Source organism: Doryrhamphus excisus, chromosome 2 (assembly GCF_030265055.1).
Source record: "Doryrhamphus excisus isolate RoL2022-K1 chromosome 2, RoL_Dexc_1.0, whole genome shotgun sequence".
Lineage (NCBI taxonomy): Eukaryota > Metazoa > Chordata > Actinopteri > Syngnathiformes > Syngnathidae > Doryrhamphus > Doryrhamphus excisus.
Window position 1 is genome coordinate 1 of NC_080467.1, and position 60,763 is coordinate 60,763.

Below are 60,763 nucleotides of genomic sequence, written 5' to 3' on the forward strand. Positions count from 1 at the left end.
CTCTCTCTTCTCTCTCCTCTCCCCTCTCTCTCTCCCTCTCTTCTCTCTCTCTCTCCTCTCTTTCTCTCTCCTCTCTCTTCCCTCTCTCTCTCTCTCTCTCTCTCCCTCACTACCTCTCTCTCTCTCTCTCTCTCTCTCCTCTCTCCACTCATCTCTCTCTCACTCTCTCTCACTCTTCCCTCTCTCTCTCTCTCTCTCAACTCTTCTCTCTCTCTCTCTCTCTCCCTCTTCTCTCCTCTCCTCTACTCTCCCTCACTCTCTCTCACTCTCTCTCGCTCTCTCTCTCTCTCTCTCTTCTCTCACTCTCCTCCTCCTCTCTCTCTCTCTCTCTCACTCCTCTTCTCTCTCTCTCTCTCACCCTCTATCTCCCTCTCTCTCCCGCTCTCTTCCCTCTCTCTCTCTCTCTCTCCCTCACTCCCTCACCTCTCTCTCTTCTCTCTCTCCTCTCTCTCTCCCTCTCTCTCCCTCCTCTCTCCCTCTCTCCCTCTCTCTCCCTCTCTCTCTTTCTCTCCTCTTCTTTCTCTCCTCTTTCTCTCCTCTCTCTTCTCTCTTCTTCTTCTCCCTCACTCCCTCACTCTCTCCTTCTCACTCTCTCTCTCTCTCTCCCTCTCTCTCTCTTCTCTCTCTTCCCTCTCTCTCTCTCTCTCTTCCTCTCTCTCTCTCTCTCCCTCACTCCCTCACTCTCTCTCACTCTCTCTCTTCTCACTCTCTCACTCTCCCTCTCTCTCTCTCTCTCTCTCTCCCTCTCCCCCCCCTCTCTCTCTCTCTCTCTCTTCCCCTCTCACCTCTTCTCCCTCTCTCTTCCCTCTCTCTCTCTCTCTCTCTCTTTCCCTCTCTCTCTCTCTCTCTCTCTCCCTCACCCCCTCACTCTCTCTCACTCTCTCTCTCACTCTCTCCCTCTCCCTCTCTCCTCTCTCTCTCTCTCTCTTCCCTCTCTCTCTCTCTCTCTCCCTCCCTCACTCCCTCACTCTCTCTCACTCACTCTCCCTCTCTCTCTCTCCCTCTCTCTCCCTCTCTCTCTCTCTCTCCCTCTCTCTCCTTCTCTCTCCCTCAGTCCCTCACTCTCTCTCTCTCTCTCTCTCCCTCTCTCTCTCCTTCTCCCCCTCTCTCTCCCTCTCCCTCTCTCTCTCTCTCTCCCTCTCCCTCCCTCTCTCACCTCTCTCTCTCTTTCCCTCTCTCTCTCTCTCTCTCTCTCTCTCCTCTCTCTCCCTCCTCCGTCTCTCTCCCTCTCCCTCCTCCCTCTCTCTCTCTCTTCTCTTCTCTCTCTCTCTCTCTCATTTTTGTCAGACAAACAAGTTTGTTGAGTGTAACTTTACCTTAACATGTTTGATCTGTCCACGTGACTCCAAATTGTCCATAGGTATGAATATGAGTGTGAATGGTTGTTTGTCTATATGTGCCCTGTGATTGGCTGGCCACCAGTCCAGGGTGTACCCCGCCTCTCGCCCAAAGACAGCTGGGATAGGCTCCAGCACCCCCCGCGACCCTTGTGAGGAAAAGCGGTAGAAAATGAATGAATGAATGAATGTATAATCACAAATGCTAAATCTGCCCACAGATTTTGAGGCGCGTCAAAACCTCAGGATCCATGTTGGAAATGGCAGACGCCAGCGCTGTCCTCAGAAGATTGGAACTGGAGGGTAATGTATATGCTAAAGCTAACCCAATCACTGCATGAGTTTAAAGACATTTTCATGTATAGCTAAGGATTGCTAATTAGACCCCGGATGCAACGTACAAAATCCAATGAAAAGTACAACACAAAGGTGAATCCATTAACTCAAAAGCTATTGACAGATTTTTCAATGCGCACAGAATATTGTGTCCTAGGGCGATATAGATATGGTATACACCAAAAGAAAGATTAGACTCTCATCTTTTCTACCTTTTTCCGTTCTTGAGCAATCAGCAGTAGAACATAGTTACGTTTCAGCAAAATACCAGTTCAAAAATGGGAGGAAAAAGTTTGCCACATTTATGATGCCATATATATTTTGCCAAAATGTGGAAACAATAATGCCACAATATAAACAACACAAAGGAATAGCTGTTTTCCATATTTTTTTTTTTTTACAAATAATACTTCATGAACTCAATTATGAACTACAATTTTCACAACGGAACTGTGTGTTCGTGTGTGCGTTACGTGCAAGCATTAAGATGTGTTTAAAACCCATTTCTGCCACATTCTGGCTTTTATTTCAACTTAAAACTGCACCAAACATGATCTCATTTATTGTGTGGTTCCATCTTCTCCTCTTTGTGCCTCTCGTACAAAAAAAACATAAAAAAATTTATAAACACGTGTTTGGGAGTGACCAGTCGGGTTGAAAAAAACATTGCGAATAAGTTGATATTTCAACTTTATGCTTCTAAAATATTACAACTTCATCATTGTTAACTTTTGACTTTTTTTCTTGAAAGATCAGCACTTGTTTCCTGATTATTCCAACTTATTTGTCCTAATATTTTGTCAAATTACTGCTTGTTTCTTCCATTTTTCTTTTCAGTTTTTTCTGTTTTGTTGTGTTTTTAGCTATTTAAAAAAAAAACATGGAAGCAAACACTCAGGCTAAGACGATAAATGCTAGAGATGATTTAAAAGGAAGCAGCAGAACTTGAGTGTGCCTCGTTGCTCCGCCCCACACTGGAAATGACATCTGTGGATAGGAAATTGATAGATTGATGGCTAGATCATTAACTATAAAAGAAATTAGTAAGTATCGAGGTATCTTCTTATTACTAATACTTAATACACAATCACACCTGCAGCAAACCTTACTTTATAATTCTTTTATTAACATGCATGTTTTTGTCAATCCTCTAAATAATATTAATCATGCATCTCGTTTATGGAGCATAAATGTATTTGAAAATGTACAATAACTGTGTGTATGCTAGGTGTGTCCGTGAAGGAGGCGCTGGCGGGACATGCTCCAGATAACACTGCCGCACACCGATGATCACATGAGGCCTATTTAATGACCTCCACTTCCTCATGGTGTCTCTGGGAGCCGAAGACAAAGGTGTTACTCGGCGTCTGCTGGAAGGCCTCCAGGAATTGGCTAAGTAATTTCTGCACTATTTTCTCTCCTCCACACTGTCACCACCTTACCTAAGAGCCACAGGAAAAAAAAAAACTACAAAAATGGGTGAAAAAAGACATACTAATATTTTTTTTTGCCTGTAACACAAAGCTGAGGTGCAGTTTTTTTCCTGAATGTTTAAAACATCTCAGCATCCAGTATCTACTTGTGTTGCTTTACAAAATATCAAAAATATCAAAAATATCAAAAATATCAAAAATATCAAAAATATCAAAAATATCAAAAATATCAAAAATATAAAATATATAAAAAATATCATTCATTCATTCATTTTCTGCCGCTTTTCCTCACGAGGGTCGCGGGGGTGGTGCTGGAGCCTATCCCAGCTGTCTTCGGGCGTAAGGCGGGGTACACCCTGGACTGGTCGCCAGCCAATCAAATGGGCACATATAGACAAACAACCATTCACACTCACATTCATACCTATGGACAATTTGGAGTGGCTAATTAACCTAGCATGTTTTGGAATGTGGGAGGAAACCGGAGTACCCGGAGAAAACCCACGCATGCACGGGGAGAACATGCAAACTCCACACAGAGATGCCCGAGGGTGGGATTGAACCCTGGTCTCCTAGCTGTGAGGTCTGCGCGCTAACCACTAGGCCGCCGTGCCGCCCCCTCAAATATATCAAATATATCAAAATATCAAAAATATGAAATATATACAAAATATAAAATATAAAAATATATAAAAAATATTTAAAAATATGAAAAATATGAAAAATATGAAAAATATGAAAAATATGAAAAATATGAAAAATATGAAAAATATGAAAAATATGAAAAATACGAAAAATACGAAAAATATATAAAATATAAAAGGACCTGGAGAAAACCCACGCATGCACAGGGGAGAACATGCAAACGCCACACAGAGATGTTCCAGGGTGGACTTGAACTCGTGTCTCCTAGCTGTGATGCCTGCGCGCTAACCACTCGACCGCTGAGCATCCTTTTACTATTTAATATCATATCATAAATAAGAGTATTTACAGGAGTGTGAAAGTGTTTGTTTAAATATTTCAATATTATTCCATGACCACACAAAATGAACACAAAAAATGCAGTAGCTCGGCATTGAGTCAACGTTCTCTTTGCAGGACGCCAGGCAGCAATTACAACCATGAGCTGGCAGGATCTGTAGGCATGCCCTTGTGTCAGGCCTTGATGGAATATCAGGGAGGAAATTACAGCGAAACTGTGGAGTTAATGTACCCCATACGCTACCGTATCGTGGAGTTGGGGGGCAGCAATGCACAGGTAAGAACACAAGAACGCCCTTCGTAAGAGCGATGTACTGCGCTGGATGGTACGACAATGTTGAGCACACACGACAATAATGGATCTCTAATGAATCTCCACTTCGCAGAGAGACGTCTTCTATCAACTGCTTATTCACGCAGCCTTGAAATCGGAGAATACGCATCACCAGAAACTTGGAAGGTATGCCCTGCAAGGACTTCCACATCTGTGCCTGTCTTCATCTGTTCGACTGGAGAGAGATGATATAGTGATAATGGCATGAAATGGAATGGTCCAGTCGTTTTTCCATGTGCAACTGCATTCAAAATTATTCAACCCGGGAAAAAATAGGAAAAAATAAAAATCATGTTCAAATGTAATCTTATTATGACTTGGAAATTAGCTTTTTCTAATACACTGAACCATTTTGGTGGTTTCCTCACTCCCAATTATTCAACTCCTTAAAGGGAACTGCCCTTTTTTGGGTTCACAATCCTCACACAAGACACAAGTTAATATGAGCTAGCCAACAATGCACATCCTCGGGATACACCTATTTAGACTATTAAGCCCTCTAAAAAAAAAACAACTTTGCATGGTTTGATATACATGCTATGATAGTTTCAGTATCTTGTCGTATTTTGATGATTTCAAACACTACCGAAACGCATTTCGCGACGACACTTACGATGTCCGTTTTCCTCGGGGTGGCTGTATCTTCCAGCACAAGATGTGTACTCCTGTCCTAAGGTATAAAAAAAATGCTGACGGCAAAGAGTTTTTGTAGCGAAATTGAGAGTTAAGTATCCACTCTTCCGTCTGTGAATGACGCTGAGACTAGCATCGTATTAGCCCGCGAGATAAAAATAGTTTTTCATGTTAGCCGCCACAATAATAATGTTGCTGTATCTTGGTTAATATACAAGTCCGTTATGGAAATGCAACACTGTTGCCGTTTTTTTTAGTTTTTTTTTAGTGAGTGCTTTAGCGTCAACATAGTTATTTCCCATGACGTCCGTTGTTAGCAAGCTCATATTAACTATTAATTTCCTAAGGATTGGAAATGATGGGCAAAATTCCAAATAAAGTCAGTATCAGGTGTTGAAAACCCTTGTGGATTTTGAGCGAACCATAACGAGGAACGATACAACAGATGTACAACGACTGTGATTCTCAGCTCCTTCTCCACAGTCTTGTGTTCGATTCCAATAGATCTCTTCTGGTGTGAGCGCGACGCCATGAGGCCAAACTCCCCTCTGACTGATCGTCTGAAGCAGAGAGCCGTGGCTCTTCACGACTAGACTTATTGCAAGGAGCAAAGACCCACCCTTATCTGATGCTCGCTCCAGTGTGTGGTGTTCAGGGACCCTTGGACCAACTAAGTGCTGTAATATGGCTTTGTCATGATGCGAAAAAATGTATCAAGACTGAAAAGTATGCTAGATAAGCGCCTATACTGTAATCTTTCTACAAGATCAATGTGTCAATGCCATTAAAAGGAAGCTTTCCAAGACATCAGTCGTTCATTTGTTTTTCCATTTCAAACCCAACATTAAAAAAAGTGGATAAATTAAAAAAAATTATTAAAAAAATATATATAAATATCAAAACAATATGTTTTTTGGAATGTGGGAGGAAACCGAAGTACTCAGAGAAAACCCACGCAATGCATGGGAGAACATGCAAACTCCACACAGAGATGGCCGAGGGTGGACTTGAACTCGGGTAAATAAAAAATAAAATAAAGATAAAAAATAAGATGAAAATTATAAAAATTAAAAAAATTAAAAATAAATAAAAATATAAAAAACAAAAAATAAAATGTGTAATTGATGAATTAAACAAATACATCATGAAATTCTTTATTTTAATGTGTCAGTAAATAATTTAACTATCAGTTAATTTAATGTAAAAACATACAGTATAATTATATCAATATTACTTATTTCACTAATTAATTATTGAAGTATTTATTTAATTAGTCTCTTAATTAATTGCAGAAGAAAAAGAAAAACTCTTAAAATAAAATAAAAATGCAGTGCAATATGAAAGATAAATAAGATTTGTATAGTTAAAAATAGTGTGCAAAAATAGATATAAGTCAAGTAAATTGATACTTTTTCTACTTTTATTGCATTTAAATGGTAGAGGCATATTAACAATATTGTTACACACACAATGTCAGACTTCATACGGTATCTGCTGATGAAAAGTCAAAAAAAAAAAGTCATCTTTCATGGGTCTTCTTGGTGTGCTACAAATGTTATTCGGTTAGGATGGCTTTTGTTGCAGATTAAACAAGAATATGGTTTCTCTCCATTGTGTGTCTCCTCATGTGAGTCTTCAAATAATAATTTCCGACTAAAACCTATACCGCACACGTCACAGATGAAAGGTTTTTCCCCGGTGTGTATTGTCGTGTGTCTTTTCAAATCTTGCTTTCGAACAAAACTTATGCCGCAGACAATACAGGTAAAAGGTTTTTCCCCGCTGTGTATTCTCATGTGTTTTTTCAAATCTTGATTTTGTCTCAAACATAAGCCGCAAACTGAACATGTAAAAGGTTTCTCTGCAGTGTGTGTTTTCATATGTATTGTCAAATGCTGACTTTGTACGAAACCGATACCGCACTGTGAGCAGGAATAAGGTTTCTCCCCGATGTGTGTTCTTACGTGTATTGTCAAATGTCCCTTCTGAGAGTATCTCCTACCGCAAACCGAGCAAGCGTATGGTTTCTCTCCTGTGTGAGTTCTCGCGTGTCTTTTCAGATTACAACCGTCATTAAAAGTTTGGCCACATTGAGAGCATTTAAAAGTGACTTATCAGTGTGAAAAGTTCTCGAGTCTTCATCGGTGTCAGGGGAGCGCGGTGTTGTGTCGTCGCTATCCGATAGAGGAGCTAAGAGGATGTCCGCTTGTGATCCTCCGCAGCGGTCTCCGTCGGCTTCTGTCGTGAAGTGTTGAGTTGAGCTGCCGCTTGGAGGCTCCGCCCGTGTCTTCTCCCCACTTTGACTTTTGTCTTCATCATCTTCGTTCTTCACAGGGACCCAAATCACTGGGAAGTCATCCAGTCCTTCCAGATGCTCTCCGTCCTGACTCAAGCTGTGATCCTCTTCTTCCTTTTTAACATAGAGGGGCTGCGGCTCCTGGTGCTCCACTCTGGAGCACCACTCCTGCTGCTCACAGGGAAAATGCTCTTCATGGACGTCTGCAGGATACAACAAGACAAACACAAGCTTTTAGAAAAGTTAATCATAAGCACAAACGACTCGTTCTCTGACCTGAAGGTGTCAAGCAGGGGCCTTTTTCCCCCAATGAGGGCCACATCGTGAAAAATGAAATTATGCTATGGCCACTTTGATATTTTGTAAAGCAACACAAATAGATACTGGATGCTAAGATGTTTTAAACATTTCAGGAAAAAAAGTGCACCTCATTTTTGTGTTTACAGGCAAAAAAACATATTATTAGTATTTCTTTTTTCCACTCGTTTTTGCATTTTTTTAAATTTTCTAAATATTTAATTCTTGTGATTAACTGGCGACCACTCCACGGTGTACCCTGTCTCTCGCCCGAAGACAGCTGGGATAGGCTCCGGCACCCCCCGCGATCCTCATGAGGATCAGCGGTAGAAAATGAATGAATGAATATTTAATTCTCTCCTTAAATAATCTTCACAAAAATAATAGTATGGCTTTATTCATGAAATATAACTCCCCCCCAGCATATTCCCCAACAATTAAAACTTTAGTTTTGTTTCTTTTATGATAACTTAAAAAAAATGTTTTCTTTAATATTTAAACTCTATGCTACTAAAATGATAACATCACGTTTGTTCTCCTAAAACTGATTTTTCATTTAAATATTTTTACTTTATTCTGATAATAATCACACCTGTTACATGCCGTTCTTAAGGAGGCTATAAACCCCGTGGAAGAAAATTATGCAAATGTATCCATTGTGAAATGCCATTGACAAATTACGCAAAAAAACACATTTCTTTCGCTGGTAGGGAATCAGGAACTCCAACCACTTGTGCCTGATGGCGGCGTCTTTAGGAATTATAAACAAATGTGGTGTTCCCTTTCAAGCCATTGCTAGCAAGTAAACAGAGGAGCTCATCTAGCTTACAGCAACGCCCATATATGGAAGTCTGCTCCTCTGTGACATCACAAAGGGGCAGTTTTACCACACCTTCTGAAACCGAGCGTTTTGAGCTTCTTTCATGGCTCACTTCCAAATGTACAAACCTCATTATCTGAAACTTTGGCCATGTTCGATATGAGAATACAACATTCTAACTACATTTATAGGTCGGAAAAATGTCCAACATCTATTCTTCATCTTTGTTTCGTTTCCACATTTTACTTCTTGGCAATGCTTCTCCAGTCTAGGTTATCCCAAGTGTCTATTTCATGATAATGGTCACATAAAATTAGTAAAGAAGAATGAAACAAACCTGCTCTGTGTAACACAACTTCAGATTTCTTGAAAAGGGCGTCCAGTAGTTGACGTTGTTGCTCGTTTTCCTCTTTTGTTATAGAAAGTGCCTCCTCGTACTCTGCTATGGTTCTTTCTATCACTACAAATATTTCTTCAACAGCCGCAGCTAGTCGCTGATTGACCAACGCTCTCAGCATTTGTACTTTACACATTTCCACACAATCGCAACACTTTACACTCACACTTGATCTCTGCTTAGCGATGTGTTGGTGACTTCTGTTAGCAGCTAGCATGCTAAGCTAGCCTGGTACGCTTCACGGCTCACAATATGACCTTATGCTGACATGAATAAATAATAACGTCCTGTAACTTCTATATGCGGAAAATATGTACTAAATAAATAAATAAAAAAGTTAGTAATAAACGCTAATCGGACGGTCTCGTAGCTTTACTATCCTGACCGTTTCTTCCATTTCCGGCAGATAAGACAGCTTATACATTGTGGCATTACTGCCTCCCTCAGGTGAGGAGGGGTTATTACAAGCGTATACATATTATACAGACATTACACATTATACGAGTAGACTGCAATTTATGGTCATATATATATATATATATATATATATATATATATATATATATATATATATATATATATATATATATATATATATATATATATATATATATATATATATATATATATATATATATATATATATATATATATATATATATATATATATATATATATATATTGCACATATATATATATATATATATATATATATATATATTGCATATATATATATATATGTATATATATATATATATATATATGCAATTAAAAAAAAACCAAATTTAAATCTGAAAAAAAAGAGGTGTGCAGTAATAAGGCCTGGGTGTGGCTAGAGAAATTGGCTCAGGTATAACAAAAGGGGGCAATAACTAAAAATTTTTCAGTGATTTCAGTGCGGCCTTAATAAGTTTCTATTTCGCCAACATCAATGCAGTGCTGAGATTTACTGTGTAGTGAAGGGCTCAATAATTGCTGGATTTCAAAATGAGAGAAAATCCGGGTGGAACTGCAGTTTAGCAAACGTACCACCAGATGTCAGCAAAGATACGTATACTGAGTATTGTATGTTAGTATATTTGTTAGAATAGCCTTTAACAGGCCAGGATGTTGGACATTGTCTCAGGCTGGCTGCGTAGCCACAATTACTGTACCAGACCTGTCATGACATCTAGTGACAGTGTAGAATACTACATTTTACGACGTCTTTGAATGCACTTCTGAATGCTTCATATTTGTATTTCACATCATTTAGCCATTTGTATGCTTGAAAATGCTTAACTTTGCTGAAATGTATTTATTTTAGATAAATAATAGGCTGTATTCAACCAAAAAACAGTATGGGCGCTATTTTTGTAAACCAGGCGCAGGCAACAGTGTGAGGCCACAATGGCCACAGTTTTCGTATGCAGCGCAGTGTGGCACAGCGCGGCACACCCACGTTTCCCTTGCACCGTTGCAAGTGACAAAGAGGGAGGGGAGAAGGTGTGAGAGCATCTAACACAGCCGAGTGTAATCTTAACCAATCAAATGTCCGCCTCTTGTTGCCTTTACATGCGCAGGGCCCACTGGACTGCACATCACAATGTGTCTCACCATGGAGATCACCTCGGTTCCTGACAGTCACATTAAACATACCAGCAGGCTAACCCATTATCCATTATGCGTGACGTCTTTGATCTGAGATCAGATGTGATGAGACAATTAATACAAAAATGCACATGCTGGTTTAGTAGTGGACACCTCCCCTGGTGCGCCACCACGCTCATCTAGGCACAGTCCAATCTTGTATATTGGCTGCGCAGAGTGGTGCGCTGGATGAAATTATCCCTGCGCCATCCTGCACCGCCAAATTAGAGCCCTATCAATTAATATTTTTTTGACGAAAGGTGGGCTGCACGGTGCAGGAATGGTTAGTGTGTAGGTCACTCAGCGAGGAGACCAGGGTTCGATTCCCAACTCGATTGTGGGTTTTCTCAGGTACTGTGGTTTCCTCCAACGTTATTTGGCTTTACAATCATTGCAATTATCATTGGCGTCATTGGGCCTATTTAAGGGGGACTTCAACCCCCCTAAAATATTTTTTATAGATTTTTTTTTACAAAAAAAATCTAAATTTTCATGTAATAGGGCAAAAAGCAGACTAATAAGCAGAATAAGAAGAATGATGATAGTAATAGTAATAGTATTAATAATAGGCTAATTAATAATATAATAATAATTATTATATAATTGATCACTACCCCCCCCCCCCCCCCCCCCCCCCCCGTCCTCAGAACCTAGTGACGCCCCTGGCAATTATCACTAACATTTTTAAAGCGATTGTTTATTATTAGGGCTGCACGGCGGTCGAGTGGTTAGCGCGCAGACCTCACAGCTAAGAGACCCAAGTTCAATCCCACCTTCGGGGCCATCTCTATGTGGAGTTTGCATGTTCTCCCCGTGCATGCGTGGGTTTTCTCCGGGTACTCCGGTTTCCTCCCACATTCCAAAAACATGCTAGGTTAATTAGCGACTCCAAATTGTCCATAGGTATGAATGTGAGTGTGAATGGTTGTTTGTCTATATGTGCCCTGTGATTGGCTGGCCACCAGTCCAGGGTGTACCCCGCCTCTCACCCCAAGACAGCTGGGATAGGCTCCAGCTCCCCCCGCGACCCTCGTGAGGAAAAAGCGGTAGAAAATGAATGAATGAATGAGTTCTCCTCCTATTTTGTGTGGAAGTGGTAACTTTTTGGCTTCTTATTTTGTCTTTCCCCACCCTCGGCCATCTCTGTGTGGAGTTTGCATGTTCTCCCCGTGCATGCGTGGGTTTTCTCCGGGTACTCCGGTTTCCTCCCACATTCCAAAAACATGCTAGGTTAATTAGCCACTCCAAATTGTCCATAGGTATGAATGTGAGTGAATGGTTGTTTGTCTATATGTGCCCTGTGATTGGCTGACCACCAGTCCAGGGTGTACACACCCTTTCGCCTTGGCGACCCTCGTGAGGAAAAGCGGTAGAAAATGAATGTTATTATGAATATTAACATGAGTAATAAATAATAATTAATAAACATAATTGCAAAATGAATATGACTTTGTTACATTACGGATAGACAAGTCCTCTCTCTCTCTCTGTCTCTCTCTCTCTCCCCGAGTTGTCCCCTCCAGCCACAGCCCTCCTCCTCCTCCACTGCACCTGCTCCTCCCCATCCTGCCTTATTATCCTCATGCTGCCTTCAAGTGATGCTCCTCGCCGGCGGGACCACGCAATGGTGGGCTACCCCTCACGGGACCAGCTTTATTTTTCTCTTGCTGGAAAAGGACGCTGACGGATGAAGGATTGCGGACACGTGAGGCTTCTTCGGAAGTGGATCATCACCAAAGGGGGGACACTTCGGGAAAAGAGGAGCGAACATCGGTACCACTCCAACGGAGCCGAGCGAAGGAGCATCAACATGATTTGTAGTATAAATAGAGACGATCCGGGGATGAAGTGAGTGAGCGAGCTCGGTAACTTCGCCATGAAATCAGTGTTCTTAAGCCGCTTCTTCATCCTTCTGCCATGGGTCCTAATAGTCATCATCATGATCGATATAGACAGCAAAAGAACCATTTGGTCTCCCGTCGCAGTCCGGGGCAGCAGGGCGCAGCGGGCGGCCCTGCCGGTCATCTACGCCATCACCCCCACTTACACGCGCCCGGTGCAAAAAGCCGAGCTGACCCGACTCGCCCACGTTTTCCGACAGGTGCCCCAGTTCCACTGGATCGTGGTGGAGGACTCCACTGTGAGAACGGACCTGGTGAGCCGCTTCTTGGCCCGGTGCGGCGTGTCCTACACGCACCTGCACGTCTTCACGCCCCGCAGGTTCAAGCGCGTCGGGATGCCGCGTGCTACCGAGCAGAGGAACGTGGCCCTGGGGTGGCTCCGGCAGCACCGGACGCGCCACGACGCGGGGGTGGTCTTCTTTGCCGACGATGACAACACGTACAGCCTGGAGTTATTTGAGGAGGTAACACTTTTTAATTGTCTGTCCAATAACAGGATCTATTTAAAAAAAAAATATATATTGTTATTATTGCTAATATTCAAGAAAACAAAAGAGCTGAGTTTGGTGTTATTATACATATATCTGTCCTAAAAATGTTAAAATGGAGCAAATAACTTAATTTAAGAAGCGCTAAAGCACAATGGGGCTGCACGGTGGTCAAGTGGTTAGCACGCTAGGAGACCCCAGTTCGATTCCACCCTCGGCCATCTCTGTGTGGAGTTTGCATGCATGCGTGGGTTTTGTCCGGGTACTCCGGTTTCCTCCCACATTCCAAAAACATGCTAGGTTAATTAGCGACTACAAATTGTGAGTGTGAATGGTTGTTTGTCTATATGTGCCCTGTGATTGGCTGGCCACCGTCCGAAGACAGCTGGGATAGGCTCCAGCACCCCCTGCTAGAAAGTGAATTAATAAATGTTTCAACATTCAGTTTATTCAACAGAATACTATAAATTACGTACAATTTGATGACCAATACTGACCAATGACAGATTTTCTTGAGAAACTTGGTATTCTGCTTCAAGAAAATAAATATTAATGATGGAGCAATAGAGTGGTTGCCTCCTAAACCTGAAAATTGCGGGTTTGATCCTCCTGTGGTGATGTGGAAGTACAGTATCTCTGGGCAAGACACCGAAGCCCCAGTTGGTCCTGATGCTGCATCATCATCAGTAGTTAAATGTGCTAACAGTGTCAAAGTACTTGGAGGTGGGAAAGCACTATACAAGTGAAAGACCAATCACTTGTAAGATGTCAGTTTCAGGATACTGCGTATTCATAGGTATTTTATATTTAAAATAAGTATTTGCAGCTCATTATTTGCTTATTTTTAGGTCGAAAAATCTAAAATGTAGGATTTCGGTCCTGCTTATTTCAAGATATAGAAATCTTCATTGAAGAAATCTTAATTTTCTTCACTAGTTTGAAGTATTTTTCCCACAAAATGTAGTCTTTTTATCTTATATTTGACCAGCTCTTTCTCGTAGTGCAGTACTTAAGTACCGGCCACATACAGTACTGAAAAATGAAAGGATGCAGGGCCACTTTCATATTACATGCATATCATATACTAACGCATATACATATGCTAAGATGTTATTTATATTTCATGGAATATCTCCATTTCAGCTTTGTGTGACTTTGTTCTTTTTTCTTTGTAATTTTTTTTGTAATAATATGGCTTTATTCCTATAATATTATAATGTGTTTCCCAACCTAATTTCCATCCATCCAAGTTTTGTTTTACATATTGATTTAAAAAATATAATGTTTAGTACTTTTGTAACTACGCTATGCTACTAAAAAATGTTTTCCACTACTAATATTATGAGTTTATCTTGTAAATTGTGACTTTTTCTTGTTAGAATATTACTTTTTACTTACTTAATTACTTTAAATATTACTTCATACTTTGACTTTATCCTTGTAAACCGATTATTTTTTTCCAAATTTCCGAGAATTTCATCTTTCTTGTCCATTTTCATTAAATTTCTTCTAATGAATTATGACTTTATTGCCAAAATATTTATTACTTTACTTGCCTTATTCTGATAATATTATAAAAATAATAATCTTTGTTGTTTAAAGTACTGTTAAAGTACTCATAATATTATGTTATCCTTAAATAACAGCTTCTTGCATCTGTGGGTGTGTTTGCTGTGATTTACAAGTGTCCCTGAATGCAGCGGCAACCAGTTTACTGGTTTTGATCCTGCTTGTTGAATATAAAGTGTCCATTATTTGACTGGAATCTTTCCATGGTGTCCCAACACTAAAATAACCACTACCCTCTTCTTAATGGTATCTGAAATACAAAATTACATACAACCAACAATAAATCCTCATTTTCCGGTGAATCTCACAGTGCCAGGTTTTTACGGCCGGGGCCGTGTGGGGATTAATTGGATTGTTCTGTGATGCACACAGAACAAGGAACAACTTGTCTACTTCCTGCTGTGGTCTCCTCGCACTGTGAGGCCTTCAGGCGTAGTCATAATTTTGAATGGTTTCTAATTGTTTTTTCATTTTTATTCCCATGCCCCCTTACGGCAATTGACGTACCCTCGGGGGGTACGTGTACTCCACTTTGAGAACCACCGTTTTAGACTTGACTCGTCCACTTGCACTGCCAAATTGTGACACATTTATAATCTGCCCACATTCTGACCCCGCAGAACTAACTCACTCCAAGTTAATTAACGAAGCACTTGATTAGCTTTTTTGGGGGGGCCCTTTAACACCAACCGTTTTTCATGCCCGCTATGTGTGACAGAATGCAATTTGAACAACATCCAGTACACATAATTACAGGCTTAAAAAACGTATATTCTGTAAGCTCTTGGCTCACAGTGATATTGGCTGGGTGATGGAGCGTTGGCCGGGAACCAAAGCCACACTACGTGCATGAAAGGCAACAATGTGTGCTGCTCACAAGTGTCTACACTTGCTTCAAATACACAGTATTGACAGGAAAGTGGGAACTTGCTACTGTCGTCTAGCATATGCATTTATGTCAAGTACAGTAGACCATATATGTTTTTAACTGTATATGTTTATGTATGGGTTGCACGGCGGTCGAGTGGTTAGCGCGAAGACCTCACAGCGAGGAGACCAGGGTTCGTGACCACGTGCATGCATGGGTTTTCTCCGGGTACTCCGATTTCCTCCCACATTCCAAAAACATGCTAGGTTAATTGGTGACTCCAAATTGTCCATAGGTATGAATGTGAGTGTGAATGGTTGTTTGTCTATATGTGCCCTGTGATTGGCTGGCCACCAGTCCAGGGTGTACCCCGCCTCTCGCCCGAAGACAGCTGGGATAGGCTCCAGCACGCCCCGCGACCCTCGTGAGGAAAAAGCGGTAGAAAATGAATGAATGAATGTTTATGTATCGGTTGCACAGTGGTCGAGTGGTTAGCGCGCAGACCTCACAGCTAGGAAACCAGCGCTCAATTCCACCCTCGGCCATCTCTGTGTGGAGTTTGCATGTTCTCCCCGTGCATGCGTGGGTTTTCTCCGGGTACTCCGGTTTCCTCCCACATTCCCAAAAACATGCTAGGTTAATTAGCGACTCCAAATTGTCCATAGGTATGAATGTGAGTGTGAATGGTTGTTTGTCTATATGTATGTGCCCTGTGATTGGCTGGCCATCAGTCCAGGGTGTACCCCGCCTCGCGCCCGAAGACAGCTGGGATAGGCTCCAGCAGGTAGAAAATGAATGAATGAATGTTTATGTACAGTTAGCTAGTGCCTTTAAAAAAACGAGACAAAATTTTAGCTTCAATTTTTTAATGTTAGCCGTAAAACAAAATAGCCTTAGCGTACGCTAGTGGTTCTCGGTTACTTCCTGTCACCCCCGAGGGAACAGAAACTGATAATTAGTTATTTATTAGACTGAACTTGAAACTGAAACCACCAAAATGCATCAAAATTCGTAAAGCATACAAATACATCGTGAGTAAGATAAATGTGTACATGTTGGCAGGTCTGCATTCACATTGAAAGTCTTCCCTGCTTCCAGTGGGGCCCGAACCAGTATTTGAGGAGCATTAGCGTAGCCTAACCAGTGACCAGTCCAGTGTATAGTCAGCTGGGATAGACTCCAGGCTCTCCTGACCCAAACGATAGGAAATGGATGTATGGATGCATCAACGCTAATTATAATTGCGACAGAATTCACATGTCGGGAAAAAGCTTTTGTGGGTATTACCAAAATGGGACAAATGTAAAGTAATGGAGGGAGAAATAGCTTTCACATTGATAGGATTCCTGATTTCCCTGGGAAGCTTGACACCATATTTTACCACGGAAGCCTTTATTAATCCTGGGTATTATGCTCATAAAGCTGCTTGGCTGTATGGTATTAAAGTGGTAGGATATGTGCGTGGAGAAAGTGAGTTATGTGAATGCTGAAATAAAGAAGGGACACTGTGTTTTTGTTTCCGCTTTATTCAAAATCTTTCTTTCCGATTTCATTGCCGTCCATCCGCTGATGCACATAGTACATGCACAGAATGAATAATCTGGATTACGGTTAGCATGTGTCTATTGTGACAGATAAGAGCAGCCTCCCGTCCAAATTTCATCCATTCGTCCATCTGCTTTTCCATCGTAAAGCCGCAGGGGTGCTGGAGTTATTACCACTCAATCACACTCACGTTCGCAAATTAAAGTCTTCAATGGACCTAGCATTGAACCCACAGGGAGAACTAGGATGCAGACCTCGCTGCATCCAGAACCTTCTTACTGCAGTTACACTCTTTACCAATTTTAATGTAAAGCAATCTCTTCTTTATGATGATCAATTGGCCCCAGACCCAAGTCAATTCCTGCTAAGTATTAATATATTTTTGAAAAACTGATGCAAAATTAGAAGTGGCGAGTGACTATTGTATTTCTTTCTATAATCAATAGTTTGTATTTATCTTTACTAATATATTTTATTTATCATCTTATAAAAACCTGTTTAAGACCTTCTACATACCTTTCTATTTTGACAAGAGTCCTCTAGACACGGAATAGCACCCCTATGGTCACTGTTACGCTCATATAAACCAAGACTCATGCTCGTGTGTGTTGACAGGAAGTGACGTTGGGGATTCAGAGTTGAGTTTTAGCCGGAGTACGGCCACAACAGTACCCCGTTTTATTAGGATGATGATTATTATTGTGCGATAATTAAAACATGCAATAATTGTTGACAGCGATGAAGTCCGGTGCGTGTTTTCTAGTGCCACCTAGTGGCCAGTGTAAGACTACAGTTCATCAACATCCCTTTATCCCTTAAAACTTCTATTTTAGTTCATTTTTCATCCACTGTTCATGTTATCATTGAATTAGCTACATATTTCATTATAGGAAGATCACTTGTTGTGCTCCAAAACAGGTTTTTTTTTGCATGTGTAAGAGCATATGTGTAAAGATCTGTGTAAAGAGCATATGTTTGATTCCTTCTGATAGAAGGCTGTCCTCCCTCTCACTTGCAGCCTATTTCATTACCACCGCTGCTGTGCCAGTAATGGTCTGTCGTAGGAAGACAATAGGCTGTCATGCAGCAGTAATAACCTGCAGCGACCCTTGGAAGGCTCCAGGCTGATGACAATTACGTGTCAAACATCAGGAGCTTCTTACATTTAAACAGCTCATATATTTATAGTTTTGAAATATGAACATTTTATCAATTGCTTTTGTTTAGAGTGTATGCTCAGCAGCAAATTTTGATTTGACATTTTTATACCTACTTAATTTGATGGTCCAATTAGAGTCTCCAAATTGAATTGTCTAATCGACTGTTGTCAGACAAGCCCTACTTTAAACTATGATTTAGTTTGGACTAATAGGTTTGTTACTGCCACAAGAACTGTATAATTCAGTGGTCTATGATAAGATGAGCCTTTATATACATTAAATATTGCACCCTGTACCAGGAGTGGGGTTCGAACCCACGAGGACTATTGTCCATTGGATCTTAAGTCCAACGCCTTAACCTCTCAGCCATCCTGGTGGATGTTAGTTAGTTAGTTAGTAGAATTTTCGTGCCAAAGTGTCAGATAATGAGGTTTACGCATTTTGACTGAGTCCTGAAAGAACTTTGGGGTGGCTCAAAAAGTTCGGTTTCAGAAGGCGTGGTAAAACTGCCCCTTTGTGATGTCACAGAGGAGCGGACGTCCTTATATGGGCGTGGTTGTAAGACAGATAATCCGTCAGCCTTCCCTAAGCTCTCCTTCTCTGTTTATGTTGCTAGCAATGATTTGTAAGAGAAAGCCACACAAAACACATTAGGCTGTAGGATTGCAACCTGTACCAGGAGTGGGGTTCGAACCCACGAGGACTATTGTCCATTGGATCTTAAGTCCAACGCCTTAACCACTCGGCCATCCTGGTGGATGATGAATGCAGAATCTACTGCCAAAGCTTATTACGAATACACGAATTCACTTGTTAAAGAGTATCTATTTTCCAATTTCTGACCAATAAATGTAGTTAGAATGTTGTATTCTCGTGTTAAACGATGTCAAAGTTTCAGATGATGAAGTTTACGCATTTGGAAGTGAGTCCTGAAAGAACTTTGGGATGGCTCAAAACGCTCGGTTTCAGAAGGCGTGGTAAAACTGCGACTTTGTGATGTCACACAGGAGCGGACGTTCTTATATGGGCGTGGTTCCCCGAAGCTCTGCTTCCCCCGCCCTTCCCTGTTGACGTTGCTAGCAATGATTTGTAAGAGAAAGCCACGCAAAACACATTTGACATTACCGATGCTGTAGGATTGTAACCTGTACCAGGAGTGGGGTTCGAACCCACGAGGACTATTGTCCATTGGATCTTAAGTCCAACGCCTTAACCACTCGGCCATCCTGGTGGATTATGGTTACTGAATAAGATAATGAGGTTTACGTATTTTGACTGAGCCCTGAAAGAACTTTGGGATGGCTAAAAACACTTGGTTTCAGAAGGCGTGGTAAAACTGCCCCTTTGTGATGTCACAGAGGAGCGGATGTCCTTATATGGGTGTGGTTGTAAGACATATAATCTGTCAGCCTTCTCGCCCTTCCCTAAGCTCTCCTTCTCTGTTTATGTTGCTAGCAATTATTTGTAAGGGAAAGCCACGCAAAACACATTAGACCGATTACCGATGCTGTAGAAAACGTAATGCTAACATGCTAAAGCTACTTACCATTGAGAGAAGTCTTGAAGTAACCTTTTTTCTGTCCAGTCTCTACTTCCAAATCCGATTCGGGATCCAACACATATGGCTGTATGTCAAAAATATAAATCACCATTTGTTATTATTTCTTATGGTGTTTATCAACTCCTATCAAGTCTATGCTCGGGATTGGACCAACCACAACGCTCTGGGCGTGTCTGGAGGCGGGCCGTGGCTGGAATACATTAAAACAGACCGTTTTCGCGGGGAAGCACGAAATCCAAAGAAATACAGCTGAGTAGGTGCAGATTCTGGATGAACTAGAAAGCTTTATGCGCTGGTTATTGTGTGTAGCTGCTCTATAGGAGTCCATAACTCAATACAAAGCGCCGAAAAATGAGCATAATATGTCTCCTTTAAGATTCTGGCCATGTCAAATCGACTTTGTTGAACTAAATAGTTAGATATTAGCTAGTGAGCGAACCTTAATTGTTGTGTATGAGCTTGGTAGTTTATTGTTGCAATAGCATATCCGTCAGTGTTGTCAGCCTGGTTGCAGCCGCAGCCAAATTATATCACACAATGTTGACATGTCGCTTTTGTGTAGAAAAGACCTGGCCAACATATTCAGAAACCCAATCTGGGACAAAATCCATCAGGGTGACTCTCGGTAGTTGATTACACATGAAAGAGGCTGTCCGTTCTGCCCTAAGAGACTCCAACAGAATAATGAGCTAAATGTGTTGCAACCACCCCCTTCTTTGCTCTTTTGAGAAAACATTGGCACACAGCAAATGTTTAACAAGGCTCCTCATTCTTTGGCTGGAGGTGAGCGTATTCCAGTACCTGTTTGTGTTTTCCCTGGTACTCTAGCTTAGTCCAAAATGTATGCATGATGAATTCAATGATCTAACTTGCTCATATGTGTGAATATCGTTCTCTTTCTATGTGCCAGCCCTGAATTGACTATTCATCACCACTGTGACCCTGAACTGTTGAAGTAGCATAGAAACCAGAGTGATGAATGTACGTATTCTACTGAAGAATATGGTAACGGTAATGGTTTTATTTCATTTGAACATGCATCAGATTACAATTGAATACATCCCATAATCAGTTCCCAGTTCCACATGTCCAAAAGGAGTAGGAAGAAGCAAAGCTTATTAAATCCTACCCTTCTATCTGGTACTTTTACAATCAGTAACTGTTACATTTGTTCACTTCCTGCTTTCCTAATATAATTTAAGTTATTTTTTTTACTTTATTTTAATTTTATTTATTTTTTGTCACATACCAAAGTATGAGGTGTTATGACCATCCAATGACATAATGGGTACTATAGTCAATATAGTGATATATATAGCACATCATGACTGGTTCAAGGCTCTTCATCCTTGTATTTAGCAAACATCAACTGCTTGTATTGTTTCTTGAATTGGCTCATCGTTGTGCATTGTTTGATTTCCTTACTCAATCCATTCCATAGTTTGATTCCACATACTGAAATGCTATGGCTTTTTAACGTAGTCCTAGCATAGAAGTGTTTCAAATGTACTTCTTCCCTGAGATCATATTTCTCCTCTCTTGTAGAGAAGTATTGGATGACATTTTTAGCTAATTGGTTATTTTTTAAATGAAATAATTGCATTATTTTAGCTCTTTGAAGATGAACTATATCAGGAAGTTGAAATATTTGTGATTTTACAAATAAGGAGTTAGTATGTTCTCTGTAGGCGGCATTATGAATTATCCTTACTGGCCTTTTTTGCAGTATACATTTAGCGAGTGAAGATTGCTTTTATAGTTATTAGCCCATATTTCCACACAATAAGTAAGATATGGTAGAACCAGAGAGCAACATGCTACATGCTATGGCATTGAGAAACAAGATTATCATGTGCAAGACTTCAATACCCCACAGAATTGGCTACACATCTTTAGGCGACGGACAAGAACATGTCGTTTCAGGGCATGTGCAGAACTACGTGATTATTTCATTAGAATTATTGGATGTTCTATTTTTTCACATGACCATACATGTTGAAACTGACTCTGTTTTGGTCATTTAGTAACTCCCCTCCACACTCCTGCCTAGTCCTTTATTCCTAAAAAGCTGACTGTGGAAATTTAGTTTTTTTTTCAGCTGATGGCAGCACAGCGGAAGCGTTTGATGCAGCTGCAGAAGCTGTCAGCTAGGCAAGACTTTCGTCAGACCTTTTTTGAATAATTTAACTCCCCCAAGCCCAGAGAGCTTCACAGCATGCGTGTCGCTTATTTTAGGGAGCAGGTATGGTCTTGAATACACCCTGCAGTGATGGATCTCAGGGCACATTCTGCCACCAGAAATGATGCGGGGTTCTTTTCAAATATTTTCTATCAGCATAGGTTAGCCAAATCAGGTTTGTTATTTGCCGGGTTGAACATTGGATGTAATTAAATAGTCAAATTATGTCAACGCCAAGCTAGCAGGAGGATTTGGACGGGGGGGCAAGCTGTGTGTCAAAGGTTATTTTTATGTGTGTGTCATATTGACAGTTACTATGATACCCATTATGTCATTGTATGGTCATTCATTCATTCATTCATTCATTTTCTACCGCTTTTCCTATCACACACAAAAAAAACTATATTAGGAAAGCAGGAAGTGAACAAATGTAACAGTTACTGATTGTAAAAGTACCAGATAGAGGGGTAGGATTTAATAAGCTTTGCTTCTTCCTACTCCTTTTGGACATGTGGAACTGTGAACTGATTATGGGATGCAGTCAATTGTAATCTGATGCATGTTCTAATTAAATAAAACCATTACCATTACGATATATGCCATAGTGGTCTTCGGAAAGAATCTCCTCATATTTCTATGACTTCATAACTTCATTTATATTGTTCATATTTTGTGCAAGATTGCCGCTACCAATGTTACTTTTTGCAAGCATAGCAAAATGACTCGTCTCTATTACACATGTGAATGGAATCTGGAGTCTTTGTATTTCATTTCAATTATGAATTGGGACATTTATCATTAATAATCTGCAAGGAGTCGGTCTCATTACAGTCATTTTATGACTCTGCCGCATTACTTGACTGCATGCGTCTGCATGGAATCTCTCCAGGCTCTAGACCACCTCTTCAAATTGTCCCAAAATACGGGAAGCCCGGGTGCGATTTAGTGCACTCACTTTGGCTCCATTTTGGCTTATTTTGCTGTTTTAATGAAAAGAAAAGCCGAGATTTGAGGTGAGAAACGCAACTGATTTCAAGAAATACAGTAACTCATAGCAAAACAAGAAGGTGGGGTCTATGTAGATCTCGCTTCCACGTTATGTCTTTGGCAACAATCACGTCTTAACCTTAAATGTTCATTTATTCCTTTCATTCGTCATTTATACTGTATGTATTTATATGGATTTATGATTGTTTTATGCATGTCAAACAATAAATTTGGAACAATTGTTTTCTGAAATAGATGAATTAGATTAAAAAAAAAATTATGGAGAAAAGCTGATTTGGTTAGAGTATGTTTTGATTAGAGTCGGACCCTCTTGAATGAATTAATGGTGCTAATGAAGGTTCCACTGTGCAGTATTGGATTTCATATGCTATATTGTGTGTTAGTAAAAGAATGAATAATTTATTTTTTTTTATAATTAATTCATTCATTTTCTATAACGCTAATCCGCTGATGTCGCGGCCGTGCTGGAGCCTATCCCAGCTGTCTTCGGGCAAGACAAACATATAGACAAACAACCATTCACACTCACATTCATACCTATGGATAATTTGGTAAACATGCCAAATTAACCTAGCATGTTTTCGGAATGTGGGAGGAAACCGGAATACCCGGAGAAAACCTATGCACGCACAAGGAGAACATGCAAACTTCACACAGAGATGCCAGAAGCTGGACTCAAACTACGGTCTCCGAGCTGATCCACTCAACCACCGTGCAGCCTAACTTTAACTTTTGTATTTAAATTTGTCGCTTCTAATAATGTCATTTAACAAAACTTTCAAAAACGACATGCTTTCTGAAAGGGAGGTCATTCCTATGATGAAAAAATAAATTGAACACACGAGTCAATCTTTCATCAAGCTGCGACATCATCTGTTCTCGTAAGCCTTCAGTGAAATTCATCATTTTATGTGTATAAATGTATAAATAAGAAATCAACTAAATCTCAACTAGATTTTTTTTTATTGGAATAGAAATCTTGGATTTGTAATTTAAGTGTCTTTATTTTCCTGGTTGTGTAAACTATATATTTGTAAAAAAAAAAAAAAAAAAAAAGCTTTTAGAGTGTCATTTGATTGGAAGAAGACACAAAGAGAAACCGGTGGGATCAAGGAACCAAAGTGAAACGAGAAATTCAATTGACTCGAGTCCCCGTGTGCAATTATCATAATTACATAGTGTAGTGGGAGATGTGAAGGTGGGGGTTGTAATGTCAGGGAAGCCAAGCGGAAAGGAGACCTCACCGGGGGAAATGGTCCGTGGTTAGGCGGCTGAGAGAATAAGAATCGAGAAGAGTGGAAGGTGACAGGAAGGCAGAAGGCTTTTAAGGGGCCGATGTAAATGTAAAACTGTTATGCACCATCTCCTTGCTCATTTCCATCGGTCTTTTTTTTTTTTTTTTGTCTGATCTGGCAATTTAACCAGCTATTCCAGGGGTGGGCAAACTACGGCCCGGGGGCCACATCCGGCCCGCCAAGTGTTTCAATATGGCCCGCCTGTTTTTTCCAAATATTTCATTTGAACTCAACATACAACCTGGCATCGTGGCTTGGGCCAATTTTTTGATGGTTGAGGTAGCTGCTTTATCAATTTCGTTATTTGATGTGGTCTGTTACAAAATGCTCCTGTAAAAAGGGACACAAGCACATAATAATAATAATAATAATAATAATAATGTTGTCAATAATGATAATAATACTACTATTATATTAATATTGTTGTTAATAATATTAATATAATAATGGTAGTAATATTACAAAATACTCCTGGAAAAAGGAGCACAAGCACAATAATAGTAATACAAATAATGATAATAATACTACTATTATATTAATATTGTTGTTAATAATATTAATATAATAATGGTAGTAATATTATTATTATAACCAAATTATAATAATATAATAACATTACTATAACTAATAATAATAATAATTCTAATAAAAATAACAATAATAATAATAATAATACATTGAGAAACACACTTTACATCAAATAAATGATTTCAAAGTGCACATATAGCAGATTGCATGACACTTTTACATGTAAAATATGTGTAAAAATATAGATGTAAAAACGGACTGTTATGTGTAAAATACTACATAATCCCCCCGTCAATTTTGTTAAATTAATGCGGCCCGCGAGTCAAAAAGTTTGCCCACCCCTGAGCTATTCTGTCTCTGCTTGGCGCTGCTGCATTCTGTCAGTGTTTGTCCCAATGGAGAATAAAACCGAGAGCCTGCACCAATTATTGAATACAGTTTTATTCATAGAAATGCTTTAAAAAAAAAACAAGACGTTATTACCTAATACTGTGACTGGCGAGTGTATTTGTGAAATGAACAATAGTGACACAGTGCTTGTGGATTGCCGGTTTGCAATCCATGACTGTTCCACAACAGAGCTGCTGATGTGCGGCATCACAAGCTGCCACATAGAATGAGTTGCCAAACTGTTCTGCTTGTCCCTGACATCAATCTGGCACGGTTTCTACCCTTGGCTGCCGGCTTATCAGCGTAACCGGCGACGTCACTAGAACTGAAAGAGGTTGAGCCGAGCCCCTACGGGGGCGCTTCACATTCAACGCTCTGACATTATTTTACACCTATCAGCAGCACCTTAGACGTCATCGTTTCATTCGTTATTTGAGACTAATTTATCAGGACTTAGCTGGCTCTAGTTCTTTTCTGGAAGACCCAGTGCTTTCCCACTCTGAAGTCTTCAAGAGGGGGGAAAAAAAAACTAAATATTAGTAAAGTTACACATATTCATATTGTGTATCATTCATTGCTGATTATGTCCCGAGTACCTTGGACCAAGAAGGCCTGATTGGACTCCTTCCTCAGCCTCCAAAGTCACTACAGATATTGACTACTTTTTGTCCGTAGCTCAGATCTGCTGCTTTCAAAATGGAGGCACATAATGTGCACCCCCCCCCCCCCCCCCCATCATCAGATCAGATCAAATCAGGGAGATCATTCCTCCCAATAAGGCCTCTCCAGATCTCCGTCACTATGTTTACATGCAGTCAATATTCCACTCTGTAAGCCTTAGTTCCTGGTTTCATGCTCTTATTTTGTACTATTTCCTGTATTGGTCTGTCCTGTTTTCCGCAGCTCTTACGTTCCCTAATACGCACACCTGCTAGTAATTGTTGATTGTTGTCATTCATTCATTCATTCATTCATTTTCTACCGCTTTTCCTCACGAGGGTCGCGGGGGGCTGTCTTCGGGCGAGAGGCGGGGTACACCCTGGACTGGTATATCACAGGGCACATATAGACAAACAACCATTCACACTCACATTCATACTTATGGACAGTTTGGAGTCGCCAATTAACCTAGCATGTTTTTGGAATGTGGGAGGAAACCGGAGTACCCGGAGAAAACCCACGCATGCACGGGGAGAACATGCAAACTCCACACCGAGGGTGGGGATTGAACCCTGGTCTCCTAGCTGTGAGGTCTGCGCGCTAACCACGAGACCGCCGTGCTGCCCTGTTGATTGTTGTATTTATTTATATTCAGTCGGGTGCTTCTTCCTTTGTTGGGGCATTGAACCTTTGACAGGCTGTATGCCAGTGATTCGCCAAAGTCTCCTCTCATCGTTATAAATAAAGTTTTTACCTGCATTCAGTCCTCATCTTTGCATCATGGGGTCGCAACGCAATGCAACGCACCATGACAATTTCTGTATCCATGGTAACTGGTAACAATCGGGATATCCCGATCAAAACAGCGATGCACGGAGAACATCATGACGCAATGCGCATTATTCCCGCTTCTTCTTCCTGTATACAAAAAGTTAAAATCCTGGTATCGGTAGTACTATAATACATTATAATACAGTATAGTAGAATATATATGTGTACGGCGTGGGAGAAAGTTAGCATATTCACGCGGCTGTGATGCGTTCAAGGACAAAGTGGGCTTGGTCGCCTCATCCAAACATAACAAAATTATATAAACATTCAATAACTGGGATATTTTTAACTTTATTGTTTTTTGAATAAAACAATGTTTAATTTTTCCATTACAATTACCATGCATTTACATAAAATTGGATGTAGTTATTAGTGTTTTTTTTTTTTTTTGAGCATCTTAAAAAAAAATATATCAGTGAACTATAGTTTTATATTTTAGGGAATTTAGTTTTTGTTTGTGGTGAAATTTTAAGTTGTAAAAAGGCAAAGAAAAACTTGACTTATATAAATATAATGTATTGATTAAGGTATAATGAAAATTATAGTTTGTACTGAATCAGAAAAAAAATGCATGTAACAAAATTACAGCAATTCAATTAGTTTATAACAAAGTAAAATCTATAATTATATGTAATAGTAAAAAAATTTTTTTTTCCAAAATGAAAAATTAAGTTGCAACAAAGGATAAAAATTGTTTACAGTCTTTGTTATGAATTATATTTTTACTTTGTATGAATGCAGTTCCTTTCTTTGTCTTAAGGTCAAAAATGTATTTCCAGTAAATCAAAATTTATGGTTTCAACCACATCATAAATTATATGTGTACGGCGTGGGAGAAAGTTAGCATATTCACGCGGCTGTGATGCGTTCAAGGACAAAGTGGGCTTGGTCGCCTCATCAAAACATAACAAAATGATATAAACATTCAAAAACTGGGATCTTTTTAACTGTTTATTGTTTTTTGAATAAAATAATGTTTGATTTTTCCAAAATTACCATGCATTTACATAAAATTGGATGTAGTTATTAGTGTTTTTTTTTTTTTTTTCGAGCATCTTAAAAAAATATAGATGTGAGCCACATACTAGCTGACATGTATCTGGCATGCACGTACATTCAAAAAATAATGGACACTGACCATTCAAAATTATTTATAATAAATAAATATAATGCACTCTTTTTGAAAGCTGTATTTCTCCCAAAATAAAACACAGCAAACGCAGTCTGCATGCTATCAAGCATGGACCGTAGTAGCACACTCATCTCTTTCATTTTCACACATAAACCTCAACCTTCACCCATATCATGCACCATTGCGTCCCACTTTCATTGCTCATCCCAAGCCCCGGTTAATTTGATTCATTCATTTTCCCCTAGCTCATTTCTGCCCCTGCCATGCATATTAATAACACAAAGAAAAAAAAATACCCGAGATTAAAATCACACCCGGCCACGTCACCCAAACACTCACCCTAATACACAAACAACACAATATGGCTTTTTCTCCACACTGAAATAAGTGAAACGACTGTCTCATTTTTTTAAAGTGCAATTTTAAATTGGTCTAATTTGAAATAATATTTCCCGGTTAAATCAGATTTTTCTACTTCGCTTTAAAGCAAAAGACAATTCTACTCAAATGGTACTTAAAGGATTTTTTTTTGTAATTGTTATTGTGTAAAACACACACTGGCCTAAGAACATTTTTTTATTATTATTTTGAAAGGTGATGCTATTTTTAGAATCATCACAAATAAATGATCTTTTGAAGATAATTTTTCTGTTTTTAGTTTTATTTGCAGTGGATCAGTTCAGTGAATTATAGTTTTATATTTTAGGGAATTTAGGGTTTTTTTGTGGTGAAATTTTAAGTTGTAAAAAGGCAAAAAAAAAAAATATTGACTTACATTAAGTAACACTTTGGCTTTGGACTAAATATAATGTATTGATTAAGGTATAATGAAAATTATAGTTCGTACTGAATCAAAAAAAAATGCATGTCACAAAATTACAGTAATTTAATTAGTGTATAACAAAGTAAAATCTATACTTGTAATAGTAAAACAAAGGATAAAAATTGTTTACAGTCTTTGTTATGAATTATATTTTTACTTTGCACGAATGCAGTTTGTCTTAAGGTCAAAAAGGTATTTCCAGTAAATCAAAATGTATGGTTTCAACCACATCATAAATTTAATTTTAGAAAAACTAATACATTTAGGTGCAACAAATTACAGTAATTTTTTAAAGTTGATCCAAAGTGTAATTTTTTCAGTGCAGGGCAGAACGCAACAACTGGATAGATTGGACTTTATAGACTTCATTATTAAGCGTATGCACAATTCATTTGTCACATACAGCATTTGTTTGCAGGGAAGGCGTCAAAGTTGATTATGTGACAAAGCTGCTCTGCCCTGAGACATCGGGCTCTGGCTGCAGGTCCAATGAAACGTTATTCGTTTTTTTTTTTTTCTTCCTGTTCGTCCATGTCATTTGTCACGACTTGTCACGGCTTGTCATTTTCATACGCAGCCAAGATGAGTGATTTGGTCCCAGTCGAAGTGATAATGAGACAGGAGCTACTGAGAATTTTTAATGCATAACATCGCCTACTGTTTGCCCCCAGCTGTAGAAGAGAAATTGATATGTAGCTGAAGCCTTCAGAGATTCATCAGTGATGTAAAAACACTGAGCAGGGTCTGTGCTGTGCTAAGCTCTTTCAAGTAGACGGAGCGCTTATAAGGCAGGAGTCATTTCATTCATGCTTTCCCACCATGATTCTATAAATATGATGACAGCAATGAAACGCCTTTGTCTCCTTTTCGACAGCAAGCAAAATTCACATGTAATGGTTCCCATCTGTTATAAAAGCCTACTGTCATAAAATTAGCGCTGTAATTACCTCTGCTGTATTTAATGGTTGTATACTGCAAGTACACTTATCACACAGCAGCAGGAATACAGTCCTTGGACTACCGGTACTTTATTCCGGCAAAGACTAATGTATTACATTTCAATTCATTACCATATTAAATGTGTAAATCGGCATAGTTTGTTTGCGCCACAGAAAGCCATCAAGACAAACCTGTGTATGTATGGTATATGCATGTAGATGGAAATTAATCTACAGAACACTGTTATCTACACAGTGGCGCTGTGTAAACCATCAATAAAGTGATGCCTTGTTTTTCACTATTGATAATTCCAGACTCGACCATGAAGTATTCCTTATTCCTTAATGTGAGATAAATAATAGATAAATTAATAGAAATGGGACTGAGGATTGCACCAGCAACCATCAGGTTGAGAGCCACGACCCGAGCCAGGCCACCATAAGCAGAATAGTACATGTACAGTAATCATGGAATATTTTCATAAGCACAGAAAACCTGTTTATGACTTTCTAAATATACTTCTTAATATTATTAGAGCCCCTAGGCATGAAATAGCACCCCTATAGTCACTTTTACATTCATACTACCCAATATAATAGACATACAGAAGAACAGACTTTCTTTGGGATTTCCATTTTGCAGATTCATTCATTCATTCATTTTCTACCGCTTTTTCCTCACGAGGGTCGCGGGGGGTGCTGGAGCCTATCCAAGCTGTCTTCGGGCGAGAGGCGGGGTACACCCTGGACTGGTCGCCAGCCAATCACAGGGCACATATAGACATATAGATGGAACGTGGGAGGAAACCGGAGTACCCGGAGAAAACCCACGCATGCACGGGGAGAACATGCAAACTCCACACAGAGATGGCCGAGGGCGGGGACCGAACCCTGGTCTCCTAGCTGTGAGGTCTGCGCACTAACCACCAGACCGCCGTGCCGCCCATTTTGCAGATGTGATAAAAAAAAAATGTTTGCTTGAGATGAGAAACATCAAGAACTAACTCATAGCAAAACACAAAGTTGGTTCGTAGACCAGGCACCAACGGAGTCTGGCGTATCGCGGCGCACCGCGCCTCCATTCCTCCCATCGCCGCAAGTGGCAAAGAGGGACAAGAGAAGTGACAATCAACACAAAAATGTACATGCTGGTTCAGACACTTCCATTAAATAGTGCTTGCTGTCATTGTTTACTGCATTGAAATGTGTCTGACACTCTGAAAACCATGCGTGTGAGGTTTGTGCCCGTCAGCCAATGTATCACTGTGCAGGGTGCGCTTCGCCTGCGCCAAGAATAAACCAGGTCGGAGGTGGTGAGCTTTAAAGCGTGCTGTTTTGTCACAAAATTTTCACCTCCCCCTGGTGCGCCGCCATACCCATCTCGGCGCAGCCCAATCTACAAGATTACCAAATTGGCTGCGCACAATGGTGCGCTGGACAAAATTACCTCTGCACGGGGTGCACCACTCTCCGCCATCCTGCGTCACCTTGCGATGCGGCGTGTTTAAATTTACGCAGTTTCACTATCATGGTCCAAAAAATATGAATGAATAAACTATGACGTTCCGTGGTTGAATACGGAACATTTTTTTTTTGTAATTTCCAAGCATAAAAATGTCTAAATCAAGTAAAATACAAATTTAAGGCTTTTAGAGGACATTTTCAAAAGTTGTATTTACACTGGTCACTCGGTGCCAGTCATGTTAATGTTATGAGACACACAAGCACCAGAATTTATTACTGGAAGAACAGGCTTTCATTGCAAGTTTGAATACTATTCCAGCAGAAGGAATCCTACTTTGCCGAAATGTATTTATCACAGTCGGGTAAACAAAGGATTAGTGTATTCCTATTCACTTAGTACTTGTAAATTATTAAGTGGTGGGTATTAATTGAAAAAGTATTTGTTGCAGATGAGAAGTAAATGAATTAATAATGAGATTTGATAGTCAATAAGATAACTAATAGCGAGACATGGACCTGTAGAGTATTCATATGAAAAATTAGCTTTTTGATTGAGTTCTTGCGGAGTGTCGTAGCTCAGTTTGAACAAACCCCCGCTGTGCACCACCGCTGCAATCTTGACTATTTTGCTGTCCTTCAAGCCTTTGTGTTTGTTGTTGATGACAAACAAGATGAAAGGCCTCCTGGCGTTTTCTCTCGTCCTCAGACATGTTTGCCTTCCCAAATAGAGTCTGGATTTACTGTACGGTTCACAATTGCATAGAAAACTGCAATGGCAAATGTACCGGTGCTATTTTAGTTTGCCTTTCATATGCTTCTCACAAAGAGAACCTTTTAGATGAAAACACCAGCTGGATTTTAGTCTTCAGGCCTGTTGATCGGCTTGGTTAAACCTGAAAAGTTTCACTTTCAGTTTCAGCATTTCAACATTCACACACAATTTCTACTAGTATTCATTTCAGATTGTTGTGTTGTGGTATTGCTAGCATTGGGGCTAACATGCAGAGCTAAGGTGAGGTCTTGTGAATGTTTTGCTGTATTATAATAATAATAATAATAATAATAATAATAATAATAATAATAATAATAATAATAATAATAATAATAATAATAATAATAATAATAATAATAATAATAATAATAATAATAATACATTTTATTCGTATAGCGTTTTTCAAAATATTCAAAAACGCTTTACAGAAAAAATGGTTTCAGATTGTTGTGTTGTGGTATTGCTAGCATTGGGGCTAACATGCAGAGTTAAGGTGAGGTCTTGTGAATGTTTTGCTGTATTATAATAATAATAATAATAATAATAATAATAATAATAATAATAATAATAATAATAATAATAATAATAATAATAATAATAATAATAATAATAACAACAACAACAACAATAATAATAATAATACATTTTATTTGTATAGCGTTTTTCAAAATACTCAAAAACACTTTACAGAAAAATGGTTTCAGATTGTTGTGTTGTGGTATTGCTAGCATTGGGGCTAACATGCAGAGCTAAGGTGAGGTCTTGTGAATGTTTTGCTGTATAATAATAATAATAATAATAATAATAACAACAACAACAATAATAATAATACATTTTATTTGTATAGCGTTTTTCAAAATACTCAAAAACGCTTTACAGAAAAAATGGTTTCAGATTGTTGTGTTGTGGTATTGCTAGCATTGGGGCTAACATGCAGAGTTAAGGTGAGGTCTTGTGAATGTTTTGCTGTATTGTAATAATAATAATAATAACAACAACAACAACAACAACAACAACAATAATAATAATACATTTTATTTGTATAGCGTTTTTCAAAATACTCAAAAACGCTTTACAGAAAAAATGGTTTCAGATTGTTGTGTTGTGGTATTGCTAGCATTGGGGCTAACATGCAGAGTTAAGGTGAGGTCTGGTGAATGTTTTGCTGTATTATAATAATAATAATATAATAATATATAATAATAATGGAGTTGAATATTGTATAGCGCTTTTCAAAATACTCAAAGACGCTTTACAGAAAAAATTGAGTTGAATAAAAGCAAGTAAACAGAGTAAAAGATACATTAAAACACCTAAAACGAGTAAAAGCGTTGCACAGCAGTCAGGTATACAACGTTAGAGAATAAAAAACAGATTTAAAGAGGTTTATTAAAATTATGTATGATGAAATGATGTAATGTATGTTAAAATGAGTACTGTTTTTTTTCTATTAAACCAGACTGTATAATATCACGACATATTCAAGTTCAGCTAAGGCTAATTTGTACAAATATAAAAGCTAAACTCAAAGTTTGTGTTGTAAAATATTCCTGCGGCAGCAGTAATCTGCAGACGGTGGCACAAAAGGCATTTTCCACAGATAACAATAATGCACCATCTGTTCAAGTACTGTCAGCTCACAGCTATCCTCGGCTGCCGTTTTGCCAAATAATGTCACCTTTATGGGACAGCGGGGATACATAAAGCATATGCAATACTCGATGTGGTGTCACACTGCTCTCTTTGCTCACAGGGCTTCCTTCATAACTTAGGAGTCCGAGTGCTGGAGCTAGGTTTGGATCGATACAGTCATCCTTTGTCACTTCGCGGTTCAAGTTTCAGTCTATTACCGTTTTTGAAAATGGCAGTCATCCGTCATTTATAGCAGTTAATCGGTTCCAGACCCCAAGTGAGTTTCTGCAATATAGGTTTCAATAGCCACGTTTACATGAGGAGTTCCAAATGGAATCCTTTCCGAAAGCAATGGTATACATGGAAAGGAATATTCCAATCGTGTGTCAATCCATCCATCCATTTTCCTTCGCTTATCTGGGTCACGGGGGCAGCAGTCTTAGTACGGAAAGGTTGAGGTGGCTCGGGCATCTAGTCCAGATGCCTCCCGGACGCCTCCCTGGTGAGATGTTCCGTTTCCAAGCCGGGAAAAGCCCCTGAGGCAGACCTAGGACACGCTGGAGGGATTATGTCTCACAGCTGGCCTGGGAACGCCTTGGTGTCCTCTCGGTGGAGCTGGAGGAGGTGGCCGGGGACCGGGAAGTCTGGACTTCCCTACCAAGTGTGTCTCCACGCGCCGCTATAATCAACCAGAATTGTCAATGGGGCATGCCCAGTAAAGCGTAAACACCAACATCACGTGATACCGACTTCCTCGAGTTTTTCTTTCACTTGTTGGAATAACTCCGTATTGCCAGTTTTTCCTTCGTCCAGTCTTGAAATTTAATTTGAAAAACAAACTTTCCACAGCAGTCCAGTGCCGATTGCTCGCCTCCATTTTTTTTTTTAAACGAAGAACGTCTGGAGCTGCGTGTTACGTCATATCTCAGCATTCGCTGAAAGAACGCACCCGGGAACAGGAAAAGATAAAGTTCAATCTTGCTAATATTTTATAATTAAGCTCGGCACATGTTTTATATAGAGATATGTTTTATTTTTTAATAAAACTGGACTTGAATGGCGTATAGAAGGGTTTAGATTCTGTTCCACAGATGGCGCTAATGCACACCAAAGCTGCTTGCCAACCGACAATAAACAACAGAAGAAGAAAAACACCAGGAAGAAGAACGCAGTCTGACAACTTTTCCGATTGAGCGGGTACAAGATACCTCAATCGGATTGGGGAAAGGAATATTCCACCCCTGGGAATCCGATTATATATTCATTCGGATTGGCACTTTTCTTTGGGAATGAGGTGTATACAAAGGTTAAATTAGCAAATTAGCAAATAACTCGAATGGAATCGGACTATTTGGGTCCATGTATACGTGGCTTTTGTTTGGACCGCATTGCAACTCCAGGACTCAAGGTGGCCGCTCGTCTGTAACCATACAACGGATTATTGAAATGCTCTCAGAGACTGAAGACCACTATGTCTCTGAATTCTGAATTTTATATTTCCTGATCGAGAGATCTCAGTCGATCCAATTCCGTCATGATGAGCACTGGACCAAGATTGTGTACTAAGTCAATGGATCACAGTGGAAGACAATGGATCCCGACGTGAGAGGAACCAGATCATTAATTTTCAGATGACATCATAGTGGTGGGACTCATTGGGGAGAGGGGGTGAGGACTCAAGGTACATGGGAAAAATGAGACATCAGGAGGGATATGCATGATCATCGACTTCCACGGGTCACGACCTGAACATGCCCCTCTCACCATTAACAGTCGCACAGTAAAGACAGCGGAGAACATCGAGTTCCTCAGAGTGCAGGACCTCACTTGGGGCAAGAACACCCCAGTGATCAGAAAAATGGAACTCGGTAGAGACTGCACTTCCTAAGGAAACTCAAACAAGCGTCTCACCACTCTGGTAGTTTCAGGATCTCAGTGTGGTGGAGATTGTTTTGACGTACTGCATGGTACTCCAGCTCCTCCAGTTCCAGATGCAGTATATCAGACAAAAAAAAGCCCTGCACAGGATAGTTATAGGAGCTGAGAGGGTAATCAGAGTTTCTCTCCCCTCCGTCCAAGAACTTTTCCTGAGCCGCTGAGCATTGCCCAGAACCACAATCACCCTTTACACAAACACTTCCAACTGCTGCCATCAGGCAAACGATTCTGAAGTCTGAAGCATCAGAGGCAGAACCGGCATTAACTGATTAACCGCTTTCTGCCGCAGCCTGTTAGGGTAGTGACCGGTTAATCTGGACCTCCCATGCAGGATACTGAACCTCATGTACATTTATCGCATGTATAATATCATTCATTTATTCATTCATTCATTCATTCATTTTCTACCGCTTATCCTCACGAGGGTCGTGGGGGTGCTGGAGCCTATCCCAGCTGTCTTCGGGCAAGAGGTTTAATTTAATTTAATTTAATTTAATTTAATTTAATTTAATTTAATTTAATTTAATTTAATTTAATTTAATTTAATTTAATTTAATTTAATTTAATTTAATTTAATTTAATTTAATTCATTTTCTACCGCTTTTTCCTCATGAGGGTCGCGGGGGTGCTGGAGCCTATCCCAGCTGTCTTCAGGCGAGAGGCGGGGTACACCCTGGACTGGTGGCCAGCCAATCACAGGGCACATATAGACAAACAACCATTCACACTCACATTCATACCTATGGACAATTTGGAGTATGTATACTATTATTACAGTTATAATTTAGTATATATGTATATTACAAGCTAGGAGACCCGAGTTCAATTCCACCCTCGGCCATCTCTGTGTGGAGTTTACATGTTCTCCCCGTGCATGCGTGGGTTTTCTCCGGGTACTCCAGTTTATCCCACATTCCAAAAACATGCTAGGTTAATTAGCGACTCCAAATTGTCCATATGTATGAATGTGAGTGTGAATAGTTGTTTGTCTGTATGTGCCCTTTGATTGGCTGGTGACCAGTGCAGGGTGTACCCTGCCTCTAGCCCGAAGACAGCTGGGATAGGCTCCAGCACTCCCCGCAAGGATAAGCGGTATAAAATGAATGAATTTATATTACATTATAGTTTTATCTCAGTTTTAATTTAATATTATATTTCACTTAAACCTACAAAAATCATATATTTTATTATTGTTGTTATTACTCCACCTGTATTTGATTTCAGCAAAGAAGGGACAAAGTGGCAATACAGGATAAACCAAAGATCAACATGAATATTTCATGTTCTCCACTTGAAGGCACTGCCAGTTATCCATATGGAAATATAAAAATGCGTCAAACAATCCTGCGCTTGGAGGTTCTGTATTCAAAGCAGGACTTCACCACTAATCCAAGAACAACCATGCTTCAAGATGATCTGGGAACGAGACGAAGGCCTCACTTTCTTCTCCGTCTTCTTTTGATTCCACAAAGTAGAAGAGCCCGAGTCTTTGGAGAATGACCTAAAAGAGAAGACCAGCAGCAGCTACAAAGAAACCGGGGAAGAAGATTTTATTCTGAGTGAGAAGAGAGAAAGAGCTTCAAAGAAGTTGTCTTGGTTGGAACCTGGGGGCTGGGAGGTCTCGGTGCCTCGGTCGGACACGGGTGTTAGGGTGCAATATGCAGTCAGGATTCCTATGGATCTGAAATGTATTTACCACAGTTGGATCTGGGACCAATTACTCAATTAATTCCAATCCCAATCCAAGATCTCGGCCAAAGTCATGGACCCATCCATGACCGAGCAAAGTCCGTTACTGATGGTTTTCCCGGTGACTGTGGTCCCATCTCAATTAGGTCATCATGTACTTCTACTCTGATCCTTCATTGTTCTCTAACCAGGAGGTGATATCTTGTTATCTTCTACGATCAAACTACTTCTCATGAACCTTCTTGCTGAAAGGACACGATTCATTTTGCGTTTAGAATTTTGGTTGGCTGATTGAGCATCGTATGCTAATTTAACTCAATGAAATGCTAATTAATTGAGAAAATGACCATTAGCAGGGCATGAAGGTATTATATCCCCGACTTATACGTACATAAGTATTAGCTTAGCATAGCTAAAGTCTGTTTATGACTTCTAAGTACAATTTTTAACATTATTAGAGCTCTGTAGATATGAAATAACACCCCTATAATCACCTTTACACTCATATTACCCAACATCGTACACATCATGTAATGACCTAATAAGAGAAAATAAGACAGAAATAAAGACTTATGCTTTTGTGTGTTGTTGTAAATATGTTCCGATGCTTGGGGAGCCGAGTGGGGAGTGGACAGGAAGTGATGTCGGACGTTTAGAGTTTTATTTTATTTTATTTTATTTTATTTTATTTTATTTTATTTTATTTTATTTTATTTTATTTTATTTTATTTTATTTTATTTTATTTTATTTTATTTTATTTTATTTTATTTTATTTTATTTTATTTTATTTTATTTTATTTTATTTTATTTTATTTTATTTTATTTTATTTTATTTTATTTTATTTTATTTTATTTTATTTTATTTTATTTTATTTTATTTTATTATTATATGACCAATTCTTGTACCTGCTGTGAGATCAGTCAAACTGTCTGTTGGCAATAAAAGCCGTGTTGTTCCAACAGTCAAGTCCGGTGCTCGCCGAGCGACCCGTGAAGATTCTACATACCATAACAATGTCTTTGAATGCATCTTTTCAATGCCTTGTAATTTATTACTTCACATAGCAAATGTTATGCTTGGAAAAAAATATCTACCACTCTGCGATTGGCTGGCTACCAATCCAGGGTGTACCCCGCCTCTTGGCCAAAGTCAGCTGGGATAGGCTCCATCATGAATATGTAATGCTACGCGTCTGGCTTCAGTGTTCGCTACTAAGGATTTCTCTATCAAGTTTTAAGCCACATTGTCCATCTTGCCTGCATCTTCTATGCCGCTTATCCTCATGAGGGTGACGGGTATGCTGGAGCCTATCCCAGCTGACTTTGGGCCAACCGCAGATCCGAAATTGAATTTTATTTAGTGTTAGTATTCTGTTTGTCTCAGTTACATTAGCAAAAATAATATTCATATCCTTGTTAGAGGGCAAAAGAGGAGAGGATCAGATAATTATTCCCCCCAGTGGAGCTGGAAAGTGGAAAATAAACCAAAGAGAGAAAGTCAAGAAATATTGTCTGAATTGCTGAGATGTTTTCATCGCCTTTTGTGAAGTGTTTTGCAGTAATATGCAAAAAGTTTATGATCACAAAGATTTGTGGTTGTTGGTGCAGATCAGGGTAAAGTTTAGTTACCTCTGCATACTCACTGAGAGCGTATATTTCCTGTAGCTTTCCAATATACTGCAGAACTCCGTGTGATGTGAGGATACAATCATGCAATGCTACATACTGATGTGTTTTTTGTTTTTTTTTTGGTCCGTTGTGTCATGCGCGCCTGGCTGGAGGCTGTTTTTGTGAGAGAGCAGCGGTGGGTGGCCAGGAAAATAGAATAAGACACACAATCACAATAGGATAGACGACAAGCTGTGTGTGTTTGTGTGCGTGTGTGTGTGTGTGTGTTAGACACAAGATAAGCCTGAGCTTTGTTCAAGCTGGCGAAAACAAACAATGCACCCATCCTCAGGATTTCTATTCACTGGCCACAATATTAGGTACTGCTGGAAAATAACTGGAAGCGAATGTATCGCGAGTACAGTCGAACCTCAGTTAACGTACGCCCTGGTTAGTGTACATGCAGAAAACAATTCTAAGTATACGTATATAAATGAAGGGAAAAAATTCAACATCTAAGGTTATTTTTTGCCTTCATTGAAGACCAGATTGTTGCCAAAACATAAGCGAAGTGGAAGCGAGATCAACACTGACTGACACATCCTTGGTGTTTTGCTATGAGTTATTTCTTGAATTCAATCAAAAAATTTGAAATTCAATTCTCACCTACTTTATGAAAATGTTGGCACTCGCAACATTCTTTGGCTCCATTCTAGCTTTAATTTTAGCTTTTAATTTTTTCAATTAAAAGCAGCCGTGATCAAAAGAAAAGCAGAGACTTAACTTAAGTTGAGAAACGTGATTTAATTCAAGAAATAACTCATGGCAAAACATGAAGGATGTGTCTGTATTGATCATATCTTCAGTGAGGGTAAAAGTAACCTTAAATGTTCACTTATCCTTTTCATTCATCGTTTATATGCATTTTGAATTATTTTTGGCATGTAAAAGTATAATTGTAAAACTACAAAAATGTTTATTGTTGTAAAATTTTTGGCTTCCTGGATTGGATTTACATTATTTCTTATGGGAAAGATCTGTTGAGAGAATGTTTTGGTTAAGTCAGACCTTCTGGAACGGATTAACGATGCTAACCAATGTTCCACTCTACCTTATTTAACCGGAAGGTTGGTGATTCCAACCTTTCTCCATCCAGTCACGGTCATTGTGACCCTGGGGCAATTGGGCATTGCACCCACCTTGCTAAAATTATCACACTTCGTATAGCATTGGACCAAGTTGGCGACGCTGAGAAGGTGCTCATGTTAAACCGATAATTGGTGCCCAAGCTGGAAAAACAAATTTTATCCACTGTATAATTCCAATAAAATATCTCTATTTTGTTAAAATAAAGGATGCACAATAGTAAAATCCTTATCCATTCTTTTTTTTTTCTAGATGCGAAACACTCGAGGCGTGTCCGTATGGCCAGTGGGCTTTGTGGGTGGCAGAGCATATGAGCGCCCACTAGTGTCAGGGGGCAAAGTTGTGGGCTGGTACACAGGCTGGAGACCGGATCGACCCTTTGCCACTGACATGGCAGGTAAGAGGCTGTGTTTTTGTCTTCCTGATTTAGTTTTATTTGGTTTTATTTATATCTTCATATTTAGTTTAATGCTACACTGGTTGGTGATGGGGTCTCTGCCGCTGCCAGGACGACACCCGCTATAACACTGGTGGACCGATATGTTGCGTGTAGCAGTGCTAATGTTACTGTTCAACCGTCTTGTGCAAACTCTGCCACACTAATACGACTAGACATGCTCATGATGATGATGCTGTCACGTTGGCTCATACATTAATAAACCTGCTTTCCTTAGCTTCCCATTACCATTCCGACATTCCCTTCACATTGGAGTTACTTATTGATATCCAACGGACATTCCCAACAAAAATAATTATGTATTCATACCTGAAAATGTACATGCAATATAAATATTTTTTTGATGTTAGACCAGGGGTGTGCAAACTTTTTTCTTCAAAAATCTTTGTAAATTTCATTTTAGTAATATTATGACTAGGGATGTCCGATAATTATCTGTACTGATAATTATTGGCCCAATACCAGCATAAAAATGCAAAATTGTTTGATATCCGTATCAGAGGTTTTGCTGATCATCATCATTTATGACTTATTCTCATAATAGTTTTTCCAACCTCATTTTCCAAAAATGACAACTTTGTTTTGTTTTTATTTGTTTATTTTACAACTTAACAAAACATAACCTATTTTTTCTTTAATATTCCACCTCTATCCTTCTAAAAGGATGTTATTTTCCCCCATAACTGTACTGGTTAATTTTTGTAAAAATGCTACATTTTTCTTATTACTTTTTTTTCCTAAAATGTGACTTTATTTCCATAAAACTGCAACAGTTTTTTCCCTTTTTTGCTGTTTTTATTTTATTTTGTTGTTTTGTTATATATGTTCTTATGACGAATTTATTCTCATAATATTTTGACTTTATTTTTGTAACATTCAAACCTACTTTTTTTCAAAAATTACAAATTTGACTTCAAAAAAATATTTTTAAATATTTCAACTTCATGCAACTAAAATGATGTTATTTTTTCTCATAATATTATTTAAAAAAAATTAAAAACGATGTCTTTTGCTCATTAGATTACGATTTTTTTCTTAAAGGGGAACTAATATGCTAATTTTTCGGACTCGTGGACTCCTATAGAGCAGCTACACACAATAACCAGCACTGAAAGCTTTATAGTTCTTCCAGAATCTGCACCTATTCCGCTGTATTTCTTTGGATTTTGTGTTTGAATGTATTCAGTACTCAGACCAGTTATCGTGTCCAGTAATGACAATAATCATAACCACACAATTAAAACTCATATATTGACTGATTTGATCTCGGCCTCAGGCACTACAGTAATTGTGGTCTGTAAAAAACAGGATCATATTCTCTTTGTGTGTGGACAGAGACATTTATTATTTATTATTGGATCACACATGCTCTCTAGACGTTGTCCTTAGCAACAGGGTTGTTCTGGTTGAAAGCTGAATGCAAACTAACTCATTTGCAGCATTTTTCCCTTGCATGTGTTTTTTATGGTGTTTGTGGGTTTATTAGGGGTGTCCCGTGACACGAGATCTTGTGACATTTGAACGTTTGTTTGGAGAAAAGCTAAGCCAAAAGCCAATCAGACCGTGAACCACGGCGTTGCTATTATTAATGGTAATAAACCTGATATAGAAGTGATTAAACCTTTGATTAAAGTTACAGTACTTATCATTTATCAGATCGGAACACATATTAGTTACTACTAATCCACATCGACATGAATAATGGCAGCACCGTACCTGCTGGGAGTTCTCCTCTCTATACTCTGGTTCTCCTGGCCTACAGGGGTGGCACCGTGGCTGCCCCGCTCCGACTAGCTCCATTAACCTTCCTCTTGTGTTAGATTTCTGGTATCATCTCTTATGTTAGGTCGGTTTTGACCCGTGTATTGAATCAGCTATAAAATACACTAAAAACAATAAGTTACCATCAAATTTGGTTTTCATGTCTTGGTTATCTTCTTAGGCTTCCTCGTCCATGAAAATGTTGGTTTTAATACTTTTGGTGTGGGCATGTAGGACTAATTTTGTCACTATACAATTTCCAAAAATGGTAAAATGACCTCAAAATAATCATATTAATAAATTGAATTATTTTGTTACCTGGCTATTACTGAGAGCTATAGAACATATCTCTTAAATCAATTAGTTTTATTTATTTTCTAATTTTAGTATTAATCACTAAAGAAACATCTATGGTGTTCAGGTGAATTTTGACCCATATATATTAATGTCAAGAAAAGGTAGAAAAAGTAATGGTAATGGTTTTATTTCATTTGAACATGCATCAGATTACAATTGAGTGCATCCCATAATCAGTTCACAGTTCCACATGTCCAAAAGGAGTAGGAAGAAGCAAAGCTTATTAAATCCTACCCCTCCATCTGGTACTTTTACAATCAGTAACTTACATTTGTTCACTTCCTGCTTTCCATAATACGGTTTAAGTTTTTTTTTGTGTTTTCAGCAACAGAACTTTAGTATAAAGTGAAATCAAAAAGCAGAACAGGTCCAGATCTTGGTTCACTGTACTTCTTGCCATTCTTTCCATGATCCAAATTGTAATTATGAAATCAGCCAATCAAATGAGTGAATTCACCTCACATGTCTGGACCTTGTTTTTCTGCTATTATACTGGAAAAGCGGTCAAAATGAGAATCCTCTGAAGCTTACATGATGAGAAGAGGAGCTGGTTGTCATTGTGTTGGCTAATTGTACATTTATGATATCAGTTGTGGCTCAAAATATTGCTTTATAGTCATATTATTATAACCGGGTCGAAACCGACCCTAACAATACAGTGGTTATAAATTCAACCAGACCATTTTAAAATGTAGTAAAAATTATTTTGTTGGTTTTATTTTGTTGAAATAGATTTTCCTGACAAAGTAAAAAAGCCTTGATGCAATAAACAAATGTAAAATGTAAAACGAGTCTAACAGAAGAGGAGGGTTAAAAAGAATCCCCAATGTTTTCTGAGGGTCAACCAGCATCAATAAACTGCAACGCAGTACTTCATCCACATCAGCCAGACTAATAAAGCAGCATTTTGCTCGTACAATTACTGTCTGTTGGTAACAGCGTTAGTGTTGTTCAAAAGACATACAGTATGTACACACACAGCTGATCCCACCGCGGCCGACTGCGCACGTGCTCGCATTATCTCACATATGCACAAAACTGCCCCTGGGATTGTAGTTAATTAAACCCTCATAACAACAGAGAACATCTTTTCTCATTCTACCACCTTTCTTGCATCCACCGCCAGCATTCAAAGTCTGCCCAACATCGACAATGGAGATTCATTGGAACGCCAAACAAATAAATAAGAGTGTCCCATTTTTGATGAACTACTACATAAATGAACTTTATTAAGATATGCCTGTTTGCCATTTCCATTCCACCACAGGAGATGCGTCATGTTACACATATCGGAAAATTGAGAGTTGGACAATATCGGCATATCGGACATCCCGAGTTATGACTCTCATAATAGTTTTAGTCGTAACCTCATCTTCCAAAAATGACAACTTTGTTTTGTTTTTATTTGTTTATTTTACAACTTAACAAAACATAACCTACTTTTTCTTTAATATTCCATCTCTATCCTTCTAAAAGGATGTGTTATTTTCCCCATAACAGTACTGGTTAATTTTTGTAATACATTTTTCTTATTACTTTTTTCTCCTAAAATGTGACTTTATTCTCATAAAATTATCGCTGTTTTTTTCTTTTTTGCTGTTTTTATTTTATTTTTTTGCTGTTTTGTTATATATGTTCTTAGCATAAATTTATTTCCGTAATATTTTGACTTTATTTTTGTAACATTCAAACCTATTTTTTTAATTACAACTTTGACTTCAAAAAAATATTTTTAAATATTTCAACTTTATGCCACTAAAATTATGTTATTTTTCCTCATAATATTCTAACATTGTTTTTGCAAAACAATGACCTGTGTTCATTAGATTACATTTTTCTTCGTCGTGGACTCCTATAGAGCAGCTACACACAAAGCTTTATAGTTCTTCCAGAATCTGCACCTATTCCTCTGTATTTACATTTTTCTTGTTACTTTTTTCTCCTAAAATGTGATTTTAATCTCATAAAATTATAACAGTTTTTTCTTTTTTGTTGTTTTGTTATATATGTTCTTATCATGAATTTATTCCCATAATATTTTGACTTTATTTTTGTAACATTCAAACCTATTTTTTTTTAATTACAACTTAGACTACAAAAAAAATATTTTTAAAAAATTTCAACTTTATGCTACTAAAATGATGTTATTTTTCCTCATAATATTATAACATTGTTTTTGCAAAACAATGACCTGTGTTCATTAGATTACAATTTTTTTCTTAAAGGGGAACTAATATGCAAATTTTTCTCACTTTAGCATTGAGTCGTGGACTCCTATAGAGCAGCTGCACACAATAACCAGCACAGAAAGCTTTATAGTTCTTCCAGAATCTGCACCTATTCCTCTGTATTTCTTTGGATTTTGTGTTATAGCAGATAGCAGATAGCAGTTTTGATAGTTTTGATCCTGCTTGTTTAGTACGAAGTGTCCATTATCTGACAGCAATCTTCCCATGGTGTCCCAAATAGTTCTTCCAGAATCTGCACCTATTCCTCTGTATTTACATTTTTCTCCTTACTTTTTTCTCCTAAAATGTGATTTTAATCTCATAAAATTATAACAGTTTTTTCTTTTTTGCTGTTTTGTTATATATGTTCTTATCATGAATTTATTCCCATAATATTTTGACTTTATTTTTGTAACATTCAAACCTATTTTTTTTAAATTACAACTTAGACTACAAAAAAAATATTTTTAAAAATTTCAACTTTATGCTACTAAAATGATGTTATTTTTCCTCATAATATTCTAACAATGTTTTTGCAAAACGATGACCTTTGTTCATTAGATTACAATTTTTTTCTTGAAGGGGAACTAATATGCTAATTTTTCGTGTACTCCTATAGACCGCCCATCGCCAGCATTCAAAGTCTGCCCAACATCCTTTTTTTTTTTTTTACGTGCACGTTCGTAAAGCTGCACACGCACCATAATTATCATCATTACATTTGCACTGCGCTACGTCCTTCGATTCACTGCAGCGATAGGCATCACAATCGGTAGAATGAGTGCCAGTGCTTGTCCTAATACGCTGCTGCTTTGTTATCACAGAACCCAAGCTGCACATCGACAATGCAACCTCACTGAACCGTACACAAAGGGCCCCTGGAACATGTTTGTGTGAAGTATTGTTCACTTTTGTATGTGTGTGTGTAATTACGCATATGAACACACGCACACATACTCAATTTCGACGTGCGCCTTTTGAGAAAGACACGCAAGAACACACCTGGCAGGGCGGGAATTGATACAACGTCATGTGATCATCCGAGCTGACATGACAGCAGCATCTCGGCAAAAAAAGCCTGACCCGCGCATGCACAGGTCGCCAAACACACACCGGCATTGCTGATGACGCTGCCGACGCTCAAGTGGTACTCGGTACCTGAAAAGTGGTCCCAGGGAAGCGGACATGAAAGCGTTTAACCTTGAGCGACCTCATCGTTTAGATGCTGTTCCCAGGCGGTGAGATGTGAGGAGGAGGTGGAGGAGGAGGATGGAGACTATCTGCAAGTGTAGTTAGAACGTGTACTCCCACATAGCCATGCTGCGGTCTCGTCCAGTCGCGTAATACTCGGAACATGGAGGATGGAAGAAGATTCCAGAGGCTACCTTTGAAGCTCTTGTGAGCTCCATGTCCAAGAGAGTTAAGACAACATAATATATTATATTATGAATATTGACACAATTTCATTTATTTCAGACATGCATACTATGTTACATTAATGTATCTCACATATTCACTTACAATATCTATTTATATACTTACATGAGTACTCATCATCGTCCATATCTTTTCACTCTGATGTTGGCATCCATAGGCTCCATCATACCCCTACGAGCCTATAGTGAGGATGCTTGGGTGTGTTTGCCGTGATTTCCAAGTGTCCAGTTACTTGATGCACCTGAATGCATCATTCTTATAAAAAGCTAGCTCAGCACTGATAGCAGTTTTGCTAGTTTTCATCCTGCTTGTTGAGTACGAAGTGTCCCATTATCTGACCGGAATCTTCCCATGGTGTCCCAAATGCAAAAATACACAATATACATGGGGATTAATTGGAACGCTAAATTTTTTTAAATTAACTACTACATAAATAAACAGTACTGGTTAATTTTTGTAAAAATGCTACATTTTTCTTAGTACTTTTTTCTCCTAAAATGTGATTTTATTCTCATAAAATTATAGCTCTTTTTTTCTTTTTTGCTTTTTTTCTTTTCTTTTGCTGTTTTGTTATATATGTTCTTATCATGAATTTTTCCCGTAATATTTTCACTTTATTTTTGGAACATTCAAACCTATTTTTTTTAATTACAACTTTGACTTCAAAAAAATATTTTGAAAAATTTCAACTTTATGCTACTAAAATGATGTTATTTTTCCTCATAAAATTATAACATTGTTTTTGCTAAACAATGACCTGTGTTCATTAGATTACAATTTTTTCTTAAAGGGGAACTAATGTGCTAATTTTTAATTGTGCTAATTTTCGTTGACTCCTATAGAGCAGCTACACACAATAACCAGCACAGAAAGCTTTATAGTTCTTCCAGAATCTGCACCTATTCCTCTGTATTTCTTTGGATTTTGTGTTATAGCAGATAGCAGATAGCAGTTTTGATAGTTTTGTTCCTGCTTGTTGAGTACGAAGTGTCCATTATCTGACAGGAATCTTCCCATGGTGTCCTAAATGCAAAAATACACAATATACATGGGGATTAATTGGAACGCTAAAAAAAATAAATAAGAGTGTCCCATTTTGAATTAACTACTACATAAATAAACAGTACTGGTTAATTTTTGTAAAAATGCTTTATTTTTCTTAGTACTTTTTTCTCCTAAAATGTGATTTTATTCTCATAAAATTATAGCTCTTTTTTGCTTTTTTGCTTTTTTTCTTTTCTTTTTTGCTGTTTTGTTATATATGTTCTTATCATGAATTTATTCCCGTAATATTTTGACTTTATTTTTGTAACATTCAAACCTATTTTTTTTATTCCAACTTTGAATTCAAAAAATTTTTTATTTATTTTTATTTTTATTTAATTTTTAAAAATTTCAACTTTATGCTACTAAAATGATGTTATTTTTCCTCATAAAATTATAACAATGTTTTTGCTAAACAATGACCTGTGTTCATTAGATTACAATTTTTTCTTAAAGGGGAACTAATGTGCTAATTTTTTTCTCACTTTAGCATTGAGTCGTTGACTCCTCTAGAGCAGCTACACACAATAACCAGCACAGAAAGCTTTATAGTTCTTCCAGAATCTGCACCTATTCCTCTGTATTTCTTTGGATTTTGTGTTATAGCAGATAGCAGATAGCAGTTTTGATAGTTTTGATCCTGCTTGTTGAGTACGAAGTGTCCATTATCTGACAGGAATCTTCCCATGGTGTCCCAAATGCAAAAATACACAATATACATGGGGATTAATTGGAACACCCAACAAATTAATAAGAGTGTTAATATTAAGATATGCCTGTTTTTGCCATAATATTAAATACAGCATGTGAATAACTGCTATACACAGTACAATACAAACATTTAGTAGTGGCGCTACTTGTGTTTTGCAGCTGAACTTCCTGTATAATAAAGGATATATTGCTCATGCATACCTAATGAAGTACGTCTGATCCTTTCTCAGCCTGCCTTTTTTATGGGAATGAGAAACCCAAATGTACAAAGTGGGTATGTTTGTGACAGCTGACCTGGCTTTAAAACGGAGAAAACTTCATCCTATGGGGGTTGATAAGCTGAAACTATTTGCATGGCCGCACTTTTTCTCTCCCCGGATGATGCGTACCGGCTTATTTCTCAGAGGACTGCTGTCTGCGAGCCACGTGTCAGTAAGTCAGCGTGGCCGTCATCAACAACATTCCACTCAGAGACCACGAGAGGGAAACGAGGGGAGGTCAGGTTGCTGAATTACTCAAGGTGAATTCCCAAACTAAATGGCTGATTGCTAAGGCGTGCTACCTGCTAACCATTTGCATAAACAAATATTCAGTAATTATGTACAGACCTTCCCTGAAGGAGGCAGCAGGTTCTGATGTTCTTGTCATACTAAACATCTCTGCTGCCTTTTTCAGCAATTCTAGTTAAGACAGCGGCGGCGTTTAAAGAGAGAAAGCATTTCTGCCTTTGCCATGTGTGACTGACTGTGGTTCATAAAGCAACATTAACCTAACAGTTGTGAATATTAATGTGTTTTTTCACTGTGTATGAAAAAAAAATGAATTTGTCAGTTAATTTGTCAGTTATCTCTGCAAAGGCATCGTGACATTTAGGACTGATAATGAGCTCATTTGGAGTGTGGGCTCCAAAAAAGGTAAAAGGTAATCTGATGCAAATACAAGGGAATGAAATGCCAATGACGATGACGATAAAGAAACTTCAAGGTTGTCAGCGAGATGTTAAATTGGATTCAAGCATGAACAGAAGCCAGAGCACGGAGGTTTAGGATATTTATTTATTTTTGTCTCTGTCATCAAACGGCTGCATTTTAGTGGGTCTGCAAGAATAGCCTAACTAAATGAAGTCAAATAATCTGAAGATTTTGTCATGATTTGTAGTATTCTACACTCGTCAGTAATGTCACTGTAATGTTGGGTGAGACACACAAGCACCAGATTTGATTGACAATTGAGTCATTGCTAAATATAGATATAATACATAATATTGAAAGACATTGACATTGAAAGTGAAGGAAGTGAAGGAAAATACATTTCCGGGGATCACAATAGATGAAAATATGAGCTGGAAATCTCATATTAGTATAAAAGCAATCTTCACTCGCTAAATGTACTGCAAAAAAGGTCAGTAAGGATAATTCATAATGCCGCCTACAGAGAACATACTAACTCCTTATTTGTAAAATGACAAAATCACCTCGTACTTTGGTACGAGACAGAAAAAATAAAAATTAAAAAATTCATTCATTCATTCATTCATTCATTCATTCATTTTCTACCACTTTTCCTCACTAGGGTCGCGGGGGTGCTGGAGCCTATCCCAGCGGTCTTTGGGCAAGAGTTTGAAAAATTTAAAATTTAAAATTTAAAATTTAAAATTTAAAATTTAAAATTTAAAATTTAAAATTTAAAATTTTTCTACCGCTTTTTCCTCACGAGGGTCACAGGGGGTGCTGGAGCCTATCCCAGCTGTTTTTGGGCGAGAGTTTGAAAAATTTTAAATTTTAAATTTTTAATTTTTAATTTTTAATTTTTAATTTTTAATTTTTAATTTTTAATTTTTAATTTTTAATTTTTAATTTTTAATTTTTAATTTTTAATTTAACTATATTAGGAAAGCAGGAAGTGAACAAATGTAACAGTTACTGATTGTAAAAGTACCAGATGGAGGGGTAGGATTTAATAAGCTTTGCTTCTTCCTACTCCTTTTGGACATGTGGAACTGTGAACTGATTATGGGATGCACTCAATTGTAATCTGATGCATGTTCAAATGAGTTTATATGTTCAAAACAACTAGATTCATTCACGTTTGCTGTTTTACTTGTGAACAACTGAAGAATGCTTCTTCCAATTGGTTTCATTTCCATTGTGCAATTAGCACTGGGTAATGGCACGCTCCTGTGGTAAATGAGCAACATAATCATTAGACACACTAAAGCGTGCTATCGCTATAATAACGTCATGATAGACTTTCATTCACAATGACTAACTGAACTCACCTCACGCTTTTCCTCTGTGCTTCTCCGTTGCCTCAGGTTTTGCAGTGAACCTCCAAGTGATCCTGGCAAATCCAAGGGCGCAGTTCAAGAGGCGGGGCTCCCAGCCGGGCATGCAGGAGTCCGACTTCCTTAAGCAGATCACCAAGGTGACGGAGTTGGAGCCCAAGGCCAATAACTGCACTCGGGTCAGTGAGAGTTGTTTGTATTGAGAGTGACTGCAGAATAATATCTGTCTTTGTTGCTATCATTTAATTAATTCATGCAATGACTAAAATAATGGACCCATGTCTGACATATTTGTTTCTACCTCGGCCTTTATATCCATGTGTGTGCGTCCATGTATATTATCCCCCCACTATTGACAGCATGAGTCATGCTTCAAGCCGATGGCTTGCTCTAAACTTAGACACACACAGCTTGAGTAGGCTACAAATGGTGTTATATGACGCAGTCAATTGTACTTGTGCGCTTAGACAGCTTAGATCGATGCTGCTCGCCTTAAATCACTGCAGTCCCTTTTGGCGCTTTGCTTTTATGAAGCCACTCATCCTCTTGACAACCATCACAGAGGGTGCCTTAAAGGACCTGATGAGAAATGGATTCTATTACACCTTTTCAAGGGAATCATGAGCTAAAACTCCCATTGGCTCTGCTCCAAACTGGTTTTTTTTGTGGCAATTTTGCTATTTTTAGATCAAAATTCATTTATTTATTTTCTACCGTTTATCCTCACGAGGGTGGCGGGGGGTGCTGGAGCGGTTATTGCGGTTATTCCACCCTTTAAACCTGATTGTGACCTTCTAAATAAAGTTTTTAACATTATTCAACCCCTCTAGATATTAATTAACAATTAACACCCCTATAGTCACCTTCACACTTCTATTGCCCGACATAGAAGATAGAATAACAGACATAACATCAGTTAGTCATATTTATACTTACAAAAAAGCATAGTTTAGGCAAAAAAATTGCTTAAATATAAATATTTTTGACAAATAATAGGCTGTATTGGAGCATGAAACTGTGATCATTTACTGTATTCTTCGGACCATAAAGTGCACCGAATAATCCATCCATTTTCTATATCCTCACAAGGGTCGTGGGCATGCTGGAGCCTATCCCAGCTGTCTGGGGGCGAAAGGCGGGGTGGTGTAGCCCTGGACTGGAGGCCAGCCAATCACAGGGCACATATAGACAACCATTCACCTATGGACAATTTGGAGTCGCTAATTAACCTATGTCCCACATCATAAGATGAGCTTACGTTCACCTCCCTACTAGTGTGGAAGTGGCGTTTGAAACACCTGTATCGTCCTCACATCCACACACATTCCATGGATTCCTTTTGGAATTTACATTTGGAATATGTTGCCACAACATCGGAAACCTCTTTACCACCTTCAATCACCTACAAGTTTTAACATGATTAGAGCCTTCTAGGCATGAAATAACACCCCTATAGTCACGTTTACACTCTTATTAGCCAATATAGTAGACAACTAAAGAGAAAATTCATTCATTAATTTTCTACTGCTTATGCTCACAAGGGTTTCAGGGGGTGCTGGAGCCTATCCCAGCTGTCTTCGGACGGGCGAGAGGCGGGGTACACCCTGGACTGGTGGCCAGCCAATCACAGGGCACATATAGACAAACAACCATTCACACTCACATTCATACCAATGGACAATTTGGAGTCGCTAATTAACCTATGTCCCACATCATCAGATGAGCTTACGTTCACCTCCCTACTAGTGTGGAAGTGGCGTTTGAAACACCTGTATCGTCCTCACATCCACACACATTCCATGGATTCCTTTTGGAATTTACATATGGAATATGTTGCCACAACATCGGAAACCTCTTTACCACCTTCAATCACCTACAAGTTTTAACATGATTAAAGCCTTCTAGGCATGAAATAACACCCCTATAGTCACGTTTACACTCTTATTAGCCAATATAGTAAAAAAAATCATTCATTAATTTTCTACTGCTTATCCTCACAAGGGTTTCAGGGGGTGCTGGAGCCTATCCCAGCTGTCTTCGGACGGGCGAGAGGCGGGGTACACCCTGGACTGGTGGCCAGCCAATCACAGGGCACATATAGATAAACAACCATTCACACTCACATTCATACCTATGGACAATTTGGAGTGGCTAATTAACCTAGCATGTTTTTGGAATGTGGGAGGAAACCGGAGTACCCGGAGAAAACCCACGCATGCACGGGGAGAACATGCAAACTCCACACAGAGGAGATGGCCGAGGGTGAGATTGAACTCGGGTCTCCTAGCTGTGAGGTCTGCATGCTAACCACTCGACCACCGTGCAACCTTACAGATCAAAATACCTACCAAAATGATTTTGGTGAAGCATGTTCTATACCAGGGGTGGGCAAACTTTTTGACTCGCGGGCCGCATTAATTTAACAAAATTGACGGAGGGATTATGTAGTATTTTACACATAACAGTCCATTTTTACACCTATATTTTTACACATATTTTACATGTAAAAGTGTCATGCAATCTGCTATATGTGCACTTTGAAATCATTTATTTGATGTAAAGTGTGTTTCTCAATGTATTATTATTATTATTATTATTGTTATTTTTATTAGAATTATTATTATTGTAAGTTATAGTAATGTTATTATATTATTATTATTATTATTTTGTTATAATAATAATATTACTACCATTATCAAGCCACGATGCCAGGTTGTATGTTGAGTTCAAATGAAATATTTGGAAAAAACAGGCGGGCCATATTGAAACACTTGGCGGGCCGGATGTGGCCCCCGGGCCGTAGTTTGCCCACCCCTGTTCTATACCCTTGTGATTATCTTTCTTCTACCATCGGATCCTGGCCTCTCAAGTCTTGAATCTTTCTGCATAATTGACATCCCCTTTTTTTGGAAATACGTTTTGAGCCAAGTGAAGGCTAATGGAATTCTTAGTGCTTGTGGTTTTGCATGAATGTATGCTCATGCATGAACCATAGTACTGCTGGGTCTTTAAAGTCAAAGATCACCCAAACGCATGATAAATATTGGATCATCTGAGGGTGCTTTTAAGGCTTTGTTCGTTTTTAAACATTTAAACTCTCTGGCTGCTTTCTGTCCTGTGTACAATATCACTGCGGTACTTCGTCAGTACCCTCATAGCGATACAGGAAGCTATCCATGCAGTAAATGTGTGTATGTGGCACTCCGGGGTGTCTCTGGGGGTTTATTGGTTAATGCCTCCTGTAGGGAATTGAGTAAATATTCAGGCCTGCTGGCTCATCATCCACAGCTGACTGCTGCAGCAACTGCTGCTGACAGCTCTGCGTTGAAGCTATCGCCACAATTATCAGCCCCATTACTTTAATGGAGCTGCCTTACAGTTAATATGGCTGCTGGCCTTTAGCGGGCTGTGACATCATCAGTCATCTCAGTGGCGGGGGTGGCGAGATTGATTTGTGAATAAAAAGATATGTGTCAGAAAGTAATATAATGACGCAGTAAAGTTGAATTTATTTTAACGGGTTCTTTAACTAACTAGCTCTACGTAATGGTTCTGACAGTCAAATCTGCTTCTTCTTGTTAGGAACTCATTGCAGCTCGGTACAGGTCCCTGGGGAATCAGTATCTTACATTACGTGGACGGTAAAAGTTGGAAAAAGCAACCATAAACAAAGAAAAAAAAATATGTTAGAAAACCCCAAAAACATGCATGAAGAAAAATGCCGCAATTTCTACTGAACTAAACAGAAGTTAGCTAGGCTACCAGGGCACCATATCTCATGGATATCCGTCTTTAATAGTATAAGACGTAATATTTACGGGATTATTGAGAAATCCCATGTTCACCTTTCACAGATTTGCTCTTATTTTAAGTGGAATTTTACATATATTTTTAACAGCATTGTGTTCTGTGTCCTTGTGGTGTATCAGAGTCATGTATCGGTGCGCTGTATCTTTGTCATTGTATTTACTACTGCTACCAGCACACAATGTTGTACGCTCACGTGAGAGTTGAAGGCGTGTCCAGTTAGGGCCAATATAGGGCCAACAGTCCTGATTGGCTGAGGGAGAACCCGCCCATTGTGTTCTGCATTCTGACCGGCTGTAGACCATTGTCAATTCTTTCACACAAGGATGGACAAAACTCCCCCAAAAAATTGCAGTTTCCTGTTTCTCACTGACTTAGACTCTAATAATGTTGACTTTGTGGAAGCCATTTTGTTTCTACTGTAAGTAAGACGTCATATTTGCACAATTACGATTAAAGGATTCAATCATTCTATTACTGACTTCCATATTGGATAATTCACCAGACAGTAGACATTGTAAGTTTCTAATTGTACACAATGGACCTTGGTTAGTGTACGTCCTGGTTAGCATTTTTTTTTTGAGTAGCACTGAAAATCTTTGCTAACATTTTTTCTAGTCAGAGGCGATATCACGTTCATGAGGAAGAAGGTCAGTAAGAAAGCCCGGAATTTCAAAAATGACGGTTTGAGTACTTCTTGATACAAGCGAGGGAGACGATACATTTTTGGTGGCCATAAATTGGCTCTAGCGACACATTTATAACACCGTAAAAAAGTCAATTTTACATAAGAGATCTTTAAAACACGGTTTACTTTATGTCTCTGCTAAAAGAAACGGCTGTCACTATCTGGGACTGATCAGCGAGGCCATTACTGGACCAGTCCAGGGTGTACCCCAAAGACAGCTGGGATAGGCTCCAGCATACATATGACAATAATGAGAACATGAATAAACTGGGTGGACTGTATCTGTATATTGTATTTGAATCAGTGGCGCAAAAAGTAGAGCAGAAACCGGAAGGTTGGTAGTTCGATTCCTCGCTCCCTCCACCCAGTGTCGTTGCAAGACAACCAGTGTCTCCAGTGCTGCCGTACTGGTTTATGAATGTGAATGAATCCATGGTGGTGAGAATTGCTTCAAATTGGCATGTTTCTATCAGACAACAGTAAGGCAGCTGTGTCTACAGATGTAGTTTACCACCACCAGTGTGAGTGAATGAATAATTGGTTCACTTCATTTTGAAAAGTGCTATAAAATCTATTATTTAAAAAAAATCCAGTCCAAAAAAAGATGTGAGTATTGGTGCCGTAATCAGTGGGAGCAGAATGAAGAGTTCATGAGTGAAGGTGTGCCAAATTACCGGAGTGACACAAGGAGAAGTGCTCGAAAGGAGACAGGAAAATGACACTTCTTTCTTTATTTCATTTGCATTGACTTTCCGCTCCCTGCTCAATTGTGTTTTTATTGTATTAATGTGGGCCGAGCCATTTTTAGAGGTAATTGGGGGGTGCTTGCGAGAGGGGTCGTATTTCTGTTGCTGATATCTACAACAACAATCCATATCCTGCCGCTCACTCTTTGAGCTCGGAGCATCCAAGCCAAAAGTCAAACGACCAAACAGCAACCAAAATGGAGGACCGTGGAACCTTGGTTAGCGTCATTAATCCATTCCAGAAGGTCCGACTCTAACTGAATACATTTTTCCCATAAGGAGCGTTGGGTCAATGACTTTCTATTCCAATTGCCATGCTAATCGGTTGCTAACAGGGATGTATTTTTAGAAAACTATATAACAAACGCAGTTGGACTCAACCAGTGTATTAATAACACCATTGTACGCTAACTGCGAAATGTATGCCAACCGAGGCATAATTTAGTTGTAATTGTTCCGTTTGACTAACTAAACTAAACAAAAAAATACGCTAACTGAGGTGTACGCTAACCAAGGGTCCACTGTAAAACAGATTAGAGCTAATACAGTAATTCCTTGTTTATCATAGTTAATTTTTGTAGACCGGGCGGCATGGCGGTTGAGTGATTAGCGTGCAGACCTCACATCGAGGAGACCAGGGTTCAATTCCACCCTCGGCCATCTCTGTGTGGAGATTGTATGCGTTATGGGTTTTCTCCGGGTACTCCGGTTTCCTCACACATTCTAAAAACATGCTAGGTTAATTAGCGACTCCAAATGTGAATGTGAGTGTGAATGGTTGTTTGTCTATATGTGCCCTGTGATTGGCTGGCCACCAGTCCAGGGTGTACCCCGCCTCTCGCCCGTCCGAAGACAGCTGTGATAGGCTCCAGCACCCCCTGAAACCCTTGTGAGGATAAGCAGTAGAAAATTAATGAATGAATTTTCTCTTTAGTTGTCTACTATATTGGCTAATAAGAGTGTAAACGTGACTATAGGGGTGTTATTTCATGCCTAGAAGGCTTTAATCATGTTAAAACTTGTAGGTGATTGAAGGTGGTAAAGAGGTTTCCGATGTTGTGGCAACATATTCCAAATGTAAATTCCAAAAGGAATCCATGGAATGTGTGTGGATGTGAGGACGATACAGGTGTTTCAAACGCCACTTCCACACTAGTAGGGAGGTGAACGTGAACGCCTCTCGCCCAAAGACAGCTGGGATAGGCTCCAGCACCCCCGCGACCCTCGTGAGGAATTGTTGTAGACCTGACAAAGTAGAATTCCTTATTTATAAATTTAATTTTTTCATACTTAGAGCATAGAAAACCTGTTTTTGACCTTCTATGACAACATTTTTAAGATCATTAGAGCCCTCTAAACATGAAATAACACCCCTATAGGCACCTTTGCACTGCTATTACCCGCTATAGTTCATATAAGATAAAACAGTGTGTTGCTATAAAATGTGTACCCTAGGGCAGTGGTTCCCCAACTTTTTACAGTCGTGTACCCCTTCAGATTCTGGGTGGAAAATGTGTATTTTATGTATTTTGTGATATTTGGACCAAGTTAAACACTGACGCACTGATAATTATATTTATTTATTCATCCAAATCCTCACACCAAACCTCACAGTTCCGTCTTCTATCCTCAATAAAAGGAAATCCTTTTATGTATTTTTTTGGTTGATGTAGGTTGCAACACTGGAGTTTTTGTTTCATTATTAGCCTGAAATACTCCTTTTACTCTCTTTTATTTTTATTCTCCTCTTCTATCTGCTATTAAGAGAAACTCCATCCAGGTAAAGCTTTTTGTCTCCAAGTTGCCTCAGGGAGGAAGTCAACTAAAAAAAAAAGCGAGCAGTCAGACGTGATTAAAGGAAGCAGGGTTATGATTCAAGGGGAACTACAGAGGCCACTCTTAGTGGATCATTAGTGCAGGACACACACACACACAGTTCCCACAGTGCTGCGATACTTCTTTAAGTCTCATTGGGTATGCAAAGTGGGCCAATTAGCATCACAGTGGGCAGGAAGTGACATATCCCAGGCCAATGTTGCTTTGCAGCCGGTAATAAATCAAACCCCTGTGCAAAATGTTGCCACAAATAAATGTCACACAAGCTGAATTATAGGCTAATTATCTTCAGGATGCTTCCTAATCAGCGAGAAACAGACACAAATGTTTGCGTGTTTTCTCACCAATATGTTGTTGTTGTGACAGAGACTGGAACGTGTAAAAGACATGGAGCCACACGTGGGATGTTTTTGCTTGGGAGGTGTCAGATTGTGGGAATCCCTTCTGGCACCAACACCAACACCAGCATCTGATTTTCTATAAAACAGAAGCTGGAAGTGTCAATGCTGCTTTTATGAGTTTTCCTACACTATGCAGATTCTTCCCAATATATTCCCACCTTATTCGGAATCAACACAAATCAAGCAGAACCAGCCGGAATCAACAAATTCAACTCCAATGTAGTTGGAACAAAGTAGGAATACTAAGAATACCGTTGGAATGCAGTCAGAATGAAGTCTGGTCAGAAGGTTCGGCTGGGCGGTCGCTGGAGCCTATCCCAGCTGTCTTTGAGCGAGAAACTGGTCGCCAGCCATTCACAGGGCACATATAGACAAACAACCATTCACACTCACATTCATACCTATGGACAATTTGGAGTCGCTAATTAACCTAGCATGTTTTTGGAATGTGGGCGGAAACCGCAGTACCCGGAGAAAACCCACGCATGCACGGGGAGAACATGCAAAGGTGGAATTGAACTTGGGTCTCCTAGCTGTGAGGCCTGCGTACAAACCACTCGGTCGCTGTGCAGCCCTTCTTTCATCTTTATTTTCCCAAAAATCTGTTTTTGTTGTGTTGTTCAAATATACAGTATATTTTTATATTCATTCATTTTCTACCGCTTTTTCCTCACGAGGGTCGCGGGGGTGCTGGAGCCTATCCCAGCTGTCTTTGAGCGAGAGACTGGTCGCCAGCCAATCACAGTGCACATATAGACAAACAACCATTCACACTCACATTCATACCTATGGACAATTTGGAGTGGCTAATTAACCTAGCATGTTTTTGGAATGTGGGAGGAAACCGGAGTACCAGGAGAAAACCCACGCATGCACGGGGAGAACATGCAAACTCGAGGGTGGAATTGAACCCTGGTCTCCTAGCTGTGAGGCCTGCGTACAAACCACTCGGTCGCTGTGCAGCCCTTCTTTCATCTTTATTTTCCCAATCTTTATTTTGTTGTGTTTTTCAAATATACAGTATATTTTTATATTCATTCATTCATTCATTTTCTACCGCTTTTCCCTCACGAGGGTCGCAGGGGTGCTGGAGCCTATCCCAGCTGTCTTTGAGCGAGAGACTGGTCGCCAGCCAATCACAGGGCACATATAGACAAACAACCATTCACACTCACATTCATACCTATGGACAATTTGGAGTTGCTAATTAACCTAGCATGTTTTTGGAATGTGGGAGGAAACCGGAGTACCCGGAGAAAACCCACACATGCACGGGGAGAACATGCAAACTCGAGGGTGGAATTGAACCCTGGTCTCCTAGCTGTGAGGTCTGCGTGCTAACCACTCGACGACCGAGCAGCCTTTTTTAAGTGATTAGTTTTTCCAAATGATTAGCCTGGAGATCGGGAAGACCTGGGTTCGATTCTCGGCTTGGGTACTCCGGTTTCCTCATGGTGGAGTTCCAAGGTACATTTCAACTGAGTGGCAATTGAAAGATTACGACGTCATTCGTAGTGCATTCCGGTTGAAGCAACTGCGATGTATTCGAGTCCCGTTCCCTCGAAGGCAATCGGAATGTTTGGAATGCTGTTGGAACACCGTAAGAATATTTAGAATGCAGTAAGAATGCTTTTGGAATACCGATTTTTTCCACTTTTTACAGGTCGTAGTCATGCCATTTAACTGTAAGGTTGATTGACTGGTCATAATAATATCGATATTATATTCTGATTTATTCTTGTGTGTTTGTTTTTTTTTCCAGGTGCTTGTTTGGCACACCCGCACAGAGAAGCCCCACCTTGCAAACGAGTCCAAACATCCAAAGGACAGTGTGGTCATTGAGGTGTGAGACACAACTGGAACTTGCTATCAGCATACCGCCCTCCCTAATCATCACTAAGGAGTCAAGACAGAGCCTATCCCAAAAGGTGGACTACACTCTCGACTGATCACCTGTCAGTCACTGGGTGAAAAAAGGGTGGTCGCTTAAACCAAGGACGACCACTAAGACAACGGAAAAAAATTAAACACGGGTTGTGTTCAGGTGTTCAAATGTGTTTTTTTTTTGTATTAACAAATGAATGGCAGCGTATGATACTGTTATATAAACCTAACAAATCAATGCTTGTTGTCTGTCACAATAATTGCCAACATACGTGTGGGAAATATGTATTTGATCCCCTGCTGTTTCTGTAAGTTTACTAACTTATAAAAATATCAACCGGACAGAATTTGTACGGTACGGAAAATGTAAAAAAATGCACATATTAAGGTTGTGGGTTCGATACTATATCTACGATTATATCGAATTATCCCTGGGCAAGATACAGAACCCAGGGTGTACCCCACTTCTCGCCTAAAGTTTTTTTTTAAAAAAAACAGGCGAGTCTGGAAACACAACGCAGCGCAGAGAATCCATGACTCCTCTGTTAGCATCCAGTCATCGTTGTGCTTTATGATGGTTGCAACAGTCGAGCGGTTAGGACCAAAATTGGGCGTCATCGTTTTTGACTTCCATGGTGATGACTTTCCTTTTCTTTGGCACACTTCTGGTTGGGTTGGGAAAATTCATTCATTCATTCATTCATTTACTACCGCTTATCCTCACAAGGGTCGCCGGGGGTGCTGGAGCCTATCCCAGCTGTCTTCAAAGCGAGAGGCGGGGTACACCCTGGACTGATCGCGAGCCAATCACAGGGCACATATAGACAAACAACCATTCACACTCACATTCAGTTTTTCAAAATGTATGGGGGTCCACTAACCCAGGAGACCAGGGTTCAATTCCACCCTCAGCCATCTCTGTGTGGAGTTTGCATGTTCTCCCTGTGCATGTGTGGGTTTTCTCCGGGTACTCCGGTTCCGCCCACATTCCAAAAACATGCTAGGTTAATTAGCGACTCCAAATTGTCCATAGGTATGAATGTGAGTGTGAATGGTTGTTTGTCTATATGTGCCCTGTGATTGGCTGGCTGGCAACCAGCCCAGGGTGTACCCCGCCTCTCACCCTATCCCAGACAGCTGGGATAGGCTCCAGCACCCCCGCGGCCCTCGTGAGGAAAAGCGGTAGAAAATGAATGAATGAATAAATGTTTTTCACACTGTCTATCTTTGGAGGTAAACAACAAGAAAATCAGCAAGGAATCAAACACTTTCCCCTAGTGCATGTACAGATACTTGACATTTTGGAAGATGCATGAATTCACTTTCTTACAGTGTTTGACATTGATGTGTTTACTGTACGGACATGTCTGCGAAACAATAATGGAAAATGAACAATATCCATTCATTGATTGTTTCTTTTCCCCTTAGCCGAATATGAAAATATAAAGGAATATAAAGGAATTTTTGGTCAAAGAAAAAGTAAAAGGGTCCATGCAGTGT

General features: G+C 39.1%; 3 protein-coding genes and 3 non-coding genes across 8 annotated transcripts; 2 read left to right on the forward strand and 4 right to left on the reverse strand.

Moving 5' to 3' along the window:
- The first annotated feature begins 1,496 nt into the window (after positions 1–1,496).
- LOC131111789 (tetratricopeptide repeat protein 38-like) lies at positions 1,497–5,860 on the forward strand. Of its 3 annotated transcripts, none has more exons than XM_058064128.1 (5): positions 1,497–1,640; positions 2,902–3,069; positions 4,208–4,367; positions 4,477–4,550; positions 5,541–5,860. In XM_058064128.1, exons 2-5 carry the CDS (start codon positions 2,999–3,001, stop codon positions 5,575–5,577), a joined length of 342 nt encoding a protein of 113 aa, XP_057920111.1. In that variant the 5' UTR covers positions 1,497–1,640; positions 2,902–2,998; the 3' UTR covers positions 5,578–5,860. The 3 variants fall into 3 exon arrangements, with proteins under 3 accessions (XP_057920111.1, XP_057920112.1, XP_057920110.1); XM_058064129.1 differs by having other exon boundaries at positions 5,562–5,860; XM_058064127.1 differs by having other exon boundaries at positions 4,477–5,860.
- Positions 5,861–6,459: 599 nt separating this feature from the next.
- On the reverse strand, positions 6,460–9,277 carry LOC131111342 (uncharacterized). The gene is made up of 2 exons (XM_058064094.1): positions 8,808–9,277; positions 6,460–7,556 (listed from the first exon to the last, which is right to left on the reverse strand). The coding sequence occupies exons 1-2, from the start codon at positions 9,082–9,084 to the stop codon at positions 7,114–7,116; spliced, it is 720 nt and encodes a 239-aa protein (XP_057920077.1). The 5' UTR covers positions 9,085–9,277; the 3' UTR covers positions 6,460–7,113.
- Positions 9,278–12,063: 2,786 nt separating this feature from the next.
- Positions 12,064–60,334, forward strand: b3gat2 (beta-1,3-glucuronyltransferase 2 (glucuronosyltransferase S)). The gene is made up of 4 exons (XM_058065162.1): positions 12,064–12,861; positions 39,875–40,019; positions 49,932–50,080; positions 59,142–60,334. The coding sequence occupies exons 1-4, from the start codon at positions 12,373–12,375 to the stop codon at positions 59,226–59,228; spliced, it is 870 nt and encodes a 289-aa protein (XP_057921145.1). The 5' UTR covers positions 12,064–12,372; the 3' UTR covers positions 59,229–60,334.
- On the reverse strand, positions 18,321–18,403 carry trnal-uaa (transfer RNA leucine (anticodon UAA)). Its single transcript has one exon. It is a non-coding gene; the product is annotated as a tRNA-Leu (tRNA).
- On the reverse strand, positions 18,701–18,783 carry trnal-uaa (transfer RNA leucine (anticodon UAA)). The gene has a single exon. It is a non-coding gene; the product is annotated as a tRNA-Leu (tRNA).
- Positions 19,176–19,258, reverse strand: trnal-uaa (transfer RNA leucine (anticodon UAA)). Its single transcript has one exon. It is a non-coding gene; the product is annotated as a tRNA-Leu (tRNA).
- Positions 60,335–60,763: the final 429 nt, after the last annotated feature.

What these genes read in the sequence shown, in the direction of transcription:
- LOC131111789 (XM_058064127.1), top strand. Translation starts at nt 2,999, where the DNA reads ATGGTGTCTCTGGGAGCCGAAGACAAAGGTGTTACTCGGCGTCTGCTG. An exon ending in GGCCTCCAGGAATTGGCTAA is followed by an intron (nt 3,070 to 4,207) that starts GTAATTTCTGCA and finishes TTCTCTTTGCAG; the next exon opens with GACGCCAGGCAGCAATTACA. An exon ending in TGGGGGGCAGCAATGCACAG is followed by an intron (nt 4,368 to 4,476) that starts GTAAGAACACAA and finishes TCCACTTCGCAG; the next exon opens with AGAGACGTCTTCTATCAACT.
- LOC131111342 (XM_058064094.1), bottom strand. Translation starts at nt 9,084, where the DNA reads ATGCTAGCTGCTAACAGAAGTCACCAACACATCGCTAAGCAGAGATCA. An exon ending in AGTTGTGTTACACAGAGCAG is followed by an intron (nt 7,557 to 8,807) that starts GTTTGTTTCATT and finishes TGTATCCTGCAG; the next exon opens with ACGTCCATGAAGAGCATTTT.
- b3gat2 (XM_058065162.1), top strand. Translation starts at nt 12,373, where the DNA reads ATGAAATCAGTGTTCTTAAGCCGCTTCTTCATCCTTCTGCCATGGGTC. An exon ending in GCCTGGAGTTATTTGAGGAG is followed by an intron (nt 12,862 to 39,874) that starts GTAACACTTTTT and finishes TTTTTTTTCTAG; the next exon opens with ATGCGAAACACTCGAGGCGT. An exon ending in CTTTGCCACTGACATGGCAG is followed by an intron (nt 40,020 to 49,931) that starts GTAAGAGGCTGT and finishes CCGTTGCCTCAG; the next exon opens with GTTTTGCAGTGAACCTCCAA.